This window comes from Aquila chrysaetos, chromosome 1 (assembly GCF_900496995.4).
Source record: "Aquila chrysaetos chrysaetos chromosome 1, bAquChr1.4, whole genome shotgun sequence".
Lineage (NCBI taxonomy): Eukaryota > Metazoa > Chordata > Aves > Accipitriformes > Accipitridae > Aquila > Aquila chrysaetos.
In genome coordinates, this window is record NC_044004.1 from 15,618,220 (window position 1) to 15,690,308 (window position 72,089).

At 39.8% G+C, this 72,089-nt stretch overlaps 1 long non-coding RNA gene across 1 annotated transcript; it reads right to left on the minus strand.

The window, feature by feature from the left end:
- Positions 1–25,302: 25,302 nt before the first annotated feature.
- On the minus strand, positions 25,303–33,952 carry LOC121233263. The gene is made up of 3 exons (XR_005932256.1): positions 33,943–33,952; positions 31,565–31,570; positions 25,303–25,335 (listed from the first exon to the last, which is right to left on the minus strand). It is a non-coding gene; the product is annotated as an uncharacterized LOC121233263 (long non-coding RNA).
- Positions 33,953–72,089: the final 38,137 nt, after the last annotated feature.

Genomic DNA, 72,089 nt, shown 5'->3' on the forward strand with positions numbered 1-72,089 from the left:
GACAAATAAACAAATTATATAGAATTTCACAGCAGTCCTTTAAGAAAAATAATTATAGTGACTTATTAATTCTTAACCTCTTACCTCATTTCATGTCCCCTAAATGCCAGCTTTGCAGTGAATAGGAGGATTTTATTGCCGCTCCTGCTTCTGTGTAGGACTGCTCAGGTCTTGGCAACTGAGAAAGCTCTGCTTTTAATTCACTGGAAGGCATATCCTGAGTATCTTCGTGTGATTGATCACACCCAGCTTCAAAGAAAACACAGCTGAGCAGGGGTGAGCTGCACCCCATTTAACCAAAAGCCCTAGAGTTTAAAGCACTCACATGCTCTGTAGACACCAGCTCCAGTCACTGCACCACACATGGGCTTTGAACCCATCAGTCATAAGACAGAGCACTCCACAAGTTCCAAATCACCCATACAAACCCAGAAGGAAAAGTTTATGAGGGGAGCATTATGAAGCCAAGTCTTGCTCTGAGCTGCCGCCTACCTACTAACCACACACCTAAACACAACAGTCCATATCTAGATGTATAAAAGTGACCACATTCTGCTCAAAATTCATCTCACTGCCAACACGGTTGTCTAAACCTTTGCTCAAGAGCTATCAAGATTCACCCATTTCTTGTTAGCTGTAGGAGTCCTGCACAGGCAAAGGAGAAGACTCACTGTGGTCGTGCCTAACGCCAATGCTTGCGTGGTCAGGTGGGTCTAAACCAAAAAGTTCTCATATGAGCGTCAAGGGTCTTTCACAAGTAGGGAAGCACCAAGATGTTTCACACCTATCCTGGCCTGGAGGTTGGTGAAGTGTCTGAGCAAAGAGGCAAGTGAGATTAGTTTGTCTGCCTGGGGCCATTCAGATTAGGCTGGAGTAGGCACCAGGAGAAAATAGAGATGGGTTGGAAGAGTGTGTCAGTTAAAGAAGTCCCGAAGAAAGATGGGGACTAGGCATGCGAATTCAGACCAGCAAGGTCTGCACTGGGGAGTGGACTAGCAAGCAGCACATGAATGATAACGACGGAGAAGAAATGAAGTGGGTTTCTATAGCAAGCCCTGGTGCACACTCTCCAGGAGCTGACTTCTAGGATATCTACGGCCTCAAGGCCTTAGGGAAAGTAATGGTGGTTCTCTTCAAGTATTTAAAACAGCCTGTCTGGTACAACTCAGCCCTCAGGCTCAAAAGCAGTCCTTTTAATTGGGTGCTGGGGGCTAGAGGCAATGGATGTTGTACCCAGATGACAAAGGTCTCCCCTTCCTCCTGCAGTGACTCTACTGGCTTCACCAGCAGGTGCATCTACAGAACAGGAGGTGAACCCACCTGTCACGGACACCTGTAATTCCCTGCTCACTGCAAGGCTGCCCTTCATGCCCACTGTAGGCGCGGGGGATGCCACCATCAGCAGCACTTCCTCACACTTCCGCAGGAGAAAGTTGAGGAGAGAGCTGGGGTGCTGGAAGAAGCAGAATAACCTAAACAGAAAGACTAAGACGGTCTCCACCATATCCCATCACCCAGGGGTTTAGCATACTCTCAGCATCCTAAACCCACCCACATGGGTTGTGAATGCTATTCATGAGGAGAGAGAGAACCCAAAGATGGGCTTTATCAGTCTGAAATGAAATCTCCTTACGAATCGGTGGCAAGGCCAGGAACGAAGTATGAGCTGACCCCATTCTTACTCTCGCTGCTTGAGCCAAAAGCTTTGCCTCCCCAGCTTCCTGTTTCCTTCAGTGGACAATCAGTCCGGAAGAATTATTTAGTGAGCAGAGATTAAAAAATTAAGTCAGGAATCTCATTTCTGTTCCTAATCCTGGCATTTGAATTAATCGGTGGCTTTAGCTAAATCACGAATTCCAAGTGCCTCAGCTTTATCCACCTATGAAATGGGGATAACACTAATTTAATGACTGTAAAGCACTTCAAAAAACAGTGATCAAAATATGCAAAATAAGCCTAAATTTCTTCTTTCTTAGCCTTTACAGTCAAGAGAATAATTCACAATGAATAATTTATGCAGTGACATGAACTCCTTTCCCTTTGAATGCTATTCACCCACAATGCATAATTTTTTTTTTTCTGAGTTACTTGTTATTCTACACTGGTTAAACAGTTCCCATAAATACTTATTGGTTTATGGCCTGTTCATGAAAAGTTTATTCAGAATATTTATTGCATGAAATTTAATGAATTGGTTATTTTTGGCGTATCCATTCTCTGCTGCCTGAAGAGATTCACGTAATTTGTTGAATCAGGTCTTTTATGCAAATTGTTTTTCTTATACATCAATTATATTTTTTGTATATATTCCTGCTTATGATGTATGTTTGAGAACATCCCTAGCCATGTACCAATTCACTGGAAAACAAATTTAGTTTTTCAATCACAAATACAGATAAAGAAAATTCAATATTTTAGTTAAGGTAGAAACATTCATTTGCATCTGATCTTACAGTATCTTATTCTTCATGTACAGAAAATGAATACAAAGTTAAAAAATATTCTGGTCTTTTTTTAAAAAAAAATTAAATTAAATTACCATTAACTTCTTTCACGTACAAGTAATTTAACATGATTAAAGACAATACTCTGTGGATTTACATTTTCCAAATGGATTAGCAATAGATCTCTTGGAATTCATCAGGTATAAGAATGAAGCTGTAAAATAGTAATTTAAGTAAATGCAGGGAATACCAAGAGGATTAAAATGAGATCTCTAAGGCCAATAACATCGCAGTGTAGATTTTATTGTAACATTAAATCTTTTGAAATATTTACAGAGAAGAAATATTCTTTAGCTCTGAGACAAATTATAAAACACAGAAGTTTGAGCAAGCTATGATTTACATTTTCACTTACCTGAGGGAATCATTAATTGCTAGAAATGGTTCATTATTTAAGAGGTCTCCAAGTAAAATGGGAAACAGGGAAAATTTCTGGGTGACAAGCAAAGCCTGTTTTAAATATAGCTTTGTACTTCTGTTGTTGTTTTCTAAAAAAACCTGTAATCACATTTCAATGATAAATTAAATGCATTAAAATATTTTTATGTTGCAGTTTCATCTAAGTGTAAAATTATGGAATAGCCCGCAAAGTAATTAACTGTAAGGGCATTTATATTTTTAATGCTCACAGTGTTCTGTACGATTTTTTTATTTTCTTTAAAAAGATTTGAAAGCAAATCAAGGGATAACAGTATCTCATGGGTCATAATCTCCAGAGTATCACCTTTCTGCATAGCTGCTTTTCCCATATCAACACAGTCCTTTGAGGACAAATTTTATTTTTAGTCGGGTGAAAATCTCAGTTAGCATCTTTCAGGGTAATGGACAAACGGATAAGCTCTTTGGAGTCTTACTCTAAAGTATTTGTGAAGTGTGCACACATTTGTATGCCTGTCAGCCTAAGTGCCTTTCCATTCTCTCCCTCCAAACAAGACTCCATCCCTGTAATTGCGACATTTGTACATACACAGAGCTTCACATACAAACACGGAATTTCTGCTGTGGGAAAGTACCAAGTATCAGGGGTGTAACCTATGTTAGTCTGATAGCTGTTACTCTTAAAAATATTTGACTGACTATATGAATTACTGCAAGAAAATATTTTTTCCCTGATAAACTTTAGACTCAGCTATGTTTGGATTAGACCTTACAGTAATTGTACTGTCAAGGATGTTGGATGCTAATTTAATTTAGTACAAAGAAAACTCCAAACATAACCTTCTCGTTTCAAATGTTCATAACTTTTATCTAATATATTATCTCGGAGTAAAATTAGTTTTCTCATCTCTCCAATTAAATCTCAAACAAATCCGCATTGTCAGGCATATTTTTAAAATTAAAAAAAAAGATAAAAGACTGTTAACAGAAACTATGGTTATGGATAAGTATCCAAATCTAACCTGTCCCACTAATTCTAAAATATACCAGACTTGAAAGGCATATTCTCTTGAATATTTTCTGCTGCTTTATATTCACTGACGCAAGGGTACTCTTTAGCAAGATGATGTTTCCTGAGGCGTAAGTGCTGGCAAGCTCAAAAGAAGCAATGACTAGAGAAAACATATATACTGATTGTTTCAGACAATAACATGATCATGCATTGTCTAATCTTTCTGCACTCTCATCCTCCCACACAAAGCAACATGGGGTAAAAAAATCACTAGAAAATATAGAAAAAAAATCCGTCACAGCCATCTCAATAGCTATGCATTTAACAATGATTTCACCCATAGAAAAACAAAGAGCAGGATTTTCAAAAAGTTCCAAAATGTAGCATTGACTTAACTCTGAGCCTACTGAAATAGTGTGTAAAGGCCACTGACTTTGAAAACTACTGCTTTGCTGTCTGTAGTGACTATGCCTATGGGTCATCCCTATATATAAATCAGAAAATCACATCTTAGCACCATGCAATGTTTTGTTTCTGTTTGAGGTACAGCTCGTTGCTACCAAATAATTAGAAGACACTACATCACAAAAGCGTGTCCGGGTACTATGATTAGCTTATGAAAGAATTGTATCACAGTAAGCAAAAAGCATTTTCTCTGAGCTCAGTCACCTGTGTTTAAAAATAAAGCTAGTAAATCCAGCTGTATCTGGCAGTTCCCAGAGCAGTTGCTACGTGGTAGTTGTAACTAGAGCATGAGACAGTAATGGATAAATAGCCTGCTGTGGATGATTTTAGGAAAAAAAAAAATAAACCTTTAAGAGGGTTTACAAGGCTCAGAAGGTTTTGGATTTTAGAAGCATAAAAATCTTCCCAGCTGCACTCAGTGGAATTCCACAGCTCCTCCTGCTGCTCACAGCAATACATTATTTAACACATGCAGGAAAGAAGCTTCTTGAGAAAAGCAGGTTTTTACACACCAGATGCACAGTTTCCTCACAGGTATTCTTCCTTAGATTACCAGAGACAGCTTCTCATAACAGGCAAGGAATGACAGTGTTGTCAAATTGAAAACACTTTACAGAGAGGCTGTTTGGCTGATCTCAGATTTCTCCACCGCTTTCCATTCCCCAGTACTTTCAAGCTTTTTATTTTTGTCTTCAGTTTGCCTATATGTGGGCACTCTTTCTATTCTTAATTACAATGTTCTTCTGTATTTTCTGTGCTTCCTTTGTCTCTCCTTTTTCAAGGGTACCCATTTTAACCTCCTTCTTCCTTCCAGCCTCTTTGGGACTTATTGTGGGTTGAGTAGCACTTCTGATTTACAGTCCTGGCTTTTTTGCCTTTGCAAACGCTCCACGCTCCAAAGTTGATTTTCTTACTAGTCAATTGCTTTCCTCCCTCATCTTATTTAATGGGCAACTTTAATTTTTTTTATTCAGTCAGGTCCCAACTGGATTTTAGCAGGTTATGAGAGAGAACTTAAACATTTAAAAACCAAACCCCTTGGTAATAAAAGCCACATACAAGTTTGGCTGTGTGCATTTAACCGCAAGAATGTAGTAAACAGGCTTTTGCAGATAGCTCCTTTAAACAGCAACAGGATCCTGGCAAGTGGCATGTACCCTACCAAGCTCCTCAGGGCACTGTGTTGCAGCAGAAATCCTCAGGAACGGTGATCCACAGCGTGGATAATCCACCCCAAGCTGCAGGGGATTAGGCCGTGGACTGTTCAGGCCATGGAGCTTGTTGATAGAAGCTGTTTTTTAAAGTACTGGACACATATGAAATCAAGGCACTAATAAGCAACCATGAAGAAACAGAAAGATTGCATTCTTGGGAATGTGGTGGGGAAATGAGTGGACACGACTGATTTGCTCCTCAAAAGGGAAAAACAAAAAGAAAACCATTTATGAGCAATGTAGATTTCATTACTTAAAAACCAAACCAAAGCAATATTTTAAAGCAAGGGACTGAATCAACATATATGTGTATAATTTACTGCATGTCACTGCTGTAATGTTTTATCCAATAGCAACTAGGACTGGGCAAATACCAAATTAAGTCCAAATTGCATTCAGTACATCCATGTTTGTGCCATTTCTGTAAGATCAGTTCTGGGCAATGACAGAGCAGTTTAAATCCTGGGGTTTACATTTGGGCTGGACCTGCCACTGGGAATGCCTCTGCCACCACTGGGAATTACAAACTAGATGGGGAGGGGATGGGGGAAGACAGAGGAAGAAAAAGTGCAGCCCTCATGCACAGCCAGTGGCTCGAAAGAGGCCACACCTGCTTGAAGTGGATGGTGAGGAAAGCAGTGGCATAGGGCCCATGAGCTGGAGATAGACACTGGCACCTTGGTAGGTGGTAGGTGTACATCAGCACCCTCTTGTCCTTCCATCACAGGGTGAAGAAGGGATGGTCGGACTCACTGGTGGGCAAGAAGGAAGGAAAAAAAGGGAATTATTTCAACAAAAGTTACAAGCCCCCACCTCCAAGAGCCCAGGGCCATTCTCCAACTACACCTCTGCTAATTCTTCCCAGAGCATGTCCCCATCAACCCTTCCCGTTCCCCCTACCATCTTTTGCTGAGATCTCACTCTGCTGCAACGCTGAGTTTTCCTTTCATGGGACTTTTTCCTCATCTTGGCCATAACCAAATCCACGTTTGCTTACAGCACAGAAAAGGCTTGATCCAACTTTTATCTAGCCACAGAAATGAACCACCAACCTCTGCTAGTTCCCAATTATTACTATAGTGAGCACCATAAGAAATCCTAGGGAGATCAGACATAGATGGCTCATGCAGTACAAACCACCTAATTGCTGAGCAACCTGAGGAGCTGGGTAAGCAGTATCCCTGGTCAGCACCTCCGCATTTCTAAGCTGAAAAGCTACTTGTGGTAAGGAGCCATTCCTTTTGTTTAATTTTTGGCTTTTATCTTAAGCCTGAGCTTTCATCACCTTTTTTCAGCCACAGCCTCTGGATTTCCAACTCTGTGGCTGTAAAACACATATGAAACAGAATATTGGAGACAAGCTACAAAAATGGCAGTCCTTGATACCCAGCATTCCCTAGAGTTGTTACAGAAGCTATATGCACTGCTAGCTTTTTAGTAAGAATTTTTTTTTTTTTTTAAATAGAGGAAAACTGTAGAGAGAAAGACACTGGGAAAAGCCAGACTGACTGGCAACTTCACAGTTTCTTATTGCTAGTAAACTAGGCATATTCTGAAATTCAACAGGTTAAATCAGAGAAATAGGTGCTGTTAAGGGTCAATGATTAATAGATCTAGGTAAATGGTGGATAAAAATTAATGGACTCACAGGCGCCTTCTTGAATCAGGCCTTCATGACCGTCACTGCAAGTCATACGGAGCGTTACTACATTCTTCGATTATTTTAAAAGGACAAAAGCATATAAAACTTTATAGGAAGCAAGCACAGTTTCCCTCAAGCTCTATCATTTTAAATTTTTCAGAGGACCAAAGTGATTCGCACCTCTTTGCAAGAGGTGACAACAAGAACTATTCCTGACAACAAATTGCATGTGCACTTGGGTTCTTTATAGAGGAACCCATGCCACCAAGTGTCTCTCGTGTCAAACCAAGCACTTAAGCCTTGGTTGGGGAGCAATCAGGAAGGAGGGTAGAACCTCAGAAAATGTCAAGTGATATTTCATTAGTGCAAAATCATTGTTTTTTTGCCACAGTGGCGTCAGTGGAAGTTGCACTGCTGTTAATGATGGCAAAGTTTTGTCCTGGGTACGTACCTTTGACCTAAACACATCATACGGATTTGAAGCAATTTCTGCAAAAAAGCTGAATGTGGAGTACGGTATGTCAGAGCCTAGCGGGTAGAGTCTGTGGAAACTTCTTCAATGTCAATAGTTTCAGGAAGAAAACAGATACTCTGAAACATTCACTCAAACAAGCCTTTCCAGCTCATTTGAACTACATTTTTTTCCTTCCACAAGTCAAAATATTCCTTCATTGTAAGAAATTTATGCTACTTCATTTGCTTTAAAACACAGCTGGTGTGACCTGAGAGATGTCACAACACAGTGTTGTGCCATATTCCTGGGTTGGGCTTTTTTCTTCTTCCATGAACATGAGACAGGCAGCTCATTCCAGCATGAAATCAGTTGACTCAGACCACAGCTGAGACCTGGACCACACAGACACACAAACTCCACAGAAATTTTTTGTTCTGTACATCACCCTGTAAAATAATAAGGCCAAAGCCACGCCATAATCCCTAACTCCCCATTATTCTTTATTTCCCTTTCTTTTAGGTGCAGGCAGAGATCAATTGCTTTCTATACATTGTTCAATGGCAATGTTTTCCATATACTGTAATCTTGCAACCCACCACATAGTCAAATGGTAAAAGGGGTCTATTTGCAGCTTTTGCCATAATGAGGAGTATTCAAAATAAAAAAAATAAAAAAAAAATTTTAAAAAGGGCTTTGTAAGCCAAAAACAAATTATCACTTTAAGGATATTAATAATTTTCAAGGTATTTTGCCATTTTACAATTTGTTGGGTTTTAAACTAAGTCTTATTATTCACAGAAATATTTACTAGTCTTTTCTGTCTGGAATATGCATAGTTCATCTTTTAAAAGACTGTCAGTCACACAACTTACTTTATTCTTTATATGTAAAGAAAATATTCCAGGGATGTTATTTCCCTAAAAAGTCCATGGAAGTTCTTTTAATTTATCCCTGACAGCAATAACTATATGAGTAATAGACACTTATCTAATACAATGTATTAATTTTTTGTCATGTGCCTAAAGGAAATTTGAGGCATGAAGGTTCCTGTGTATTTGTAAAATGGAGCACTAAGTTTATAATATATAGCTTTAATATTCTTTGCTTTCATTCGCTTATGACAATCTAAGGTTCAAAATGCCACAAGAAGAAGAAAATAAGCTACCTCAACAGACAGTGTCTATATGATTGCAAATGCTAATCTAAATCCAAGATGAAACAGGAATGTTTGCGAAATATTTACATCAAATGCCCTTTTAGTGAGGAGAATGATCATCTGATATTATTCTCACCTATTTTGACACATTTAATTTTTCAGTCCTTTTGATTATAGTTGTCCTTCTTCATCTGTAGATAACCTGTTTGACATGGGTAGTCACTCTGAGTGTTAACAAGCTTTTCCAGATACAAAAATCTATAATGTAAAAGGAAATAATTCTAAGGTATCCTGCTCTGATCCATTTGGAATGACAATATGATAATTTATGAACTGCTATGATGATGAAGTTGCTATGGGGCCAACTCAGCAGAGGCCAGTATGGAAAAACAGACAGGAAGGAAAAGAAATTGTTAATTTGCTTCTTCTCAAAATACTCTTCTGGCATTCTCTTGTTAAAACTCTGAACTATCCATTTTAAGAGTCATGCCAACATCTCTAAGCAACCTAAAAGCTGTCTTCTAATTACCAGAAGAGTAAAAATTTTGAGCAGAATCAAACAACTGCAGCAAGACTGAAAAAAGCAGGAGGCCCCCAGAAGTCACCAGGTGCCTGGGAGAAGCAAGCTGAGGTGTGCCATCCTGCTGGCTGAAGGTGACAAAGCAAGCTCCCTCCCAACACAGGTAACGCTAACATTGCTCCTTGCATTAAAAAACAAGATGGGAAAAACATGCATTTCCATATCTCAAGGGCAGTTATTGTGGGAGACCAGAAAATGAGGCAGATCTGAAGTTGTCACTTTAGAAGAGCTGCTTTCTAGTGCTGAAAAGAAATCAGAAATGTCAGGATTAAATTCAATTGTTCCACCTATTTCTACCCAACCAAGATTTCATTAGAGATCTCTAAACTCCTCCGCAGCCACTAACTCTGAGAAATCCTGACAATTTTAGCAGGTCTACTTCCTAGCACACCATTTACTTCTTGCCAGACATACCAGATCAATATACGCATTCCACTGTCATTCGAAAAAAATCAATACAGCACAGCGTGTGAAGTAGAGAGTCAGCAGAAGCAGAGTCAACTATATGTACTTTACTGGTTGAGAAGCAAGGTCAGACTTCAGATTGAAGAAGAAAAAAAATGTTACTCTCTCATAAGTGAAAGACTTCCAAAATACGATCTGGGGCACCTTGCATGGAATGTAGAAATGTTTCGTACACAAACAGTAGGACTTTTGTTTTGCTCCTGTAAAAAAAATGAAGACCTACGTTGCATCAGTAGTCTTCTTGGAAGCATTTATAAAAATGGCAAGTGAGAAGTATCAAAGCAAGAGCAAAAGTATCTGTGGTATTTTATTTAAAAAAAGGAGCTACACATTTTGCAGGCAAAACTGAATTTATAAAATTTGAGGGGGGGAAGTGAAATATTCCATTATCATAAATGGCAGACTGTCAAAAAAAAAAAAAAGGTCTCTGCAGCAGCAAACAGAAATGGGTAACAGTAAGCTTGCAAGGACAATAAAGTACAACTGGAACCACCTAAGAAGCAAGAACCCAAAAGGTGCCTGAAGGGGGACAGAACAGCCTCCAGCTTCCATGTCTGAAAAATCCAACTTGGTGTTTTATCATCCGTGCTGACTTTACCACCAACTGCCATTAAACAGTAAAGCTGAAAGTGATACTTTTGGTCTTTTCCCACACTTTCTTTCAACTATTGTTTTCTTGTTCTCTTTTCCAATATGCCACAGAGAAGCATTTTTCTGGGCCAATCTTCAGTGCCAGTTCAAATTGAGGATTTTCATTCTTTAAAAATTAATCCAGAATTCTGCACTGCCTCTCTCGTTCTGACTGGAGGTAGGCAAGGAGTTAAGAGACAATACATCTTGACAGAGCTAAAAAAGCTTTAACGTGCAATGCTGATTTGGGTGTTTTATTTTCTTTAATTTGTTTTGGATCAGGACAGGGTGTTTTAATTGGCAGGGTGCATTTTGATTGTCATGTTTCCTTTGAATGGATCTTATTTTCATGTCCTTCTTTCATCTGTTCCAAAACCCTTGCATTTAGATCTGCTTGGCTTGCATTTTTAAGAGTAGTTCACTTAGGCTGGGTTACTCTGAACACACAATTGGTTATAGTCTACTGCAAAATAATGTAAGTCATTTACTCCTTCTGAGTTATCATTTAATAAAGAGAATCCAAGTCTGGAAGTGTTTTAACATGAAGACATTGTAGATAGATGTGGAACTGACAGTACTGTCTTTCCAAATGATGGTTGGCTCTGGGTTTTTTTTGCTGTTGTGTGCTAGCTACCCATGTCAGTAACATTTCCATCTAGGAAAGGTCATTCCTGCCCGTAAGTATTTTACAGGACTGGAGGAATATGAACCACAAGAGAGTTTGTGCAGTGTCTGTCAGCAAATAAGAATGGGAATTTTTTTTGGAAGTGGAACCTAATATTGTTCTCTTATGATGTGAAAAATGTAAAAGCTTTCAAGGCAAGATTTGTCTTGGCATTACCTTGACCTTATTTACAGTAACGTCTGTATACTACATACACAGCAGTAAGGCATTCAGCCTGTAACTTCCAAAATTCCCCTTAGCATTATTTTATATTTGCTCAAATTGTTATCTTTCTAGAATACAGAAAAACTTTCTACTTTCAATTATTTATTGCAAGTTCTCACTACTATTTCTTTTCCTCGGCATTAAATTTCCTCCAAAATCCTCAAAGGAGAGTTGCTGGTTCCTGGTGACTTTTGTAATTTGACTTTCTCAAGTTATTCCTAGCCCTCCAAAAAAAAAAAAGAAAAAAAAGTTCTGTCAATATGATATTTTAATTACTTGTGTGAATGACCATGAAACACGGGGTCACGCGCAGCTGTGCTATTGCACAAGTGTAGCTGCAATTGTGACAGGGTCCTGGGCTTTATGCCCCACAATGGGCAGTGCCAATTTAATGATGGAAGTGCAGGAGAGGAGAAAAAAGAAAAGAAAAAGGCAACAGCTTTAATGTTTCCAAACACCTTCTGGTAAATCCATACCTGGCAATACAAATATAGCTCATCCTCTCAACAATAACAACTATGGTAAAACTTTTTGCTTTAATTTCCTTGTGAAGGCTGCAAGCAAAACACAGCCACCTTCTCTTCAATATTTTTGAGCAATTTCTTATTCTTGTGTATGTTGGAACTGTGGTCTTTCACTCAGATCTATACAAACAGTCTTTTTCCTAAGCCTTTAGTTTAATAACTTGTTCTTGGTATAATGGGCTGTAGACATAGCAGGGTTTGGCACTAAGTAATGATAGTCAGCAGCAATCGTCTTGCACCATGGATAGAAACAGGCACTGATTTGTTGTGGGTTAATTTGCCTGAATATATATCTGTCCTTTGAACTGCTACCTGAAAGTAACTGTTCTTTTGAAGTACACAGGCAGCCCTGGGGAAGGAGACAGTTCAGATAAGGGACTAAACTTGGAGAGGATGAATACAAGCCGTGGCTTAACACTAAGAACGTGAGTCCAGAAAACCTGCCCCCCCCCGTATCATTTGATAGTGAGCCATAAGGTTTTGCTAACATGCTCACATGATGCAGTGGAAGTGACTGATGGACGAGGACAGGCCCCTTAGTAAGCAGTCTTCCTTTCCCTTCCCTTCCCTTCCCTTCCCTTCCCTTCCCTTCCCTTCCCTTCCCTTCCCTTACCTTCCCTTCCCTTCCCTCCTTCCCTTTCCCCAACAGAGCTGAGAGCAGAGATGAATTATAAATCCTCCCCTACAAGTGTCTTCATCTGTAGAGTTCCCACAGAGATCCTCATTGCACCTTTTGGTCTTTCATACCCAAGGATACTAATGGGAAAGGGAATGAGAGAGTGTGGATTTAGTTGCCAAACATATGTCTTCTGCACTCAATTACATATTTTATTCTCAGTTTATGCAGCTGTTACTCTTCAAATGTCAGAACATCTACATACATTTCTGGATGACAAATCACCAGTAGCTGGAAACAAGTGCTGATCAGGATGAAAAAGCATTTCACCTTTAGACTGCTAAGAAATGTTCATCTTCATTTCCAAGTGAGGACAAGTCAATCTAACTCTTATATTTATCATTTCCAGGCTGGATTACAGTTATTCACACTAGTTGATGTTGAATGTGAAGAGGAGCTGCAGGTTCTAGCTAATATGCAATACATCTGCCTGCCTTTGCCATGGCTTAAACAACCACAAACAGGAATCATAGAATCATAGAATCATAGAATTGTTTAGGTTGGAAAAGACCTTTAAGATCATTGAGTCCAACCGTAACCCAACACCACCATGCCCCCTAAACCATGTCCTGAAGTGCCTTATCTACGTGCTTTTTGAATACCTCTAGGGATCGTGACACCACCACTGCCCTCGGCAGCCTGTTCCAATGCCTGACAACCCTCTCAATAAAGACATTTTTCCTAATATCCAACCTAAATCTCCCTTGCCGCAACTTGAGGCCATTTCCTCTCATCCTATCTCCAGCCACCTGACAGAAGAGACCAGCACCCACCTCACTACAACCCCCCTTCAGGTAGCTGTAGAGAGCGATAAGGTCTCCCCTCAGCCTCCTTTTCTCCAGGCTAAACAGCCCCAGCTCCCTCAAGCCGCTCCTCACAAGATTTGTGCTGCAGGCCCCTCGCCAGCTTTGTTGCCCTTCTCTGGACATGCTCCAGCACCTCAATGTCTTTCCTGCAGTGAGGGGCACAAAACTGAACACGGTATTCAAGATGCAGCCTCACCAGTGCTGAGTACAAAGGGACAATCACTCCCCTTGTCCTGCTGGCCACACAATTTCTGATGCAGGCCAGGATGCTATCGGCCTTCTTGGCCACCTGGGCACACTGCTGGCTCATATTCAGCCGGCTGTCGACCAACACCCCCAGGTCCTTTATCCGCTGGGCAGCTTTCCAGCCACTCTTCCCCACGCCTGTAGCGCTGCATGGGGTTGTTGTGACCCAAGTGCAGGACCTGGCACTTGGCCTTGTTGAACCTCGGACAGCTGGCCTTGGCCCATCGATCCAGCCTGTCCAGACCCCTCTGTAGAGCCTTCCTACCCTAAAGCAGATCAACCCTCCCTCCCAACTTGGTGTCATCTGCAAACTTACTGAGGGTGCCTTCTATCCCCTCATCCAAATCATTGATAAAGATATTAAAGAGAACTGGCTCCAGTACCGAGCCTTGGGGAACACCACTTGTGACCGGCTGCCAATTGGATTTAACTCCATTCACCACAACTCTTTGGGCCTGGCCATCCAGCCAGTTTTTTACCCAGTGGAGAGTACACTTGTCTAAGCCATAAGTCACCAACTTCTCAAGGAGTATGCTGTGAGAGACAGTGTCAAAGGCCTTACTAAAGTCCAGGTAGACAACATCCACAGCCTTCCCCTCATCCACTAGGCAGGTCACCTGGTTGTAGAAGGAAACCATGAACACATTTTCTTCAGGCTTTTGTCCTAAGTTTCAAGGCCATTAATGGACTAAGCCCCAGTAACACTAGAAGCTGAACAGCAAGTTATGAACCAAGCCAATTAGGTTCATCTAAAATAATGCAGATAATGAAATCCATGCTCATAATCAGTCTCCAGAAGGAAATAAGGTTAGTTGAGAATCTAAACATTTTTGGGAAATGTTTCAAATCCTTCCTCTTTTGGAAAACCTTTTCATCGTAACCAATGTATACAATATGAATAGACATGGTAAGAACATTGACAAATGTCTGTCAGACCTCTATCCCCCACCCCCAAACATGATCTCAGTTCTAGCTCCCAGTTGGAGAAACATGCCACATCCTTCTCCCATTGATTTTTACCTAGAAGTTCCTTGGATACAGTGGTGATAAGTGGAATAAAAAAAATGCAAGCTATGTAGTTTTTTATCTCTCCAATATTAAATTTGCCATCACCACCACAGAGAACAGCCAACTTACTGACAGCACTAACTTGGAATCTTCGGATGTGGTTTCAGGATGAGCTTCAGTATGGAATATTTTGCTCACTGAGACATTAGATATATTCTCCACAGAATGAGTAACACATTCCTACTACTCTACCTTAACAGTATTTTTGATGTTTTATCTGGATAACTTTATGTTCAACACTTCAGCTTGAAAACACATTCAAGACTTGTTAATCTTTTCTGCCAGCAAATTAAGGTGGTCAATGGAGAAAAAACATACTCATACCAGGTGCTAATTACCTTCTAGTCTTTGCTTCATCCATGAAAGGTCCTTACCAGATAACTTTATGATCTTTCATGGATTTTGATGCTAACAAAAGACTATGGGCAATATTCCCTCACCACCTTTTCATGGCAACTGCAAAGACAACTACGTCATTGTTACTTTGATACCAACATCATCTTAGGTCTATAACATGAAATAGGTGAAATTAAAAATAATAATAATAAAAAAACCCTGGAAAAGTAGTGGTAATGGGCAACTGCTAAATTATATGCTGTGTGAGATTCCTAGCTAAATACTATCTGCCAAATCTCTGCTGATTCAGCAGTGACAGCACTGACACTTTCAATAAAACCAACCAAACTGCATGGCAAACAAATGCACATAGGACTGTCTTCCAGCATTGTACTGCCCAAATGCACAGCCTGGAGCTCGGGCTTCTGATGTATAGGTAAAGGGAAATAAAGAACGGGTGAATTTGACCTTCCTCCTCATGGACACAGTTCAGAATGGTGACAATGACACAATATACTGGGGAAAAAAATGTCCTTTTTTGCAAGAATGGCTTAATCAAGATGTGTGGAGGAAATAAGCAGGATGTATTTCCCTGCTCAGCATCTCCAGCTCAGTACATTCTGAGGTCACATAATACCTTGTGGTACCACTCTAACACTCTCCATCTGTGTTAACTTGTCCTTCAGAGCCTGTGTGGCAGATGGTGAGCTCCCACCTTGGGAATCTCCAGCTCAAGGCAGAGCCATAACAAGATCAAAAGTCTGCATGCAACACACTATAACATGGCTATGAGCAGCACTGAGAACAAAGGTTGCAAAACCAATCATTCGCTCACATATTTATAGTAATGAAACCCACATATCAGTACTTCGCTACATTACACAAAGATGCATCTTCATGGTGTATTCACTTTTGTGTGCTAATTACAAATACAATAAATTTTCAAAATTAAAAATAACCCCTTTTTCCAGTCTTAATTCCAATAAAAATCATCATGGAAGTGATTGACTCACAGTGTAAACTTTCTTATCATTAAACACCTATACACCCTATAGAGGGCAGAAATAATTTTAGAAACCTATTTATTGAATTTTTATAAATGCTTTTAAACAATAGAAGCAAGCCTCAGATGTGTCTCACAACTTTAATTACTTCATTACAAAAGCACTTGCTAAATATTTGTCAGAAGCCCACTAGTGTTAACACTGAAAGTTTACAGATTAATTAATATTGCCAAAACAGTGGCTACATTTTCAGTTTGGGTCTAACGATATAGTAATTCTCAGTATCTGTTCTCCATCATACCAGTTAGTCGGTAAAGACCTTGCTCCCATCAATATGAATAGTAAATCTTCCACTACTTAGTACAGAGCTACACATTACATATATTTTGTGAAGAAAGAAACAGAAACTGTGTCTAGTCTACAGCTTAAAATAAAAACTGGAAAGACAATCTAAAGCGTGAATTTAATCTCTTGAGCACCATCTAATGACCAAACTGTAAAATCACAATGACCAGGAAGCACATTGGCAGCTGTGTTAAAAAAGGCTGAACTTTTTGACTCAAGTTGGTCAAGAATTTCCATCAGAGGTTTTAATGGAAAGGAGCTTTTTGCTGAAGTGGAAAACTCCATGAATAGTATCCATTTTGACAAAATTATTGAGGAAGTTCTCTATGAAAACAACACTTGTAAATGCTAACATTTTGTTTTGAAGAGGTCTTGATATTTTTTTCCAACATAACCAAAGAAGTACTTAGATGATTAAAAAGCCTTATTGTTTTTAGCTCTCTCCTGAAAGAAGAAAAAAACCCCTTATTTCCTGACCAGACGCAACTAAGTGTCTTCATTCAGTATTTCCAAACGTTCTCTTGAACTAGACTTGCAAATACGAACTCACAGTTTTAGATACATTACTGCCAGCATAGTATTTTGCATTTATTATCAGTCCAGATACATGACAAAAAAGTATAAAAAATAACAAGTCTGTCCAAAAATCAAACTACTTAAGCGCAGGTTAAAAAAAATTAAGAACACCTCCAAAAGCAGCTATGATGAATAGTAGGAAGTTAATATTAAGGCTACTTATATCAGGCATGTATAAATCTTTCATGTACCTGGAAAGGTCAGTCTTGGACAAAAGATTAGATTGAAGATCAGGAAGGACAAGGAAAAAAGTGATCAAGAGAATGGAAAGGGAGAAATAAGGAAAATATGGAAGGGGAGGAAAAGACATAGATTAGAGGAAAAAAAAAGAAAGATGCAGCAAAGTCACACCACCAAAGGAGGACGGAGTGCTGGTACTGCCACTGAAGGTTGGATAAAGGGCACATGTCATATACATTTATGAATTTTGAGGTTATAATGGAAAGCTCAAGATGTTCAAAGCACAAATAGGTCAAATTGAGGCACAGATGGGGTACTCTACGTGGCCTAAATATAGAAAGTTAATCTTCCTAATAGCCTTAGAGATATTCTGAAGGGTGGTTTAGTTCAGGTCAGGAATGCACATTTTTGAAGCGAATCTTTTGTTGGTGCCCACTTAACTGCACTTTGGTTCACATTATAGAGTGGCCTCAGAGCACACAAACTGCATCTCTTTTGGATGAACAAACTGAACATATGCTGCAGTGCTTTGAAGTTAATGGCATAGAAGCCTCTGGGTCTGATCCTGGAAGAGCTAAACCAGCTTGGACTCCACCTCAGTGAAGGGGTGGCAGGAAAGTCAGGCTTTTCAGTAGACTATCACAGGTTCAGCAAGCCCTGCAGAAACTGTCTTTTGCACTACTGTCATCAGGAATCAGTGCTCCAGGTACAGCTGGACCTGGGGACTTGCTGTCGCAAAAAAGATGAGAGCTAACTCCTGGAAAAATCCTCACCCTGAAAACATCTGGATGTTTTCCAGTCAGTATTGCTGGCAGCTCTCTAAAAAAAGACACCTGTCACACATTTACCAAAAAAAAAACCCCAACGCTTCAAGAGGAAATAGTTGCAGAGCAGCTCTAGCTTTCAGCTTTCGTTTTGAGCCCAGCGCATCCTGGCAGAGGAGGCAGCATTTCCCTCGCAGCAGCCGGCTGCGGCGCTGAAGCAGCCTTTCCCGGCCAGGAGCTCAGCCCTTATGAATGTCACTTTCACTCCAAATATTGGCGGCCATCAGCCCAGCTTTCGTGCCAATGCAAAAAAATTGTTATTCAGCAAGAGTGGGATGAAACTAGGTAAAATAAGGGCTTGATTTACAATTAACTTTCGACCCAGCTTCACCCGCTGCCTGTGTGTGGCAGGCAGGGCTTGCATTAGCAGGTGTGAGCGGCCCAGAAGTGCTTGCGTAGGTATGTCTGGGCAGCAGGAGAGGCCGGGCCCTGAAAAGCAGGTGCTAATTGATTGGGGTTAGTGCAGACGCTCGGGGCAGAATGGCTCAGTGTTCTGCTCTCCCACCTCCAGGCGTACGGCGAGTGGGAGCGAGCAGCAGTCGGCATTATGCACTTCATAAAAACACCACTCCGTCCATCACGAGAGCCCCGAGATTACAACCAGCCCGGACTGAGGGGCATTGACTGAGCTGCAGTGGGAAGTTTGCACAGCACCTGCCTGTGTTATATCTGGCACGCGTCGCCGTGGGTAGGCCCCATCTTTCATGGGAAAAAAAAAAAAAAAGAAATTCATGTAGACTTTTATATTTTTAAATATATATATATATCTTGTGTAAGAGGCGAAGCGAGCGTTTGGGCTAATTCTGATTTCCCACTTCTGCCTGCCCAAAAGTGCCTCCCACCTCCTGCGCGCGCTCACTGGGCTCTGCTGCTTCGCCCAGCAAACCCGCCCGAGCCGGGGCAGGGCCGGGTGCCCCAAGTCACCGATTGGGACGGAGCCCTCCAAGCGCAGACCCACCGCCGGGCTGGGCCCCGTGGCCGGGCTGGGGCAAGGCAGCGCAGGGCAGGGCAGGGCAGTCCGGGAACGGCCCGCACCGCTTGGGACTTCAGGGAGGGTGGGGGGTGGTAGAGAGGGCGACAGTGGAGGGGAGACACCCACGGGAGGATGATCGCTTTCGGTGCAAGATTTTGTGTCAGATCTGTTGCTTTTCCTTCCCTTCCTCTCAATGCCGTCAGTTGCCCAAGTATCTGTCAAAACGTATGGAAAGGGTTTGGGGTGACCTGCATAGCGGAGAGGGTTTGCATTTGCTCCTGGAAGTGATGACATCCTCCAGTTCGGAAGGGAGAGGTCCCGCTGAGGAAACTGCTCCTCCTCCTCTTCAGAACTCTCCTGGCAGTGGGACCCTGGTTCCAGATATGACCAGTTCGCTACTGTCCAGGGTAACGGGGGTTTGCGACCACACAGAGACTAACCTCCAGTGATGCTACTGCCTCCAGATCCCAGCGGGCTCCCGATGCTCCTGGACAGGCTTCGCAGCTCCGCCACGCAAGAACCGGGGTGCCGCTGCAGCTCCCATCACGCGCTGGCAGCGTGTCCAGGATCCCAACGCCGCGTGCTCGAGGGGGCGAGTCCCGCTGGGGTCACGCTGGCTAGCACAGAGACAGCTCCAAAACTTCAATGCTGGTCAACATATCCCTTTGCCATGGAGAAGTGAGTGCCTGTGAGGATCTCAGACTCCACTGTAGTTAATATTTGAAAAAGTTTTTGATCAGCTCAGGAGACTGAGTTCCACTGAAAAACCACACCTGAGTTGAGTTCCATTTGCATTATATTTAGGTCTGCTTAGCCCTGAAAACACTCTCCTAAGACAGGAAAATAGAGGGAGACTAAGTGAGCAAGAAAAGGAGAAAGATATTTATCAGAGGTTGCACTGTGGGAATAGGGATTTGGATATCTCAGTCAAATCTGTCCCTTAACTTAGTATTTCTGTCCAGAAGAACACTACAGAAAGTATGTTGCCAAACACACCAGCTCTGCCATCCTTTCAGCATCTAATCACAAGAAAAATCAAGTCTGTTTGTCCCTCAGGCAACTCCTTGAAGAAGAAAATGAAGGTTGGAAAAAAAAAATCTATCTTATGGCTGTGCTCTTAACTTATTTAAAGTCACTGAGTGAAGCATATAATGGAGTAAAGCATCACATAGGTATTCTTTGATGCAACCCCCAAAGATTCACCCAGCCATTACTTCATCCAGTGCAAAAAAGCTGCAGGAGAGCAGAAGTAAACTTTGCAGCATGATGCATATTTTCCACAGTGGATGACAGTTGTGTTCTTTAACATCCATGGGTTAAGTCAGGGCTTTTTTCTCCATGTTTCAGTTACGTTACATACAATGTCAGGGTAGCAATACAGAAATGGCTTAGCAAGATAATCACGTACCCTGTGAAGTTCAGCAGCTTGTTTCATTAACTATTAAAATGATGCCTAGAAATGCTTTTAAAAATTTGATACAATTTTGACTTTTTTTCCCTTGTAATCACAATACAAACTACACAGCAATTATGTAAGGCTGTTCCTCATGGCTGCAGCTAGAAGTTGCAAGTCAAAGCCTGACCTATCTTTTTTGGAATCTGACATAAAAAAAAAAATTAAAAAAATATCCACAGAACAAGGAAAGGACCAAAGGCAACAGTTCAGCTGTTAAACAGCAGACTTGCACAAAAGGCCAGTGTGAAAACCAAGATTAATCTCCCCATGCAACATACACTGTATTTTCAAAAGTCAAGTGCTCAGGTCTCTTCACTGCCATGTGCATTAGAAGGAGTATTTGTAATGTGTTGTAAAGCTAACAAGCTTGGTTAAGCAGAGGTGTGTGGTCTTTCAAAGTATATTCCCAGGGTATAACCTCCCTCCTCAAGAAACTCATTTATCACTGTGATGGTTTCACCTCATTTGAAGCCAAGTTATTGTCACCCTTAAAATAATGTACCTTGACAGGAAAAATGAAATTCATGTGAAAAGTTATACAGTCATCACACTCTGGAGTCAAAATATAGACTATCGTATCAAAACATAAAGCAGATGAAAACTTTTTCCATGTATATATTGTAGGTGGTATTTACTTGTACCAGAGCCTTTTTTTTCTTTTTTTTTTCCTTTTTTTTTTTTTTAAACTAAACGTAAGTATTTAGATCATGTACATATGGAATAATACATGGGCTGTGGTTCACTGTCTTTAAAGGGAGGTGTACATGCTTCATAGCTGCCTTGGTATGGCAGCCAAGGCTTTTAAAACATTAAGCTAGGCTGAGAAACGTGCACATGTATTTAATAGAGAGTAACTGTTTAAATGATTGGTCACCCCCTAGTGCACAGTTATATTTCAGGTGTTGTGAGTGTGCTAAATCTTGCCCTGCCCTATTCTGCGACTGTTGTTTGCAGTCTGGAGTCTCTTATACCTTTCTCTTTGACCCTCCATCCTCAAAAGTTGTCAAGGACCCAGGACAGACTAGACTAAATGAAGCTCTGAGTGGAAATGGTTCCAAGTTAAACCACAGTCTCTCTAAGAAGCTCAGCCCTCAGATGCATATTTTCAAATCACTTCGACATACACAGTGTGCTCTGAAGGAGCTGTACAGGAGCACTCTGTGCCAAGCGCTGTCACTGCAAGGCTATGCTTTGCTCAAGTCACAGTCGGTTTTTTGTTGGGGGGGGGGGGGGGGTGCTTTTGCCTTTTTGCTGTCATCCCTTGCCCCCAGGATTTGGAGATTTTATTTTGAAGACTTTTAGGATTGTTGGCATTTTCCTAGCTGGCTGTGAATTCTTGCATTAATTAGTATTTACTACACAACTAAAATAAATTTCTGAAATAAATTATGATGTCTCTATACAACTATTTTCACCTTTACTATTTTTCAAAACATTCTTGAGGTTCATCTGACTTTTCTTTGAACATGCCATACAACATTCCCTGTGGGGCTGTACCTGTCAGGGTCAGCAGGTATTTCCTAAACTCTGTATGACTTCTGTGTTTCCCTTCACTGCAGTCTGCATTTTCAACTTAAAGAGAATCCTTCAAATCAGTATTTAGACTTCCAGTTAAGCAGCCTGAATATTATAACCTTGTAGATCTTAGTGCAGTCAGAAGAAAAATCTGGCCATGTTTAGGGGACTGGAAATGAAGCTTGGAGAGGGTATGAAAGTGACAGGTGACATCAATTATGACAGATAAGATACACATAAACAAAAAAGGAAAGGCTCAGACAAAGAAAAAAAAGCAAACAAACTAACTTTTGCATAAGAATGTTTCTCCTGCCTTCCTTAGCAGCTTATCTCTGTTTTGCATGTCTTTCTCATTATTTTACTCAGCCCGTTTTAACAAATTGTCAAGCACATGGAAAAGCAAGTTGGTCATTTTTTTTTTTTTGTTTGGATACTAACACAATCAGAAGAAATAAATATGCAAGGGATGCAATGGAGGGCGTTGTGTTTAGGGGCTGTCTCAAAAGCCAGACCACTCTTCTTTGCCTAAGGTTCAGAATGAAAGAAAATTATTTAACGCTTGCAAGGCTTATTAGTAAAACTCTGATGCAAATCCTGTTTGTAAGAATATGCAGTTTTGACAGAAACAGTTTGGTTTACTGGAATTTCATTCTGAAGAAAACAGCGCTTCTGACAATTTCAAAACATGCCTTGAGGCTACATTCACAATTTAATATTTCAATTTTTATTCTGAAATAACTTTTCATTTACTTTTTTCTTAGTTTACCTCATACTCATGTAACATATGATCAAAATCCAGCCCACACAAACCATAAGAAAATTAAATGTTTCCATTTTGTCAAATGAAGAACCATCAATCCAAAACAAGAAGACATTTGGGAAGCCTGGTTTCTGGAAAATGTTAAATGTTCCAGGTTTTGTGCCAGTTTAATACACAGCTAAATGTCAAACCCCTTTGCAAAACAAAATTCTGTTCTTTGCAACAGAATCAAGTAACTGGAAATTACAAAAACATGAGGCCTGGTTAGCAGAGGAACCACATTGCTTTAAATGCTGAGCTTAATACTGATAAAGGAGTCTGTTTTCAAAACTGGGTACTACTCATATTCAAAAATCCATCCTAAACTGAGTATCTGCATTTTTCTTCCTCCTTTACTCAAATTGCCTCTCTAGCAGCTTCTCAGATGTGCACCAAACTTCTGATGCCATTAAGGGGAAAGTCCAACAGAGAATTTTTAAAGTAGCTCATTTACCATGTGATCAATTCTGATTTATTAATTTCCATGTAACAAGAAGTATAATGATCAAGAGTTATACATACTATGCTCATGATAAACTTGTTACAAATTTCCAGCTGCCTCTCACACACAATTTTCTTTCACAGAGAAAATATTGATGTCCACTTGCACACAGTTCTGCTATTTACTGAGGCAGATTCAAATTGGTCCTGAATTACTAAAGAACTTGAGGCAGCTGTAATGAGAAACCTTAGGTGTGTCTCAAAACCTCCTAATGCTACAGAGGCTTTCACCAAACCTTGTGTTTCCCCAGCACCACACAAATTAAATAATTTTTCAGATGCCTTTTCTCTACCCCTATATATATATCTCTCACCTGGAGCTATTTTCCTTTGCTAATCCTGTTACTTAAGAGCAAGAGATAAGTTAAAGCACTAAATATGCCAAAGGTGATTTCATACATTTGATTGGATAGCAGAAGTAGTACCAGCAGGCATAGAAATATTCAGCTATGGGGGGGTTAAGATGAAAATAGTATCGATAAGACAGAGGTTGTTTGTACAACTGTCACTGACACTGAATTTTAATGTTAAGCCTACTCTGTGGGTCCTAAAAGGATAAAGAGATGAACTAGTGGGCTTATAAGAAAGCTATCAGTCAGGAAGGGCTGCTTCTACCCTTGGGAAGGAGATGAATAAAACCTGGAATAAAAGGGAGGCATGGATAGAGGAGATTAACTAGGCTATTAAATAAACAGAAAATAACAAGAGGAGTGTTGACAAAAACAGTAGAAAGTATGTTCTGCAGTCACAGACTGCAAAACACTGATCAGGGAAAGGATTTGGTGATGACTGTTGACAGACACTTAAAAACAGCAACCCAACTTCTGGTAGCAGTTAGGAAAGCAAACAAAACATGGGGAAGTGTAAACAGAAGAACAGAGCACAGATCACAACAGATAACTGCGTCCTGGTACAAAGGGCTGCTGTGACCACACCTGGAGCACCGCATGCTGCTTTGGGCATCGCGGAACAGGAACCCCAGTGTAGGTACAAAGGAAGCGAACAAAAACATGAGCTTAGGTGCAGGGCCTTACAACTGGGAACATCGCTCTTGATGCAGGAAAACCAACAGTAAAAAAAAGCTGCCTGGCAAAAAGCATTTAAGGGAAAATACCAACTCAAATAGCTTTAAGTGGAGGGAAATTTAAGGGAACATAAGGCAATTCAGCAGAGGCGACACACTGCTAGCCAGTGAGAACTTATAGAACGTATACTGGAAACCCTGCAACTGCGTTTCTACAGAGCTGCCGCTCTCACTGTGGCTGGGAGCACAGTATAATTTACTGAGAGCATTTTGACATTACCATGTGACTCATGGATATGAAATTGTACACCATGCCTACAGGACCACAGCGCGTACCGTTGCTCAGAGGTGTAGTACTCTGCTGTCACGGAGCAGATCTGCCCTTGCCCAGCCAGTTCGGACGCACTGTGGATAACTTTCTGCTGTTCGAAGCCTGCACCTGCGCTTCATGCGCTCTCCCTCACCCACCCCCAGTAGTTGCAGATTGGAGATTTTAAAGTTTATGCATGTAATATTGAAATTAGAAAAGCTATATTTCAGCAGGGAACTCTGTTTCCATTCTGTTGCATGCTGGCCATGCTTATATTAACGTCATGGTTTAGGTCAGGAGAATTTTTTTGAAGAGAATCATCTAATGGCTCCACTTACCACACATGGGTCACATTGTGGAGCAACCTCAGGGCACACAAACTGAATTCCTCTCAGATGAAATTAAACCTTGAGACCGATATCAAACCTCTAACTGCTCACAGGCTCTCGTTCCAGGATTCAGAGCCTTTACTGATGCTGAAGTAAACCCCCTGAAATGAGAACAGTATGGATGTCAGGTCCTAGGCACTGACCGCTTTGCCCACCAGACTTGCTCCTGCTGTGCTACAGTAGTTGCTAAAGTAGACATAGCCTATCTCTATTTCTTAAAAATAGCTCCTCACTCTAATTCCTGAGTACACTTTGGTGTTTTGCCCAGCAGTGTTTATCTCCTGGAGAGGCCGTAACTATGAAGTATACATCAAGGTCAAGCTATGAATGACATATCCATCCCACTGGAAGGGGACATTATGGAAGAATGATCATTATCTTCATTATCTTCTGTCTTTTGGAGAAAAAACATAAAACACCAAATGTGGACTGACAAAAAAAGTCTAAGTACTAGGCATGCAGGTCAAAAGAAACTGATAAGCCACAGAGCTTCTTTCTCTCCTAAAATGTTATTTCTGTGTAAATATGAACCATGCACATGGTTTGGCTATTTGCCAGTTCCACTTGGGTGTGAAAAGCAGCCTTCATGGTTGAAAAGCTATTTTTCTGAACCGCAAATGGCCATGGCCATGTGAGAGACATCTATTTAAGATCTGGCCCAAGTAGAACCAGACATAAAAGCTGAAATAGCTGGTGGGGCTCTGTGTCACCCCTGAAGCTATTCTCATCTTTTAATAGTTCCTCAAAGACTTCCTGGGGAACCATCTGAGACAAGCTCAACCCCTTAGCTGGCAGCTACTGTCTGCCTACAAAATATGATTACTCAAAGATATATTTTATTATGACACACTTTCAAAACTTCCTGTGCTTAAAACAGTTTATTATCAGTGGATTTTCAGAGACGCGCCATCCATTAATCAGAAAGGCAAAATGCCCCAGAGTGGACTGTATTCCTCCAAAGGAGCTGTAAGAGCAGGTTATTCAAGAACTCATTTGCCAGTTATAAATACTCTGAAGTGCGGAGCGGGAGTATCGGCGGTGGAGAGCACATTAAGAGCTGATGGTGCAGCTGTGTGGATATATTTCCCTTGACTTGTGTGGCATGGGGCTTAGAAAGTATAAAGGGTAGGAAGTGAGGTGGAACTGGAATTCAGAATGATCAGGGTCTCTCTGCACTGAGAGCACGGCGAAGAAACAGCTGAGTACATAAAACCTCATAAAGAAAACCAAAACAATGATATTCCCTATTGTGACTGTTTAGTCTTTCTGTAGAGACTCATGAGGTCTGGGCTATTATCTATTTTTAATATCACTTGACCTGAAAATTTATGCTACCATCTGGAGAATGTGAGGATTTCTGTGTTACAGACTTAATACTGTCAGGGAAAAAAAAGGGGGGGGGGGAGGGGGGCAAGAGAGGTACATTACAAAAATGTTTAAACATTATTCAGCAAATGCCACTCATTTGTTTATGTTTTTTTCTAAAGAGAACTTAAACAAAAATATATGTCTTAAATTGCAAAATGTGAAAATATAGGTTGAGATGTGCATGCACGTATATTATCTCAGATAATATTCGCTTTACATTTCTTTCTATTTCAAGATTTTTAGTACCTTAGGAAATTAAGGTAACCTTTCAGAGATCTGCCGATAATTTGTCTTTTGCATAATAAATTGGAAATACTAAGAGCAAGAGGAAAAACAAAAGGCTATTTAATACCTTAGTAATAGTCTTCTTGTTATTACATTTATAATGCTTTGTTTCTGGAGTCATCTCCAAATAGGGAGATTGTTTTTTAAATCATGAGATTTTAGTGTCAAAATAAATACACTTCACATTCTTTTTTTTCATCTTTGAGCATTACATGCTCATGCTTCAAAACTCGTCTGAAAGCCTGACAGCTAGAAACCCTGTAATAATTGCAAGTGCTGCAGTGTTAACAAGACAAACAATACCATTAGACTTGCAATAAAGTCACAAAAATTAGCAGCTCTGTAAGAGAGCGAAGCAGAGCCCCGTGCCAGAGCAGGCTCAGCATGGGAGGGGAGGATGCTGGACCTTGTCCGCTGTAAGGGCTGCTCCTGGTCCCAGGGTCGCTTGCAGCAGTCACTGGCCCATAAAGCAGCATCTGTGTCTCGACGTCGACACAAGGTACCCAGGGAGCGATCGTTAGCCAGTGTAACGGGTGGCACGAGTGGCCCATGCTCACACTGCTTGGTGCAGGATCCCTCCAGTGCTCACTGGCCACGTCCTCGCTACATGTTACTTGGCCCTTGGGTTCCTCTGGGCCCATGTGGCCCTACACATACTTACCTGATTTTTTGGCAGGAAGGAGGAGGAGGTCCCATTTCAGTGCATCTGAAATAACTTGAGGGTCAGGCTGCAGCCCACCAACGTGGTGCTTGTATGACATAAAACTGAAGGTATGTGCCATATGCCCTGAAGTAGGAGGCTGTTTAGGGTACCTAGCCTGCTGGCATAGCGTCAAAAAATGTGTGAGATGGAGGAAACTAATCCTGATGCAGTCTTGTCCATACTGCTGACTGGGATGGATTCTTAAGGTGAGCTATCCCCTGAATCAGACCAAGGATTTTCCTTGAGGATGGCTCACTGGAGCACCCCAAGAAAGGGGTGCCCATAAAAAGATAATTCTAACCAGGCTACAGTAACATCAATCCTGAAGTAATGCATTAGGACACAACAATAATAATTTTGTATTTGTCTGTTTGATATTAATGAAAGACTGAGCTGAGCTTCCAGCCAGGGAAAAGTGTATGATTTTAAAAATGTGCATTTCTGCATGTTGGCTTTCATGACATGTGGCACTGAAGAAAGGGGTATAGACAAGCTCACCTTCAGAATCAAGTCTAAACCAAAATTAATTTAGCCTTTCTTGATGGAAATTAGAAGAGCTGCATGAAAATCATGGCCAGGAGTCAGAGAAGTACATTTGATTTTCTACAGTCAGGCTGTTTAAATCCTCCTCCACACACACACATCAGTGAAAATCAGCTTGATTTTTAGAGTTCATGGTAGCACCCTGCAAAGCTTACTAAAGTCATTGGAAGAGATGTATTTCAGTACTTCTGGAAGTCAGGAAATATATTTAAAGGTCCAGCATTTGGGGCTAATAATTGGAAGACTGTCACATTGTATTCTTCAAGACCAAGCCTTAAACCATTCATTAAATTATCCTGTTAAAAGAGGGTACTGTACAGCTTTGAAAAACTGATTCAAGATACCAGCAAAGTGATCATCAATCTTCTTTGAAAAATCTCAACTGAAGTTCAGCTCATCACCCATAATTCAGTTGCCTCCCTGACTATCTACAAACAGGCAGGTTTAAAAGTCCCATTTTCTCTCTGTATAGGTTTCAATTAGCCACAGACTAATCAGAATCTGTACTGTTATTAATGGAGCCCTATGGGGTAAGAGAGAGGAATTTTGAAACCCAAAGTGATCTCTTCGTTGGATCTCTTTCTCAGATTCCTCCCAACTGTGGCTGCTTCCTGCCCTGTCTACTCCTGTTAACCTCCAGCCCCTCTTTCTTCACAGCAGCTGGTAGGGCTTAGGCATATTTTCTCACTTTTGTCATGCCCCTTTCACCCTGCCTTTGCTGCAGCTCTAACTCTTACGCCCAGATTAAAGGGCGAGAGAGTAGTGCCAGAGTGCTGTGATTGAACAAGAGGCCATACATTATCAAACCCTCTGCTGACACAATCTAACCATGCAAGTTAAGCAGCTGATCCTCCTTACCTAAATAAATTTTCTAGCTGGGAGAATAAGATCTTACTTGTTTGCAGACATACAGTGCTCTGAAATGCTGGCAAGTACAGTATTGAAACAACCCCCATGCCTGAATAGAAATAAGGTTTTTAATCTTTTCTTATATCTGGAGGAACAAAGTTCTTTTGCTCAGACTGCTCATCCAGCTGCAGATGCTGTAAGCACTGCATCTGTCACCTTCCTGCTAGTCCTAAGGTCAAGGCTTTGTACAGCGTAATTCTTAATATCATTATGTTGATTGCACATCTGACTCATAACCTGTAGAGGTTCTGGAAATTTGTAGCTAGATACCCCCAGAGAATTCAAAGAGCAAGGTAGAAAAAGTTTTTACTGTTCTTTACAACATAGGAGGAGTTTTTATAACGGAATGTAACATTCCTGTTTATCATTTTCCCTATGCCCTGTTTCCTATTGCAAAGTAATGACACAGGACAATACTACGTTGTTATTCCACAAGATAGTGGGATGAAGACAGTTTAGAGCAGAGCTCCAATATACACAACTGTATATCAAGTTTGCATGTTTATTTATTGATTTTCTTTAACTACACTCTTACAAAATATTGCAGCAGAAGTGTTGCCAGTAAAGTACATGTACAACCAGGCCGTCCTATTGCTTATGCCAAGGTGTCTGCCAGCATACGCCAGAGGCATTATTTCTTATTTCCATTCATAAAAAGCAAGAAGAAAAGAATAACTGTATCATCTATAGACTGTGCACATCGTAGTCCACTCAGAATATTAAGACGCATTCCCAAAGAGTTCTTATTGGGAGTTATTAATGTGATTAATGTGTTCCTGTATCAACTGTTTGTTTAACTGAGCATTGCCGTTGCGTTTTGCACTGGCTGCTCACTTCATACATAGATGTTCATTGTTCTGACTCCAGGCTTTGTTCCCTTCTTTCACACATTGAGAAAGTTTTCCACAAACTGAGTGTTTATGTGTTGAGTGCAGTACTCCATGGACTTTAGGGTCTAATGGAGTGTGAGAGGGGGCCTGTGGTTTTTCATCTTGTTTTCAGCTGTACAAACATCATGTACTTTTCCCTTCCTTTCAGAGGCCAGTCTACGGCCTGCTAAAACACCAGCACACAGCAACGTAGTTGCTAAGACTTTACAAGTCAAACTGGGAGGACCTGATGCCATTCACCTTAACACCAAACATATTGACAGTGTTTATTTTCTCTGCCCCAGCCTCAGCTCTCAAATAAACATATCAGTGGCTGTTTTTCAGTGCTCCTCTGAAGGAAAGCCTAAAAGAGTATCTATCTCATTGTCAATAACAAGTATAACCTGCGCTCAGAATAAAAGTGCTGGGGGTGGGGGGATAGAGAAGGGTATAAACAAAGGAAAAGATTAATTTCTCTTTGTGAGCCTTTTAAAAAACGTACTTATTTTGAGACACTTTTTGATACAAGCAAGGGCCTTGTTTTGCTTTTACACTTTACACTTGGTGAAGTCCCAAAGGGATGGGAACTGGGTTGGTTGGTACTTTGTATATTTTTTAGCGCCCGCACCTTGCCCCTGGGGAAAGCCATTCATTAAATTGCTATTCTGGGTTGATGACATTCAGATTTACTTTTCTCTTCATCAAGAAAATCCTGTAGCTGTCTAGAAAAAAAAAAAATTCTCTCTTTAATACAACATCTCCTAGATGTGTTTGAGCCTTTAAATTAGCAGGGGAAAATGACTACCAGAAGTCAGTATAGATGCAGTAATGTAAAATTGTAGCTAGAAAAAGAAAAATCCAATCACAAGTCTGTACTCTTGGCACAAAGACATGGCCAAAATTCATTTGTCAGTGCTTTACAACATAAACAGCAGGCAATTTAAAGCCTTTTTAAATGGAAATTTTACATAGGTATGCCAAGAGAGCTTAGTGAATGCAAAAGGAGTTCACATTGTTAATTACTAAAGAATGAGTATCCTTTCTAATGAATACTAATTTTAATACCTGTCCACACTACTTCATATCTGCAGATTCCTTCAGCAGTATCTTTCTGTCCTTTCAAACATGTCTATATACCTACAATGAATGGCTAATATGAATTAAGTACACAAGCCTTTTGACTGATTACGGCACAGTTACATAATTGCATGTAGAGATTGCAAATGACAAAACAGAAAAAAAGTGTCTGAAGTTTGCTGCTTAATCATATTTTCTATAATCATGGTTCTCTTTTACATATTTTCTTGGGACTATGATGTCGAAGCTGTTCAGAGTGCTGAGTGACTGTCACCACACCTCTTCTGTCTCCATAAATATTTTCCCAATACTCACTAGACATGTGTTACAGTTCTGTAAGCCCTTCTGAAACCAATTCATTCTAAAAGGAATTAATTTATTTAAAAACTCAGACCTCATTGTTATTTGTATGTGGTTGTATTATCTGGAGAAAACCTATTGAAGCAGCAGGATCCCACCATACTAGACATCTGCACTAAGATAAGATTTCTTACCCTCACAGGGCTAAGGATTTGGGAAATAGTGCTACCATCCACAGAGACAGATTTCATAGCAATATGCCACCCTTTAAAGCCAGAGTTAGACTAACTTAGAGATCCTGGTTCTACAATTCAGAAATTTTAAAAATAACTGCAGCAAGGAAAAAAAACAACTCTCTAACACTTGGGTCAAGTCACTGCCCTGGGTCATATATGATGCGTTTAGCATACATGCAGATGCAGTACTGAACAACTGTTTTAACCCTTGCTTGTGGTGTTTGTGTAACAGATTCCTGAAATCACTAGTCATGAAAAACATGGTTTTAGGGCTGGATTTGTGTCAGGAACTTCTCAAACACCTCAGGAAGTCTGCCCTTCCTATGCAGGGACCACAACCTGGGAATAGATGACCAGACAATAGGAGAAAATTAAATGAAAACATGAAAATCATAGGTGATTTTAATTCAGGTTAACTGGACATGTTCAAAGCTAAGCTCAGTAAGTTTGGAATGAAGTGTCGAAGTGCAAGATGCTGTTTGTTTGGCATATCTCATAGAATTGATGGAACATTACAGGTTTGTGAGGGATACAAAGCTGAGCAAGGGAGGCTAAACTAGAAGAAAGAGACTTATAAAGTCTTTAAAAGGTGGTCACAAGAGGTCACATTCTTCTTCAGGCATTTATTGAAAAAAAGTACATAAAAGCATAAACATGTATATTAGAATTAATTCCCATCTCCATTTCTTTTCCCATAATCTCTTTTTCTATTTTGAGTGCCTTTCCCTTTCTTTTTTCAATTTTTAAAAATAGGAAAGCTAATAATAATTGTATTCAGACCAAAATCTTTCCAACTCACTGAGTATTGGCATGTTGGTAATTAAGGTCTCAGCTCTCCTGTTGTGACTTTTATTAAAGTCAATTTATATCTGTCAGATCCTGGCAGTCTATAAGAATTCCCAGTGGGGATACTTGCAGCAGCTTTCTCCCATCACCATTAATTGCATGTCATTAATTTGATAATGTATCACAGGCATTTGATACCCCTAAAGCCTGGCACTTTCAGTCCAGGACTTCTGTAATTGGCAAGAGCTGTTTAAGAGAAACACATTCATCTAGACCCCAGGTGCACACACACAGCCCCACTGAGCCAATGCCTAGTTTGAGGATTTACTCTCATACCAGGTGCATGTTTTTACTGTGTCTGAACTCAGGTATGTTTTGAGGATTACCACTAAATTTGGCTGGAATTTCAATTCCCAGTTGAATATTTTGGAGAATTTGAGGTAAGATTTCCAAAATGACAGAGGTACTGAAAATGGTGTAGCTGTGATGCTAATACATTTCAAAACAGTATTAGAAAACTAAGCTTTTCACAGACAAATAAAGCAACGTTTTCCAAAAGCTCAGCTTGTTCCTGCTGCACAGTTGATCAAAGATGTAGCCTCTCTAACACCCAACATTGGCAGCAGCACTATGAAAAGCCATGAAATAACTGTAAAGCTATACTGGTTTAACCTTTCATAGATTTGTTCATCCCTCATGTTCAAAGATGAAAGGCTAAATATAATGCCTGCATGCAGCAAAAATAGTTTGAAAACTGATTAGCAGCACAACAAGGGCTTCCTAATTTCAAAAGGCATGTACTCTGCCCTCTTCCCAGTTAAGCCCCATGGCATCGGAAACTTTGATTTCACGCTCTGGAACAGCTCTCAGCAAGACAAGTTAGAGGAGACAGATTAACATCTTCCTCTGCTACTGCTGGTGCAGAAGTCACCTTCAGTATAATATAAGATTAGCTTATAATGAAAACATCTAATCCAAAAAGGAAGATGGCATGGGAAATTACTGCTTACTGAAGTTACGGAGGAGGCAGAGAGCTTCAGTTTTCATATGCCTTTTAAATTCTTATGTATAGTGTCCTTTGGATATATTTTACTGCATCCTCACTTCCCTAACTGGGAGTAAGGAGAGAAGAGAAAGTATTTCCCAGCGTTTCTTGCTCCAGTGCCTGCAAGGCCTGACAGCAATTCTTTGAGCTCAGGCTTAGCCTCAGCCCAAGAACATTAAAGAGCTGAGCCTGGGCCAGGCTGTAAAGGGCCACTATGCCCATTATAGGCAGAATTCAGACTTTATTACACTTCTTATTCCCAGGAAGTAAATAATAATTCCCATCAACAAATTAAAGGTGTGCCTGATGTAAAAACTCCCTGAAGCACATCTGTCCGTGCATTAAATTTTCTGTGTCCTAACAAAATCAATGGCAAGTACCTCACAAAATGTTGGGATCATTCATTTTTTTAGAAGGAAACTGTGACACTGGAAGGGCTATTCGCTTTAAAGTTAATTAGGGATTTTGAGTGTCCTTTTGATTCTTGAAAAGCTCCACTCACCAGCAACTTCCCACTCTTTTCCCCAAGGCCACTCGGAAAACAACTTTACTGGTTTTCTTCCCACTAGTTCTACAGTTTCTCACTGTGGACATAATTAATTTTCAACTCCTCTGATGCCAGTGTGAATCGGTCTTTAGCTGAAAGATTTTTGAACCTGGCTGTACATGAAGGGACTGATCCTACCCAAGGCAATATAACTTCTCATAAGTAACTCTATTTTTTTTCAAATCCTGCCGTGAGGCACCAATCTGCAATGACGAACATCTACTCTTTTGCCAAGAAATGGCTCAAGTCCTTGGTCTGGGGTAAGTGGGGGCCAAGCGAGGAGGCCCGCAAGCTGGGAGCTGCTCCGTGAGCATCATCGCCCTTCCTGAGGACTTCTGCAGCAGGACTCGCACCTCCTCCATGTGAGCAATGAAATCCCACCACTTCCACAACACGAGGACCTGTGTAGCCAGAGGACTGAGGCACGGATGGCTTTCTCAGGCATGTATGCAGCACTCTGCTAGGATAAGACCCAAAGGCCATTTGGCAGCTTTCACCCTTCTTGTGCCTCACTTGATTGCATGTTTATGACCTTTCACTGGTGGCTCCCTGCCCGTGGCTGGAGCTGGACTCCACCACGCAGCACAGGGCTGTGGTGCCAGCAGCCTTCCGTCCTTGTCCTACAGACATTCTCTGTCTCAGCAGAAACGTGTCTTTAATCCTTCCCACATTTACTTTTTTCCTGGACCACGGGAACCTGCAACAGCACATTTTATAGAAATTCAGCCACTAGTGGCTAGTGATGTTAAGAATCAGCCTGAGTTTCTGTTATAGCTACCTGATTTCAGAGATTTTAAATCATTCCTTAGGAATAAAGAAGAAAAATAAAAAAACCTTTCAGTGTGAGACTTGATATTCAGGGACTCAAAGAGAAGCAATTTATTTTTAACTGATGTAACACCATAACTGAGATGATTTCATTGCAGGCGGAAAAAACCACAGCTTACTGTTTTCAAGCGGCTTTTTCTGCTCCTGCAGATAGTAAATGCATTTGTTTAATAAAGGACAAGACTACAACATGCTCTAATTCTCTGGAAGGAAAACTGGTTGGTAATATATGCTGGAGCTGTAAAACCAGCTATTGTCCATATGCACCCGCTACTCTCTTGCTGAAGTGTTTAACATTCATTTACTATTAAGGACTGATAGTAGGACTTCGTAATGGACGTGCTGACAGATTCTTAACTACACAGTTTCTGGCCAAGTATCTTTTTTTATATCTTGGCTTTAAATATAATGGATTATAATTCTTACACATTGAAAAGCTGATTCTCATTCTCATTTAGTGGGTTTGTTTTGGCCAGCTTGTGGGCTTTTATAAGTACTGCAAAATCACACTGTGCATATAACTTTCACTGTGACAATAGGAGGCCTTACTCCAGAGAGTGCAGATCTGGCGTTATTCTACTGTACCCAGCGGAGTAGGCAGAGTTGAGGGCAGTAGTTATTATTTAAATTTTGAGAGGACACTAAATGAATTTCTGATTTTGTAGACCCCCTAAGCTGAGTGCTGTTTTTAAAAGAAGTAGTCTGGGACATTATTATGAACAATGTGTTATACTGCAGAGCAATTACACCATATAGCTATTATATTTTGCATTTCATGTGAGACTACTGGAAATAACAAGAAGTGAAATAAACCATGTAACAACAAGAAATGAGGTTATAACAGACTTATCTCATGTTCAGACCTGTCTGAACAACATATTGCCTCCTATAAAGAGCCCCAGAGAATTAGTTGCAACTTCAAGTAATTCCATACTGTATAATGTGTCTCCACCTCTGGTTCCCACAGACCTAAAAGTATATTTTTAAAATGCAAATTACATAGGTTTTGCCTTTTATTCTTGTGTCTAATGCAGGGTCAAACATATCGCTGGCACTAAAATGAATATTCATAATAACAATCAGACAGTGGGGAAAATACTAACTGTTCAGTGGGATAAACAGACGTACTTTAATCTCTTGTCATGCAGGGGATGCTCTATTGCTCTTCTGTAACTCATGGTATCAAAGGAAGCCTGTAAGTCTAAGAAAGCTGCTTCATATTTCTAGATTACAATCCCCTTTGCTCCTTTGTGATTTGCACAGAGCTCTCAAGAGAAGTTCACAGGAAAACATGACTATTTTTTTAAGCTTTTTATCAGGATATTTCACCTATCTCATTTACATTGTCCCCTTTCATTTCTCATAATATGGATGTAGGAGTTTCACTGTGCATCTATCATTTCAATCTTCTGCATTCTTCTCAAGCAAGTAGATTTCAAGAGAATAATTCAAGTCAGTGATTATTATACAAGAGCTGATGATGACCTTACCTTTTAGCTTGCCTGACACTTTACATTGTCAGATACTTGCCAGTGTTTTTCAAGAGGTCTCATCACCTTTCCTGCTTGATATTTGTCAGAGATTAAACTTAGATTAAAGATGTCTTCTCTTTACCAGACAAAATTCAGCCTAGTCCTGACTGCAGTGAAAGATTTTTTCTAAAAAAAAAATATCATTTTCCTGCTTTTATTTGCAATCCTCAGGAAAAGAAGCATAACTATCCCATTTTCAGCCACTCTCAAACTGTACATACCCCCAACAGATTATTTCCACTCTAAGGATAATGACCATCTGTTGCCAGCCAATGTGGTAATATACTTTGTAGCGTAAATGGCAAAAAACTGTGTTGTAGCTCAAGGTCATGTTATAGTTGCAGCTTCTTCTTCTTCAAAAAAAAATGCCTCAAACACCACAAACCTAGGAAGTTAAACAACAACAAAAAAACACTCACAAAAAATACCCACCAAGCAGAAACCCATGTTAAAAGAGTTTTATTTTAGATGGAAAAATCAAGTACTTGAAAGTCAGGAAATGGCAGCTCACAGTTACCCTGTGGTATATCAATACATGATCACAGACTGCTTCTCCCTGGGATCCCTCCACATTCAGTAGAAGGGACTGACACGCAGCAGAGCAGAATCAAAGCTTCTTGCATAATTGTATTGAAGACCTTGATTTTACAAACAAAATAGCATCCATACCTGGATGCTTCTTTGTTACGTGGTTAGGTTACACAAGGTAAAAACCAAAACCAAACATTGCTCAAGAACATATGGCTGGTGACTTGTGCTGCAGGACAAAATCTGAGATTAATGTTTCACAAGTGCAGGTTAGGTGCCAAGGTATTATCCCACACAGGATCTGTGTCTGACCACCCCGTAACAACAGAGGAACAGGAATGGTGTTGCAGATGAGCATCCAGGAAGTAGGGTCAAAAGAGATGAATAAAAATAAGGCTGCATGTGTGTTGCAGATGTTACTGGAGTCCTGGGTTCCTGATCCCCATGTTTATTTGCTTTTAAAATATCTATGACTTTTGTAGTCCATGATTTTTCAGATCTGTGTATCCGTGACTTTGCAGGATGTGCGAGGGCATGAGCAAGGTGATGGTGGTGGGGATACCCATAACAGTTGCACAAGTTTCACCAAAAACAGTGAAATCCTGAGATTGCATTTCAGATTAACAAAGAAAACCCACCAAGTATGAGGACAAAACAGCTTTAAGAGGGACAGAGATTTCTTGTTCCCTTCTCTAAAAAAACACTGGGCGGCCTTATCCCTTAGCAGCTGACTATCAGCAGTAGAAATCTGCAGGCAGGGAGTTATGTAGAAATATTTTAACTGTAGTTGCTGTAAATTTGGACGTTTTGAGAGAGGTTTAACTTACACGTGTTGAAAGGAAATTAAAAGAGAACGTTAAAAATTGGGTTTCTCATCTAGAAAAAATGTGGTTTTGGGTAAGAGCATGAATGCAGCCATTTCAAAACACACCTTGCAGTATGTTACTTCTAATCACAGCTAGCAACAGAGAAATAAGGAAAGAGTGTAAGAAGTGTGATTATAAATATAAAGTATTGTTTCCCATCTGTGTCCCTCGAATTCAGCATATAGTGGGTAGTATGTACCAGATCGCTGTGTTTAATAGCTTAAAGTAAAACATTGCTGACCAAGCCAAAGTGAAAAGACATCTTAGAGGACTTTCTCCATTCCTTCTATTTTCACTCATTTTAAAGTCTGAAATCCCGCTAGATTATATTATTTACCTTGCAATATTATTCCATGATTTTATATCAGCATCTGAAAGAAGTCGTCCTTGATGGCAAACTTAAATCTGTTAACATAATTCATTTATTTTTCTTGGTAATGTCATGTAGAACACACATATTTGGTGGTGTGTATTGGAATAGTATCTCCTCTTAGATTTTCCTTAAACTTGAGCTTATTCAGAATAGCTAAGCAATGAGTTTGTGAGAAATGCTTTCTCAGAACAATTCTGGATTTGCTTTTATTTATATATTTCCCATTGTTCTCCAGGTAGGCAACAATATTCTTATGCAAGCTAATCTCTCAGGAGTATCCACCATTGATAGTTTCTGAGACTAATAGATCAGATATAATTAGGAAGCCTAGAAAACCTGCCTCCGAAAGTGGTGTACACTATTCACGTGGTCACCTTCTGCAGGTGTGTTCACCACATATTCTCTACCCTAGGTATATATTTCTATGAACTGCCTATCACTCCCTTTGTTAAATTGTTTTGTAAATCTTAAATTTAGCCTGTACACCTATACAATAAAGCCCACATGTTTCTTCCACCTGGCCCCCAAAGACCATTCATTTCCATGAGAGAGTAGAGGAGTCCAGAGGTCTGCAGCATGAGACTCCTTGGAACTCAGCTAACTGCTTGTTTGTCTATCAATCAAATGCCTTTTTGGTGCCTCTGATAACATTTGTGCAAGTCAGTCACACCGGTATATACATAGCTACTTCAGCATTTATAGGCTTCTGAGTACCTGCAACAAACCAGTTTTAGCTTAAAAGTATAGTCATTCTAAATGCCAGTACAGTGTGTTTGTGCTCCTATATGCAATCACTAGACAGAAATGAAGATTTTTCTGCTGTTGTATCTTGCCAAGGAATAAGGGAATTGATATACAAATCTAATGTCTTGTCAGATTTGATGCCTGAAATAGGTACTAGATGTATCAAAGGAAAGCGCAAATCCCCGCCAAAAGAATGAGGTAATGAACTGTGCTTCTGCCACAGCAACGCTTTTACTAATAAACACATGTACTTTCTACCTTATTCAAAGCACTCCCAGGCAAAAAAAAGGACCTACATGAACTCCACATGTAGAGCTGTTTTGAGAGTCATGCTCAGTACTGCTGGCTTTGATGTCACTAGTTTTGCAGTGCTATTACACTGCAGGGCAGTCATTCTTGCTTTGCAGTGACCTTACCTGACATCAGAAAGAGGACCTCTTAGAAAGGATTGTCATCTCCAGTGACCGGACTCACCCTGCCTGGTACATGCCCATGGCTGATTGTGCTGTGGTCAGTAAAAGACAAAATAAGTCATTATAAATTCCCTGTTGAAGAGCCTCTGGTGAGAAAAATCATAATTAACAGGAGATATGCAAATACTTCCCTTTTGAACTTAATGTTGTTGCTGGGCCCATTGCTGCCTCAGCTTGTCTTTGCTCTCCTTCTGCTCCAAAAAAACCATTTCTTGTGCAGTTGCACTAAGTTTGAGGGATACTTTGTTCATCCAGCAGTGTTTCATGAATCTCTTTGACATGATGAGTTAGTTTGGTGAGCTCAGTTAACTCGGGTACCCTTTTCAGGAGGTGATATCAGCCTGGGACCACAATGCAGGCAAATACTTAAGCATGTGTTTAAATCCTTTCCCATTCAGCAAAACATTGAGTCTATTTCCTTTGGTGGAATGTAAGCATATATTTTAAGTCTGTGGGATTCTTATTTTTTTCAGTTTGCTGAATAGGTACACTTTCTTTAAATTAGGATAATTTGAATTTTGGAATTGTGCATTTAGAACCCCAAAATAAAAGAGAAAAAAAAAAAAAAAAAGCAAGCAAATTTTGTCTACTCTTGCTTGCTAGCTTGGATCAAGTAGTTAAGCATCATCTATTCCAGAAAGATCTCCCTCAGATCATTCCACAAGAAATCTACTAAACTGAGTCATGACTGAGTTTTCACAGCACAATGAAAAGAGAAATCTCAGCAAAGACAAGAAGAAAACAGTACTGAGCTGGTACTTCTGTTTGATTCCAAGCAAAATTTCTCAAGACAAGTTTTGGGGATTTAGTTAGCTTGTCCAACTGATGGCCAAAAGTGCAGCACTGCAGCAATTCCTATGTATTTCCTTCTTTTTGATTTATAATATAATATAAATTGCATAAATTATGCTTTGCCAGATATCAAACATCATGTCAAACAGACAGCCCTTAGCTGAGGAAAACTGGCATCCGCTTGTCCAACTCCACAAGTAAGAGAAAGTATAAATAAAGCATAAATGATTAATTTAACCTTCCCTCCCTGCCTCCCGTTAACAGCTCAAGGACCCACAGCACACTGTGCTCCTGTGATGTACCAGTGCGGTAGAGCCTTCAAGACTGTGGCTAACCCCTTTCCAAGTACAAACACCTGTAAAAACAAAATTAGCCCTGCCAATATGTCTAAGAAGAAATGCTTTCCAGTAGGTTATAGATATAATATTCACCCCATTCAGGGGAATCCAAACAAAACACAAATGTCTTATTGGGGCAAGAGGATATTAAGAATAATAGACAGATTATATGATAGTTTATTGAAGGCAAAGGAAGAGACATTAGTCATAGTTTTGTTATAAAATGAGACTTAATCAAAGAGGAATGGGTTAGAGGTCATGTGTTCTATTTGTGCTATTATTATTTTTAAATCATTGAGACTTCCATGAGTGGCAAAAGAAATGATCCTGAACAGTGCAAAACAAGCCAGACCTCACTGGAGCACTTCAAGATGAGCCAAGAGAATCCACTGCACGAGCCCTGCTGGCTGTATGCTAATCTTCTTTTTATGCCTTTTTAACAAGGCATGATTGGGATCTAGGATCACCTTTGCCAGAGAAGTTTGTCTCAACAAATCACTAGGCTGGCTGGGATATGCTTTGCGATGTGTAGCAACCTGAGCAGAATGTAGCTTATCACAGAAACAACATTGTTATATGCTGCTGCTTCTTTTCCTCCCATTAACCATTTTTTTTTGATCAAATAAGAGAACTCCGGTACATGTGTTCAATTTTTTTTCTAAGTTATTATGCATATTAACTTCCAGATATCTATTTTGATGCTGAGGGGCCAGGGAGAGAGCTCAAGCCATTCTGTAATACTGGACGTTATGTGATTTACTGTAATAACTGTGCAATTACATGGGCAATAAATTTTTAAAAGTGCAACCATAACTGCACCGTACATATTTTGTATGCAGAACTACTGGCTTGTGTGCTTAGGCCTTAGAGATATAGTTCAGGAAAAAATCTTTAATACCTGAAAAGATGCAGTATGTTTGTTTATAGGTAAAAAGTTGCTTCCTGCAATTAGAGTATTAGAATTATAATTTAAATCTAAGCCCATACATAAATTTACACCACAAAATTGACATTTTAGAGCATTCAGATGAATTTAGGATTTAATGCTATTGAAAATGGAGTATCTTTGTTAAATGGCATTAATGCTTAGGCCAGAAGAAAAAAAAAAACTGCTGTTTCTTTTGGCACTAATTGAAGCCTCAATGATTTAAAAATGAGAATTGTACAAAGACCTTAAAATACCTGGTAGACACCACCTTTCATATTGAAACTAACTTTAAAGAGGAGATACCTCTCATCATATTAATAAGAAAAAATATACATTGAAAAAATCTTCAAACAAATTTACGTTAACTCCTTGCCCATGTAACTTTTCCCCATTAACATTTTAAAAACATCTGTAGAATTTGCAATGTTATGTTTTATTTCACTTACACAACTTCCGCAGCTAAGTACACCTAGAAGCAAGGGTGCTTCTTCCACTACACAACCTATATTTTTCCTATTCTATTTTTATACTGTTACTCCAAACTACTTTCCAATGTAGCATAATTTGGTGTCAGTCATCTTCATCATTCAGACTCTTTCTGCTGCACCCACTTTATCTGCTGGCTGACTATTGTATCATGAAAAATAAGGATATCAAGTTTACCTGCATTAGTTGATTCATTTTAAATTCATAGTCTTTGCTGCCTTGGTTTTCTTTCTATTCTAGATCAAGGTTGTTCAAGCTGCCTGATCTTATCTGTCATAGACTAAAGTCATCATGTAGCTGAGTGCCACAAGACACAAATCACCTGCCCTGCACAGCTGAGGGGCAAAGGAGCTCCTGGACCACTTCACAGGCGGGAGGTGACTGGGTTCCTCCAGTCCCTCCAGTCTCCTTTGCAGCACCACTGGTCTCGGTGGGATGTCCATGTCACCTTAACCCAATGCACCAGCTCAGCGGTACTTACAGCTCCATTTCCTCCAAGACTCAGCTTACCCAGGGCCCTTCTTTGTGGCTGCATTGTCCCATTCCCAATCAAGTAGCACAGCCTCACCTGGCAGTCACATGTTCCTCAATGAACCTACGTGAAACCTTCAACCCAGACAAAATGTCAAACCCTTCTCACAAGACTCAGCAGAAGATGAAATACTATGGTGGGTTTTCTCTTTTGCCTAGCATTGCAAAAGTTTTGAGGCTCAGCTAAGGAGATAAGAAGCAAGTTTGAAATCACGTCATGTTTGAGAGGATTTGACCTACCATTGTCCCTTCTTTAATGATCCCAAGTTATAGTCATGCTTAAAATGATAAGAATTATAAAATATCTTTGCTTCAAGTACTTGCAGTTAAATGCCCTCACATAAAGTAATAGAAAGGAATACCACACAACATTTTTTCAAATTTTTCACAATAATCCTCCAACTGCATATATATACACATTTATATATGCCTATAGAGACAGTAGGTATATATAAGAAGAATATATGAAAGCAGTAGAGAAACAAAGAAGAGAAAAAAAAAAAAGGACACGGGATTTTGAGGCACAGACAGGGACAGAAGAGAATGACAAATGAGGTTCATAAAGACTTTGCCTTTTGGAAGGACTAGCATTAAAAGCAAAAACAAACAAACTACTCAGCAACAAAGAAAAGTCTTTTGCCTTGGCATCTTTGTCTCTCTTCAAACTATTATGTGTGTACAGTATTTCCTTTGTGGTTTTATGAACATGTGCATTACTTATAGACCATAAGTGGCAGTCTGGATACCAATTATCTCAGGGCATTTATTGGCAGTGTATGTGTAATACTGCTGAAGACCTATTGACCTCCTATATGAGGTCTATGTGAGTTCACAGCTGTGGCAGTATAAAACTGGGAAAACCTTTGGGAAACTTTCATATTCGTAGAGGCAGCATCTCCCATTCTCTTATTTCTATAATCGCTTCCCTGGCACTCGACTGAGGCCCGGGATCGGACCCAAAGAGTTGTGTACCGCAAATGCTTTTTCTCAGCCCTCCAGATTATTGTTTTGTCCTTTGTTTGGGTTTATCAGCCTTTAGGAATTGGTTTTCTAGTAGGAGGGGAAGGATCTTTAAACTGTCCCTGCAGCTTTGCTAAGCAGAAGCAAAAGCGCTCGTGGTCCACATCAAGCGTGAGGTTTGTGCCCACATCGCTGCGCTGTCCCTTTCCTGCCTCCATCACCTGCAGTCAGATTATCCCTGTGCGGCTCACGTTTTTCACACCTTTTGCTTCATTGTGACTTCAGCATTTTTAACAAGTTATTCCTCCAAGTGGTACTTTAACTTGCCTTTTACACTAACAGGGATGTTAGTGGGCTAAGAAAGCCTCTGGGAGATATTTATTTCCCCAAGCCACAGGTTACCAGGAGGGGATAGGAACCACTCAGCATATTACCAAGGAGAGGAGCATTTGGAAATGGCTAGAAGTTTCCTTTGGTTTGTCACCAGCTCCAGCGTTTGAAGATGTAACACACCTCTGAGTGCATTCACCTCTGTCCTGTGGGGACCAGCTGAAGTGCTTCCTGTCAGGCTCCGGTATCAATAGCCCTCTGAGGGGTCTCAGTGACCCCTATAGCCTGTGCTCAAGTGGACGAGCAGCCAGATGGTCACAAATTTCTGCATTCTTTCACTGTGTTTTTCCAGCATTCGATATACATTGTATCATCCTTTGTCTTGCAGATCTAAAGGGAACAGAGCCCCTGAAGAACAACTTACATGAGAACTTACTGTATGTGGCGAGAATCAACACAGAGAATCTGTACAAAAGTAAGTTGGTTATCAAGGGGCAGAAAACTCCAGAAAGGGTTCATTTTTTTTTCCTGGGGTTTTAACTGTTGTAAACAGCAAGCAGATAACATAAGAAATTTAAAGACACTACCTTCACAGGTATAGAAACATTCACATTTATGGGATATGCAGTCATAATAATCATCCTAAAGTGAGTAAGCTACTATTATAATTCAACTAATTTGAAAAATCAGTGCTATGTTCTTGAGGCTTTCAGTATACCCAGTCTTTGCTGAACAGGCTTGAATTCTGAGGACAAACTGTGAACTCCATTTAATGACTCAAGGGTCATGAAAAGATTCAAATGCCAGAAGGAAAAAATGAAGAGAAGGGAAAAAAACCTCCCACTCTAGGATTCCCAGCACTTCTAGCAAAGACTGAGGCATAAATCTGAGAACTAACCAGCTCAGACCACAGACGCTGTCTACAAGCCAAATCCTTGCTTTACGGACTGCAGGCTACCACAATTAACCCTTCAGAAAATACAGTAGATTTCCCAGCGATTACAGTGAGTGGGCCAGGCATGCATCAGTGCTTGTCAAGATGATGAGCAGCTAATCTCATAATCTCAGCCTCATCATAGTGCTGTTCAAAAATATGGAAAAGCATATGCAGCTCTAAGTGCGACAAATTCTGACTGCATTAAAGATGACAGATTTATGGGGTCTTATATTTGAGTAAGAGGAATAGACGGAGAAATAACAGTTTAGGAGCCTGAGACTAGCCAATGGTCTATGAAACAAGTGTATAGCAGCATTTAACAGAAAGTAGCTTTTAATTACGGTGGCTAAGAGAAAGTATATAAAAATGTCAGCATGCATCACTGAGTCACAAAATCATATGGTTATCTGCTCTCTCCCATGGCAGATTGTATATACATTATATGTTTATTTTCTGACAAAGTCCACCCAAAACCCAGTGAAGTGTGGATCCACTGGTGAACTTCACAGAGGCCCCACCTGGCTTAGCTCTGGAATTGGCTAAACCAACTCCCCTGCAGGATCTGGAACCAGCTTTTGAGGCTTGGACCTGTCTATCTGAGAACTGCAGATATTTAAGAAGTAATTCATCATGTTTAATTTTCAATTTTTCAAGCAGTGTAATTTATGTTTCTTCCCAGGGAGGATTCAGTTTAATGAGATATTGCCTAACTACTCCAGCCTCATGACCAGACGTATTATTTCCAGTGCCAAGGTCTACAACAAGGAGATGGAGTACAGTCTAACTTGTTAATTCTTGTCTAACTAACTCTTAATTTCTAGATAGACAAAAGCCTGAAAAAAAATATTTGTAAATCTATGCCTGGTAAAATGTATTTGCGATTTCTCCTTTCGTCATGTCATGTTACATACGCTCAGCCTTCGCTCATGTCTGCTGAATGTATGTTATTAGCTGGAGGTGTGTCTGCATATCAGTTTTGGAGGGACTGAAGAGCTCTTAAATTCTTTACTAAAACCCTGGCATAGCACATTTGCCAAATACTGTAGATTCATTACAAAGCTGAAGATATCCAAGCTTGAGACATTTCTCTCCTTTTTCCGCCATCATCTACGGGCTCCTTTCATCTCTTTCCTCCTCCTCCTCCTTTGTGCTCCTCTACTCCTTTAATCTCTCCCCTGGTCTTCCTCTCCCCATCAGAACAGGAATGTGTGAACATTTATCTGTGTCTTTACTAACATGAACATTCGTCCACTCTCTCTCCAACCATTTCCTAACCCTTCAGGAACAAAAAATCTCAGAAATGAGCACATCTTATTTCCACTCAAAATCTTCTCAGCATAAAATTCAGAGCTGAACTTGTTGTGAATAAAATGAATAAAACTCACCGTTCTAAATGCTATACAGGACCTGAGGTTCAGGAGTGCAACAGTTGTCTAAACGAAATGGAGGACTGGAGGGAAATAAGTTAAAAGTACACAAGAAACCTTCCCACTTTGGCACAGCCCCTCCTTGACCTGGCTGTCTGGTATTTGTAAATGCTTTCTATCAACTCTACTTGTTATCGTGACCGCCCACATTACCTAACTTCAATTTTGCTCTGAGCAGCCGTACATCTGTGCACCACAGCATGCTGAAGCCTGAATATCTCTAATTAGGAACTTAACACCTCTAAAACGTTCCATATGGACTCATCACAATTAGAGTTTGCTGCTATTTCCACCATGGCTGCGTTAGGCTGAGATGGCTTCATTGCGTGACCTGTGACTTCAAGGTGCCTATCTTGTTTTTCAGCTTCCTCTGTCACCTGAGTGCTTCTTATAATATGATTATGTCCTTCTCTGCCCCTTCCAGTTGGGTGCACGCTGGATATTTCTGTTTATAAATGTTTCAAAGCAGTGTAGTTTCTCCTCAATAATTTGAACCACAATTAAAAAAAAAAATTATTATTTCAAATATGGATTTTTTAAAAAAAATATATACCTTGCTTTAAAAATAGAGACTGGATGCGTGCAGAAGTTATGACAGGAGGTGCTTTCGTTACTGTGCAAATGCTGCACACCTCCACCTGGCCACGGCTCGCATCGCCTGCAACTGCCCAGCAGTTTTGCAGAGGTGCCCCCTCCCACGGTGCCACAGCCCGGGTGACAGCACCCACGGGGACCGCGGGTGGCGAGGAGGGGCTGAACGCCAGCCCCCAGCGCGGGTCGTGGCCTCCTCCCTCCCGGCGGGGCGGGTTGCAAAGGGAACCGAGCAAGACTACCTGCAACGTACACTTGGAAAGCTAATCTGCACATGTCAATCACTCTTCGTTCTGGGGTGTAATCGTAGGAATCGCCAACTGCTTTGGGGTGACCACTAGAGGGAAATGTTGCTCTGTGAACAAGACCGGTTTGGAGTGAGTTTACTGCAGTATTATCCTTTTTTAAATTTTATTTTTAGAGGAAAAATATAAAATGTATGCTCTACTTTTCAATCATTTGTTCTGTGCTTTTTACAGGAGAAAAATTCAGACTTAAATATTCATTTTCTTAGAACAGAGTTATATATTTAACGCAGCGCTTATCAGAGTAAAACCAGAATTGAGCTCACTGTCCAAAGGGCATGAATCTGTCTTTTCCCTCTAGACACCCTTTGCGATCTGCTTTGGTTTTTTAATGAAGGTTTACAGAAGGAATATAGGTTCAGTTACCCCTCTCTTCTGAATACAAAGGTTGAAACCAATGAAATACTTCTCTTTCCTGTTTTCCTAGGTAAAAATGCTATGGTCCCAGACTGAGAAAGACTTCCATTGATTAAATTACAGGTCTTTTGATTAAGGACTGCAGCCCCTGCCTCTAAGTCTTTAAGTAATTCATTGAATCATACCACAAGAATAAATCATACCCTGATGTTCCAGTGTATACAGTCATTAAGCACTTTGGAGTTCATGACTTCCTGATATGATGTGTCTACATTTTTAAATAAACACATGCCTATATTCTCCTGTTGCTTGTGTACTGCAAGCACCTCCTGTTTGAGTGCCCAGAGTAGTGAGATGAATTGGCTAAACTCTAACAAAAACTATGGTCCGCAGTAAAGTGTCCAGAGAACAGCAATAATATCAGGCACCCCAGAAACAAGACGAAGACATTGACAAAAGAGTTCCTTCACATGAAACATGAAATACAATCAGGAGGTTGTATTGCAATGTCTGTATAAATATTTTTTATAAGTGGTAAGTGCTAAGACTACAGAGAAGTATGTGCTAATATTTGGGGCTTTTTTAAAAAATATGATCTGAAAATTATTGAAGGTGTTTCATAATGGGGAGAAGAAGCTTTTAAGAACAAACTAGTGTTCTTAACATTTTCAAAGACAGTATGGAATTGCTTTAATCATGACATAAAGAACAAGTAAACGTAACACAAGAATGGATAACTTCAAAGGGCTTAAGGTTTATTGTTGTGTTTTTTAATACTTATTATATGTCATGCTTTTCTAGTTTGATCTTAAAAGTAAGATTGTGTGTTTATTATTTTCTGTTTTGTCCACCCCATAAGGGATTCATATATTTTCTGATTTCACTCAGACAACAGTCCTAAACCATCCTGCCACAAACTATTTCTGAGCTTGCCTAATGCTACAATAAAGCCTTCCTAGGTTATGTTACGCCAAGTTACTGCCAGGTATAATGAGCAGCTTTGGATGCAACATCAACAACTTACGAAAGCCCAGATTTTATTTGTTGCAGTATTTTGTACCAGATTCATCCAAGATGCAACTGAATAAAATTTATGAAACTTGATGTTTACTGACACCAAGTAAATATTATAACAGACAGTAGTAAGTGTTGATCACTCAGTAACGACTAATGCTAGATGATGGAAGCTGTTAATTATTGGTTGTAATGAAAGAAGGTGGAGGAGATTTATTAAATTTGTTTTGTATGATGAATAGTTCATATTTATTATTGGCTGAATATGCATGAAAAAAACCGACCACATGAAATTTCCATTGCTTCTCACCTTGAAAATATTACTGCTGGTCTCTATGATAAATACTTCAGTTTTAAGAATATGCAGGATTAGCCAATCTTCTAGAAGAGATGGAGTGAAAAGCTAAATGTTAGCACAGGAATTCAACCCATCAGTCAAAACTGCTTTCTGGATGGTGCCTCCTCTGCTACTCTGTGTGAGCCCCTGCTTTGCTTCCATCAGGCTGCCAGGTCCAGGGGACAGTCAGACCACACTGGTCCTTTTAAAAAGACGAAATAAATCTCTTCTGCAGCATATTTGAGAGTGTCAATACCTTGATTTTCATAGGCTTATTATTCACATTGCAGGTAGTTTCTGGAGAAAATCATACTAAAATAAGTGGCTCCGTCACAGTGGGGGGGGTTGGTCTTTCATTTCCTGAGTTTGGATCTTAAATGCTTTTAGGCACTTATGTACCCTGGAGACAGTTTTTACACTGTTCTGATGGGCACAGTACAAACACTAAAATCGACAAACAGATTAAAAAGCAGTACTCCTAGTGTGTGTTATTTAAACAGCTATAAGGATAACAACTTCAATTTGTTCTACAATAAAACTATATTGTTACCAAACTTTTCTTCTTATCAGTGTCATTTATTGCTTGTACGGGTCTGTTGTATTAACACCTCTGTTAAGAAAAAAACATCATTTTAAGTACAAATTCAATAAAGATTGTTTCTGATCTAAAGCGCAGCTACAGAGATTGTACTTTCTGCAGCAAGAAATCTAAATGTAATAATTAATATTCAACATTTTCTGTGAATAAAGTCATCTAACAATCTTTATACAGCTGGGAACTCTGGACTACAGGAGGCATTTTGTAAGAAAGAAAGAAAGAAGTCAACAAAGTAGTACTTGGTGCGTAAGTAAAATCTGATAGACCACCAAATAGCAGTAATAGTGGGGGGAAAAAGAGAAGTGAATCTTGCAATTCATACAGGTGGCATGACACAACAAACATTATCAGAAGCAGTTGATGTGTTCAAACATTCAGCCAGACTGTTCCTTCCTACACATAATTCAGATTAACACTTCAAAATTTTTTGTGTTAACACTCCAATTCAAAAGGACCTTTCTATGGTAGGTTGACCCAGGCAGTCAGTCAAACCACTTATGGGTTGGTCTCCATTACATCCCTATCTGCATATGCAGAAGTGGTCAGGTTTTAATTATTGTTGCAAACTAAGTTAAACAACTGAGAATAGGTTGTAAATAGGTTCTGTTTACAAGAAAACATTCAAAATTTGTGGTTTTTTTTTTAAACTTGGGATTTTCAAGATAACAAAAATGCACCATGCACAGTATTAAATTAAGCTACCTGATTTCATTTTGAAAATTTTCAATTTAAGTTTGATCCATCCAACTAGTTTCCTGTAAGACAGCCATCATTATCTAAATGTCTGGTGTTAGGCAATGGGAAATAAACTAAAATGTAATATCGTCGAAGGGAATATTTTATCATGTTTTCAGTGGGCTGTTCATATTACAAAACCCACATTTTTCACTTTAGCTATAAAATGAGCTACTCCCAGCTCTTGTCCCTGGACATTGCAAAGCAACTATCTAGAACATGCTCTGAGACTGACAAGTTTCTTCCATATATGGGTAACATTTTAATTTTCCCTAGACCATATTTGAAGTCTGTTATAAAATGTGTAGGGATCAAAATCCCTCCTTCTGAGCCAAAACGTTAAAAGCCAAGTGTTTTAAAACACAAGATGACCGAATGCCAGGCAGATTACGAACCTAAAGTTCCATGCAGATGTACTCCACAGGCAAAATTTAAACTCTGTTTAGGTATGACTGAGAGGTCAGAAGGAAATCTTTTGCCTGGAAGGAGAAACATGCAGAGTGGACCTACCTTCTGTATATCCATTCATAAGCTCTGTGTCTGGATATGAAGAAATAGGAATACATAAATCAATTATAGAGTCTAGTGGAAAAAAAAAAAAGAACTGCCTAAAGTTCTCAAACCAAGGAGAAAAGCTAACATCTCATGTTATTTCCATCTTCTTAATGAAAACCACTATAGTGTAGATTACATTTGTACTAAAGTATAGTATAGCTTATACATAGGAGTAGCTGACAATTTCAGCAATTGCACAAATGACTAGAAAAAGCAACCTTCCTGTCATAATGACACAGAATAGTATTAATTCACTTCAAGTGAGAGAGTTCACATTCAAGTTAAGCCAGTCCGTGTGGCAGATGAATCTGACCATGGTGTATTCATGATATTCTGCAGGGGGAAAGACATACCTGATTCAAAATGAATGGCAATGATCTATGATGGCTAGACTTCATTCAAAACAGATATTTCTCAAACACCTTTTTCTAGACATTTCCTATGCAAGTGTAAAGTATATTAGTCTCCATAAAGCTTGTCTTAAATGTACTGAATAGTTGCCCTTAATGAGTTAAATGCATGCCCATTAAGGAATTCAAGGCTGGCATAATATGGTCCTAGAGCTTCAGGAGATGAATCATTATGCCTCTACAACCTGGATGAGCTGCTAGGATGGAGTAGTTCACCCAAAATTTCTGAAAAAAAGGAATTATGATCAGCAAACGGAATGGTCCTTGAACAGAAGACTGTTCCAACCCATCTAGGAAGTGTGGAAAGTGACACCAGCATTCTTCACTTGAAAACTTTCAGCTTCAACTTTCTTCACTTCACTGAGACCAAAAGAATGAGGTTCCTCCTATTTTCAGTCCCTACACAATAGCAAGGGAAATTGTTTCAGGAGTTAGGAACAGGATCCCAGAGGTGACTGTTGTGTCCCAGCTACTGAGGACATACAGTAGTATGGATCCTTTCTGTGCTTCTCAAGGTCACAATAGAAACCTACAAAGTGCTCCTCTAAGCTGCCTTTTGGCCAGCGTTGATGAAGTGCTTTGTTTTGCCTATTACATGTCCAGCACTTTATAAATATCAAATAAGATTCATCAGAAGCCTGAGAGGTGAAGAAGAAGAAAGCTGTAATTTCCCACATAAGAAATAAATTGAGGAGTCCGTAGTACTTATTTCAACACTATGCCTTAGCTAGCCATGTGTTAACTGAAAATGCTATTTGTTTCAAATAAGGTTGCTAGGTGAAAGAAGTGAGATGAGAGGTCTGCCACAACTGCTTCAGAAATGTCAGAACATGGGGCCAGCCATGATCTCTGTTTTCCTGCTGTTCCGTCTAGGGTGAATGTGAGTTTCATGCACTTGCCCTGGTTTTAAATGGCTAACTGGTCAGCCCAAGAGTTATCTGACAGCTCAAATTCCCTGGCAGATGGAAGATCTAGATGCTCAGGTCAAGTCCAGGCATGCAGAGGCAGTGAGGTCAGTGCATCCCAGGTAGGCTGAGCTTACTGTGTGTGCAGCAAAATCATTCTGCACCTGTGACACATCAGGAATATGTTTGACATATCTTACACAGGCTTGACCTCTATTCAGTAGGTAGACAGTAGGTCCAATACATCCAGAGGCTTTGAACTCACTGCATGCTTACAGCAAATGTATATGTGCACCTGTCCAGACTGATATATAGGAATCCAAACTGAGTGAGGAATCCTAAGGATCTTATCTAACAAAAATATAAATAAGGCTTATGTATTGCATTGGCAATCTAACATTTCCTTTTCCTTGGAACCCAGAATATTGCACAGTAAGCAATAATTGAAACACCATTAATGTAACAAAAAGATGGCTCTCCCACAAACATGAACATGGCACCTGGTCAAGCAACACAGCTGTTGGGAAGACTGGTTTAAAAGTTAAAAAAGAAAGAAAAAAAAAAGTCTGTAGCTTCAGGAAACACTTTCTTTTTGAGAAGGCATGTTTTTTATGGAAGGGTCTGGAGCTGTCAACTGAAGGAGAATTCAAATTAAAACCACAACCTGACAAACAGAAGAGGAAGTTTCCTCTGAGTCACACTGCCCTTATGCAGGAGTTCTCCAATCCTGTTATATCTCCAACAAACTTCAAAGAGCTTGGGAAAAGGCAGTGATACTACAGTAAATCTTAGGAACATAACCTACTTTTTCATAGAAATCTCAAAATACTTCTTCATGTTCCTGTGGAGTAAGAGCTCCTGAAGAAGACATGGTGCCAACATTTCTGGTCTTGCAGAAATCAATATCAGATACCTGAATAACCTTTACCTTTGTCAGTATTCATGAATCAGAACTGTATGGAAAGAGTTTGCTCTTCTCCACTTCTGTTACACGTGAATATTTATGCAATAGTAAATAGTATTCACTTAAGGACTACCATACTGCATCTAATCTTCTCTCCATTGTGATCATTAGTACAGACTGAGAGACAAGTATTAAAAATTTATTTGTATAAGTCAGTCCTCTCCATCATTTCTTTTCTTGGCTTCCAGCAAGCCATAACTCTGGATCTTAATGGGCACCAATTTCTAGATGGTTCAATGTGTGTAATGGTTGCCAATAAACTTATCTTCCGTAATGCTCTAATCCCTTTTTGAGCTCTCTTACGCTTTTGACCGCTGTAACGTCATGTGGCATTGAATCTGATGGCTAATTATACTAGTGTGTGAAAAGGACACTTCAGTCTGGTTTAAGATTTTGGCTTCATAAATGGTTCTTCTCTTACAGTTCTGCTGGCCTCTATCATATCTGTCCATTGCTGTATCTTATACAGAGATATGGAAGCCATTCCATATGAATGCTGTTTTGAGTCTGCCATACTTTGCTGTGTGCACCAGCAAAACCATTACATTCTGATATATGCATTTTTTTAGTGGTGACTGAGCCAAAAAAATCTTGCTGATTTTCAGTTTTCTGCATGAGCTTCCAGGACTAGCAATTAAAAAAGACATCTTTAGACACATTCAATAAGTAGATTCAAGAGAAAACAAATGTGGACACTTTTGAATAACTTGCACATAGGCCCTCAAACTTGTATTGTAAAAACTTTAGGTCCTTTGCAGCTGCAGGAAATTTTTCAACTGCTCTACTAAAAATAGACTTGAATTTGTGCTGGAGGAACTTCGCTCCTATAGACTCTTCTAAAACATATCTTGTCTAAACTTAACATATATTCACAAGAATGTTCATAGAATCAAGAGGTCTACTTTATAGGTGTTCCATTATTTGCATATTAGTGTTAACTGTTAATGAACACTATATTAATCTCTCTGTGTGTATATATATACATGTACATGCTATGTATATTTCATATTCATATTCCATGAAATCTGCAGTGTTTCCATCGTATCAGCATATTCTTCTCAGGGATTTATGGCCATTGGGAATATAAGCACAGCCCTAACATTTTACATCTGTCCCTGTAAAACAGCACAGGCAGAGTGCCAAATACAGCTTTTGGAGCAAAGAGTTGTTCTCAAAATGTTTCTGGAGAGCCATTGTAACTATGAACCCCCAAAATGAAATCTGCCCTTGAAGCTCCAGGGAGTGACACAGCTGCTGACACACTTCAGACTCCCTGAGCACTCTCCCCTCAGCGTGGACCAGCAATTTGCTGAGCTGCCCTACTGAGAACAGGTATGTGGGAATACATGACGTTAATAGAGAATTTGCCTTAGGATTGATCAGCCACCACACTTCTTGATCACCATAAAGAGCAAGACTGAGGTTTCTGTTAATTATGAACATTGACAGAATGCAATTAAAAACAAGAAATCCAGTGATCTGTATAATTGACTTTAAGATGTTAATATGTGGAACATGTAAAGAACACAAGGGTACCCATGAACATCTCATGCAATACCTTGTATGGGTCCTCAAGGGAGAAGTCACGCTAAAACATTACCCTTGCTGCTTTTGGACTGAATCAGAAAAGCAAAGTCATCATGTTGCTTTCTTTCGAAAGGTACCTCTGGGCTTTCATGAGATGATATTTAAACTCCCTTGCCATCATAGCAGAAGTACTCAAACTAATTTTTACAACTTGCTGAATGGCAGCATGAATTCCAGTGACCACTGTCTGCTTTGTGTTCCCGTGAGAGTTGACACTAAGTTGGCTGTACAACACAAGGAGAAATGGGTAATGCACTGTGTCTCAGAGAAGACGTAGACTGAAGACCCTACATTGTCATTTGATCTCTAGGAATGCAGACTATTCCGGGAGAGGAGGTCATGAATGCTCCATGAAATGGTGCCACTGTTGGCCTAAATGCTGGATAGCTCTAAAACAGTCTCTCTTGTGTCACTGCATTAGCACTATCTCTTGAAAAACAGCCGTAACCTGTCAGCAATAAGATCTGCTGTATGTTTCAAATCATAGCATTTCACTATCGTGAAAGAGTAAGTTAGCTGCAGACACCTGACAATTAGCTCAGACAAAAAAAGCCGCACTTCAATGATCTACTGATCTACCGAACTGTGCTGATTAACTGTAAATCTTTTTTTTTAACCTTTCAAATCATTCTTCCACAAACTACTGTGAGCAACTTCCTCTAAAATCATGCTTTCAACACATCACTTTAATGGCATTCACCCACATGAATAAAATTATCTTCTCTACAATAACTGAGGATATTAAGGATTAAGAAAAGAGAGAAAAATGCAAGAACTAGACAGATACATATAGAACAAAAAGCTCTTACCCACAGAGCTTTCCAGCAAGAAGCAAAGACATTTACTTCGGGTGATATCCCACTGGGGACCATCACAATCCCACATACACCTACCTTTTGCTATCTCTGCTCTGCAGGAAGATACCTCAGAGCCGTGAGACACACAACAGCACAACCAATGGTGCTTACTGCTAAATGGGTTGCTGGGACTGGAATTAAAAGCACAGGAGTCCAAATTGTCATTCTGTATGATTAATGTGCTCTAGCCTCAACTATCTGTGGCAATGCAGTGTAGAAGCTGCAGAGGAAATTGATGACATATCCCACAGTATTTTAAAACTAGATCTTTCTCATAACTGACACTAGGCAAAATGTCCCCAAAAGAACAGGGACCTAGGAAACAGTACCTGAACAGGGTCATACCAGTAAATGGCAACTTCCATCTGCCTGTCTGGAATCGTTATCAGAAATATGTGGTAGATAACTTTTTTCCATGCTTTCAAGCATACAGGGTGTTCTGCAAAGATAAAAAAACACCAGAGGCAAGATTTATCTAAAAAGTATGAAGTTTTATTTTCACTGAAGAACCTGAACTAGCTCCAAATTTTCCTCTACAGTACCTCTGAACCTTGAACAGACATGATCCACGTACCTCTAGTGCATACTTTCTATTTAAGGCTGCAGTTCTGCAAGTTACTTAAAACAAGCCTGCAATTCAAGCTTGTTGGTGGCTCTATGCAAGTCAATGGGCTACACAGTTACACTTAATTAGATGTACCTTGTTAATCAGGCTGCTGAGTGGGCTGAAGACATGAATGATAACTGATGTTTCAGAGGCATTTCTATGCAATAATCGGCTTGAGCACCAGTCATGGCCTCTGGCTCTACAGGAATATAAGCAGAAACAATGAAGAAATGAGCCCTGAACGTCTGGATCAGCAGTGAACAGTTTCAGATACTCTAACAGGGACTTTCACTTTCATTATTACTGTCATTTTTTTGTGATATTAAATAAACTTCTTTTGGTTTCCTAAACAAATGAGGCATATGTGGTATTGCTGTTCCTGGGCTCCTTCTAACAGCATTTGAACACAGTAGCTGTACAAATTCATCAGAGGGGTTCTCTTCTCCAAGCTTTCCAGTTCCTGAAAGTTTTGTTAAAGCAAGCTTCTGAGTAGAAGAGAGAGACCATGTTGATACTACTCACACAAAGCAATGTTATCCTCGGCATTTGCCAGACACCAGTGAATCCGCACGGGATCTCAGCCTTCAGCATTAACTCTACAGGAAAACAGGCTTCATTGCCCCTGCCACTCACACAACTATTTATACTTCAGCTCTTTCGTTCACACGTCGCAATAAACAGTTTTGCCATGACTCCTTCTTTCAGATGGCTGTACTTGACGCTGTTCAAACACATGCACGCATAAACACACACACAGTTTGTGTGTAGAGTCCAGATCCCTTTTTCAATAAATGAATAGCTATATAGATGGATAGACAAAAACAACAAAAGCATTGGTGTTACAGGACATGAGTTGAAGACCTGCATTGTGGATTGGATGTCTCAGCACACACCTTGAGGTGAACTGTGTTGAAAATTGACTTCTTGCAAGCTCTTCCCACACAAGCTGCTGAGATTTAAATCCTACAGTCTGATATGGCTTACTGTACTCGTGTTTATTTGTGCAGTGAGAAGTCTACAGCGGTGGTATAAAGCGTTGTCAGCTTCACAGAATGCTTGAAGTTGTAGCCCTCTTAAAAAGCACATTCCTACCCAGACCGCTGCTCCGCAGCCAGCATCCCTGGAGGCCCCTTCTATTGTTGCAGTGTTAGTGTCATCACTCCATTAGGAGCCCGCCTGAGTCTGTGTGCCTAATTCAGAATGTGCACCTGTACAAGCATAAGAAGAATGATAATTCCTGGCTGTGCTTTGGTGTGAAGTGCTTTTTTGTAAAACAAAACAAACTATTCATGCCACGATGAAAAATAACTTCTGCTGTACCTGTCAAAGGATCAGCGGGTCTTTTCTAGTGAATGAATGAGCAGTGGCTGGCCTTTTTTAAGCCACTGAAAAAAGAAAACAGTTCATGCAAGTAAATATATATATAACACAGGGCTAGTCTTTGCTGTTCTTATGCCAGCTAAACAGCATTTTACAGAAGGTATAAGCCATGGTGCTTCTATGGGATATTCACAGAAAACAGGCTGCGGACACCATGACGTTGTGTGTGCACAGAGAACTGAACAGGCTTTTGCACCCCTTCCATCTCCATGGAGCTGAGCTCCCCACAGCTGCTCAGTGCTCATGACTTTTACACCAGCCTTTCATGGCTTAGCTGACACACACATGCCGCTCTGCTGCTGTCTTTTAGATAAAAAGCAGCCTGATTGCGACTGTCTGAATTACAGTTCGGTCCCTGCGGTCTCAACAAGGCAGGGCAGCTCCACACTCCCTTGTGGACGTTGAATGGGAAGGCGATCCTACTGAGAGCAGAGTCCAGGCTAGTGAGTCCATTGGGGCCATCTGTCAATAGGGCTGATAACATTTCTAATCCTAGTGCTCAGCCAAATGTACAAGGTGATTCAGGTTGTTTCCAGTTAGGAGAAGAAATAGGAAGTAATGAAGTCAGACATCTCTTCAATGCCATTACAGAGATGTTAAATCCTTTCTCTCCAGGCTGTTCTCCTTGCTCTATGTACTTGTGCTGGATAGATATGGTACTCTCCTTATGCCCTCTTCAGCTTCTCCCATGGATTTGTCTCACAGATTCACACAAAAACATCCAGTACAATGCCATTCACCTGCATATGCGTTGCATGAGCTTTTGTTCTGGAAAGCGGGGTGTTGTGAATGGAGATCGCTAGCTCAAAAGTGTTAGGGGTCTCTATTTCAAGAAAGTACATCTTTTTAAAGCTGTCTTCAGTTATGCAGTTACCCACAGTTTCAAAGAGAATTTGCATACCGGGTAACAGTTTAGAGCCTTGAATTAACATAGAGCAGACACTAAAATCTGAGTTTCCTTTTAGATACCACTTCTTACTGGGGTATTTAGAGAGTTATTTCATTTATTGTGACATATTTCTTATGAAAACAAGGTATGGTTAGCAAAAGCCCTCCTTTAGTAATTAGGATAGCTTGTCTGACACTGTATTTTAGATGCAGTGCTATGTAATTTCCTTATTTCCATACAGTAGGAAACCAAAGTAAAATGTTGGAATTGTAACCTATGATTGAAGATCTTACAGCAGCTTCTCAAACAGTGCAAATATTTGCCCCGTTTATTGTATTTACAATTCCAAAAATATTTCTTCTGTTGAAGGTCTGTGTACAAGACACTACTCCAAACCATTTTTAAGGGAGTTTTGACATAAATGAAACTTTATGCTGGCATGGCAAGTGAAGTACTTGATTAATAAAGAGTTTCACTGTTTTCAAACACATATTCCATGCAGGCTCATTTGAAGAAAACCACAAGTGGAGAATGCTTTACTGCTTCCAGTCACAAGGGGGTTGTGTATTTCAATCCTGCTTACACAGTTAGCTTACTTTGGAGCTCTGGTAGGAAAGAAACATGACCAGGAGAAATAATGCTACATTCAGTGACCCTGCCCTTAGAATCAATTGGCCTGATGGGAGAACTTTTTTCTCTCTCTTTTGCTACTGTTTTCTTAGTTTTTAACCTTTTAATACTTAATATTTCTTGAAAATAGAGAAATGTCTACCATCCACAGACTTAAAGTACTGATTGATACGGCCTTCTGACACTGTGAATGGGAAATGAGAGACTTATATCGACCGTTGACTTATAAAGTAATGTACATGTTCATAGTCTTTTAGACATGTTTTGGTGTGGGTTAATATTTTCTGATTTAAATATCAGGTTTGAAGCACACAGCTCAGATTCTCTTAGCTTACAAAGGAATGGAACTTCAACCGCAGTGACAAGTGAAAGAAGGGGACAGTTAGGTCTAATGAAGTCTGCAGAGAACTCTAGAAAATAAAAAAGTTATAGCAAGTTCTAATAGGCTGTGGAGTAGCCACTTTCTAGGCTTGGATTTTTGGTTGTAGCCCTATCTCTGGAGTATTTTAAAATCTGATTGAACAAAGCACTAGAAAACATTCTGTAGTTAAAATGAAATGCAAAGTAAAGATCATTACTTATTTTCTCTCCATCCCATAAATGCTTTCTGGCAGGCAAGGAGGGAATAAAACTGCTTCAGTCATGGGTGCTGCTTACCGGTCGGCTGGCACGTAGGCAAGATGGATTAGCCAGCGATGATCATCAACCATTTGTGAGGCTGCCATTACCTATATGGTACATTTAAAACAACAATTTGGGAATAGTGTTTCAAAAAACAGGTTTTAACTTTGTACACACACAGTAGCACTCACTACCATTTGTCCAATCACAAGCATATGAGCGTAGTTTATTATGGCAAGGTAAGCAACTCGCTGTCTGCCCAAATTTCATGTACAAAACCAGTCTGCCCTTACAAATGCTCCTGCTTTTGCTTCAGCCTCCCAGCCACACGCTGACAGTCTGAACACCTGTGCCCTTTGCTTACATACATTAAAACAGGACAGTTGAACGCAATCATGTCTTATCCTTTCATGCAGGTACTTCATTCCATCCTTCTTTCAGCAAGTGCTAAATCTCTTAAGTCAAAATCCAAACGCACAGAGCCTGTCTCTTTTAAACCAAGAGATACGTCTAAATCACAGTAGGTACACTGAAGCAAACTGGTTACAAGCAATGACTAATTTTTGCTTTCTACTTCCTCTCTTTCTCAGTGTTCTTAAGTATTTACTGCCTCCTGCAGTGATAACTTGTTTCTTTAGAAATGAATCGTTAGCACTGAATTTGTCTCAAAAGACCATAGTTATAATGTACATTCTTTCCACCTTCAGGTGTTCTTCTGAACCACAGTGCTCCAGAGACAGATCCATAAAAAAAAAAAAAAAAAAAAAAAAAAAAAAAAAAAAATTTGCTAGGTTTTGTCCGTGAATATATAGAAGTATTTTCACTCTTTCTATGACTGTTAACTTCTAAAATAAAAATGGCTGGCCAAGTGTAGGCTTAATTATTGCTATTTCAGTTTTGAGGGATTAACTTGCTAGAGCTTTAACTGACTGGCTCTTGGGAATGTCTACAGGACTTCTAGCTAAGTTATGTGACAGTAACATTACTTTTGTCTTCAAACACTCCTTCTAACCTTCTCCATGTGGTAATACTTCAGAGAACAAGGTATTAGCAGCATCATTGAAATATACCAGCTAAACAAAAGATTCAGACTATATCTAGTCTGTCAAACAGCAAAGCAAACCTGCAGTGGGATGCTTCTCTAAGCTTATTTTGCTTAAACACATACCGTCACTGTGTCTAGTCAGTGGCAGGTGCTTTATTTCAATTGCAAAATTTTTTCTTCCTCTTTTATCTACTTGTTACTGCTATTGGGTTTACCCCGCTAAAACCCTTTTCGCTCAGCACTCATTGGGTTGCATCCAGACGCTGCGTGCAGTTTTGGGCCTTCCAATACAAGGCAGAAGTTGATAGCCTGAGAAATGTCCAGCAGAAGACAGCTACAACAGCGGGCACTTGCCCTGGGAGGAGAGGCTGGGGAGCTGGGCTTGTTCAGCCCGGAGGAAGGGCAGCTTCAGGTGGACCCAAGAGCAGCCCCTGCCAGAGCCTGCAGGCAGGGCTTCAAGAAGATGGAGCCGGGCTCTTTGTAGAGGTGCATGGCTGGGGAACAACAAACAGAGGTCATAAACTGGAATAGGACAGGTTCAGACTTGATAAAAGGAAAAAGATTTCCACATAACGGCAGCTAAGCAGTGGAGCAGGTTGCTCAGAGAGGCTGTGTAGTCCCTATCTTGGGAGGTTTTCAAGACCCATCTGATACAGCCCTGAGCAGTCTGCCTGAGCGTGAGCTGACCCTGCTTTGAGCAGGAGGTTGGACTGGGGACCTGGCAGGTAGAAACCTTACAAGGTCCCTTCCCACCTGCATTATCCTTTGACTCTCTGAGTCTGATCCAGCCCTGCCAATTTAACTCTCTGATTTGAGGCTGAATTCCCAGAGTTATCCGCCAAGTTAAACTGAGCACTTCAGATAGAGAAAGCATGAGAATACAATAAACATAGAACCTCATAATGCTCTTTTTACTGAGATACTTTTCAAACTACTGTCATCCTTGAACTGTGGACTTTGGAAGATCTGCAGAGTTCTGAAATAATATGCATGAAGTCATATGTATTCTTATTTAAGGGACAGTTCTTTCTTGGAAGTTTTCCCATGAAAATAATTTTTCATTCCAGTGTTTTACATCATTGAAATTCCCTCTTTCTAAGAAACAATATTCCTGAGAGAACAGGAAAATGCCTATCTTCCTTTTTTTTTTTCTTTTTGGTGTCATCAAAATACTTCTCAATCACACTCTCCTCCAAATATTGGGAAAATTAGTCAAAGTAAATGTTCTTCAAAAGATTAAGGATCTTGGGGTCATAATCAGTTTGCATGACTTTGCATACTCTAAGATAGGTCGTTATGTGGCCACTTTGTTTTGCATGAGTACATTAAAACCAGATGTGAGTTGCTGAGTCAGCTTTGATACAGTAGCAGAATTATGCTTTCCAGGAAACAAATGATCACTGTCCATAATTATATTTTCTAAAACCTAAGATAAGCAGCTGAAACCAGAAAATGAAAACTGTGGACTTTTGTAGTTTCTGCTAGACATAGGAGATTAGCCTCATGCCTGATTAAAGAACGCAGCTCTCAGCTCAGCAAAGCACTGGCTCTTATAAAAGCTAAAATATTAGCAGAGGTCATATAACCAATACTGACTGTATAGTCTGAAATCATATAAAAGACCTGGAAAAGATTTCAGGAGGCAGTATCAACTATGCCTGTGCCATTTTCTGACAGATATTTATCTACCCTTTCAGAAAAACTTTTATTGGTAATACATACTGTTTCGTCTCCTCAGGCAACCTTTTTCAGTATTTCAATATCTTTACTATTGAAAAGTTTCTCCTGATATAACTCCTAAGCTTCTTGTGCTGTAATTTAAGTCCATTGCTTTTTGTCCTACCCACACCAAATATGCAGCAGTTTAATCACTTCCTCTTTATAGTTGTCATTTATATTCAAATACCCTTGTTATATCTACACTCAGCTTTATCTTCCTACTGTCAAGCAATCCTAATTCCTTCTACCTTTCCTAGTTTTAAGTTACTACTTGTTCTTTGTGTGTTCCTAATGGGTCCACATCCTTCTTGAATCGTAGTGCCAAAGCCAAGCCACCATACTCCAGCTGAGGACACACCAGTTCCAGTAGCACAAGCTTTACATTACAGATTTTGTGTGCAACACTTCTGGTCATCTATCGCAATGTGGATTTGTCTTTTCTACAACCAGATGATTCTGCAGACTCTTTTTTGGCTTCTTTAAAGTCCTCATCTCTTTTTGCAGTTTTCCTGTCACCCCAGTCCATCCCTATACTATATTTCTCCAGCTAGTTTTCCCTATGTTTTGTATTGTCCTTAACAAATGTCATTGTACGTTTCCAGACCATATTTCAAATGTACGTAGTAGCTTTTTATTCTAACCTTATGATTGTCTGTTTCTTCTTCCAATTCATTAAGGAAAAGAATGAACACCCTGGAGCCTGGATAGGCAAGTGAAGAAATCCAATTGATACTTAAATCAGTTTTGACAGGGAACCATGGATAAGCATCTTCCCATAACAGTTTTTTTAATAGATATGTATTTTCTTAGGTCCCACAGACCTGAAGATCATACAACACTCTCTTCATATTACACTTTGCTGACCATTTCTACTGACTATTTGTTCAAACAGAATAGGGCCTGTGAGGACTTTTAATGAAGGATGACAGTGAAAGAGTTTGAGTGAAAAGACATCTTTCTTGAAAACTGTCGTGGTTTAACCCCAGCCAGCAACTAAGCACCACGCAGCCGCTCACTCACTCCACTCCCACCCAGTGGGATGGGGGAGAAAATCGGGAAAAGAAGTAAAAGTCGTGGGTTGAGATAAGAACAGTTTAATAGAACAGAAAAGAAGAAACTAATAATGATAATGATAACACTAATAAAATGACAACAGCAATAATGAAAGGATTGGAATGTACAAATGATGTGCAGTGCAATTGCTTACCACCCGCCGATCGGCACCCAGCTACTCCCCCAGCCAGCGATCCCCCGCCCCCACTCCCCCCAGTTCCTATACTAGATGTGATGTCACACGGTATGGAATACCCCATTGGCCAGTTTGGGTCAGGTGCCCTGGCTGTGTCCTGTGCCAACTTCTTGTGCCCCTCCAGCTTTCTCGCTGGCTGGGCATGAGAAGCTGAAAAATCCTTGACTTTAGACTAAACACTACTTAGCAACAACTGAAAACATCAGTGTGTTATCAACATTCTTCACATACTGAACTCAAAACATAGCACTGTACCAGCTACTAGGAAGACAGTTAACTCTATCCCAGCTGAAATCAGGACAAAAACTCATTCAAAGTTACATTGGAAAGGATAAATAGAGTCATGCAACTGTAAAAGAAAAATTACAGAGTTTGTTATTTGTTTCTTTTCTGATATTACACGAATAGTTATGTCATTCTAATTTTCCTCTGATTTCAAGGGAATTATTTGCTGAGGAATATCATCTGGGAACAAAACTGGTCTTCTAGAACCATGATGCAATAAAACCTGGTGGAAGATTTACAATGTGGCATTTTTCTCATTGAAGAGAATGAAGACATAACTCTGATTTCTTATAGTTGATTCTTGCTAGTCTGAATTTTCATCCAAGAGAAGCATAGGGATGGCAAATTATTTTTTATGTTCAGTACAAAGTAAAAATATACATACATATATATACATATATATAAAGAATAAATAAGAAACTGTTGAGGAAGGACAGAAATGAAGGCTGAGGAGAAAAAAATGGGTGAATTGAGAAGGTGAGAGTCTATGAAGTGGATTCCACCAATTGGAACTTCATTGTCTCACAGATCAGGTGTCAACTCAGACCAGGACTTAGCCAAAAATAATTTCCAAGCATAAAGCTGCGTTTTCAGAAGCAGAACCATGCAAAAAACTACTACTGACCATCAGCTGCCATTTCAACTTTTGGAATTCAAGCTAAAGTTTTGACTTAAAAAATGAAACATTACATCAATATCCAGATGGATATATGACATTTTTTATACCTTCCTCCAGGCCACCCAGGTATAGTTAGAATGAAGAGTAAAGCATGCATGGCTCATAGATGGACAGAAACAACCACCTCAGAATAACCACTAACTCACAGATTAAGGCTGAAGTCAGAGAGGTATTCTACTTTTAAAATACGGCATTTCAAACGAGTGCATAGAGACTTGTTCATAAGGCATTCATTCTTTCATGGGTGCTGCTCACAGGTCTGAGAAGGCAATGCTTTGCTGACTGACCTGGAGGAATAACTGGAGGCAGAGTCTCCTCAGGCAGGAAAACAGCCACTACTCGTGAAGATGCATTTTCCACTGGAAATTATTTGGTTTCTATAGTCTGAGATAGAACCACCAACATGACACTTCCTTGAACCTGGAGACATTATTAAGGAGGGCAAGTATGACTGCACAAAATAAATCACTTATTTCTCAATTTATGGCAAGATTTAACCTCCAATCATGAAGTGGTGGGGCAATTGCTAGAATGATGATAACACTTTCCTCATCTTAGAAAAGGAAACCTTTTTAGAAGACCTAATATCTTCTCTAAGCAGACTGTATTTCCTCCTTTCTCTTTCTGATTCTCCAACTTTAACTGTTGTCAGTAGAAAGATGATGAGTTGAATCAGGGTTTCTGGATGACCGCCGTTGCACAGCTGGGGAACAAACAGATGTTCTTGATCAAACAGAACGTCCTTCTCTAACAACTTGGAAACTACCACTACTGCTTAAACTATGCCACATACAATAAAAATCTCTTAAACCATACATACCTCAAGTATTCAGTAAATATTAAGTAGAAAAACAAAAACAAGACAAGGTCTACCATATGTGGACTATTCGGCATTTATTAGTAGAGAAACTTGTAGCAGGATTTTAAAGTTATTTATAAGAGCAAGCACAAAAGTAAAACATTAGGTTGAGAACAGGGGTTTAGACAGAGGGATACTGAGTTTTGTAACAAAACATCAGGTACTCTGTCACCTAATAGACTTGTTCAGACCTCCCTCATACAACACATGGAGAACAAAGTGCCTCAGCAGCCACCAAGCTGAGAGGAGCCACTCCAATACATCTATTAAATTGGGCACCATGGCAAGCAATGAGAGAAAAACTATTAGTCCTAGCAGAGTATATGCTTAAAAAGGACACTGAGCAACTCTTCGCTCTCCAATGTGATAGTGCAAAAGTCCTTCAGAAATGCAGGAATCAGGGCTCTTTATTTCATGTTCTGTAAAGTAGGAGGGCAGCCGCATGGGGGTTTCTTCATGGGGATGGTACCTGATAGTTGGATATTAATATTTAAAGAAACTATTAGTCTCCTGTATATGTTGTATACAAGCTTCACTTGTAATTTAGTCCTTAATTTATAAATTCTGTGTTCATATGCTAATTCTTCACATCTGATTTGAGCAATGTACTGTTATTTTTAGCTGATTGTTTCACATGAGGCATTTGTTTTCCATGTTTTGTGACTAATGTATTGAATCACATAGCATAGTCCAGTTCCCTGACTGGACGTAGCTGTTGTAAACTGGTCTGTTATAAATGTGATTAAAATGAAAACCATTCTGTATTCTGTGTGATTTTAAGTGTTGCTTAGGTATGCATCTCCTTCCCAATGCACGGGGAATTTCACCTAACCTGACTTCTGCTGTTGCCCAAAGTCTGACTAATGAGTTCAAACAATCCGAATAAATATCTGGTTTCTAATTCAGCAAGTTAACTGTGAACAGACTTTTACATGCTCCCATTGGCTCAAATCTGATTTTGACACTGGGTTTTAAAAAGTAAGACCACTATAGAAGTATGTAATGTATAAAGTGAAACAAAATTAAAAGCTTGCATCTGGGGAAAAAACAGTCAAAAACTCCAGTAACATCATGTGCCCAGGAAGTAATCTTGAACATTATTTAAAAGACAACTCTGCAACTTAATCTAACAGGGAAAAAAAATTAGTGAAAGAAAAAACTTATTTAATTTGTTATCACACAAAGATTAGTCCCAGAGCTGACTGTCAGATTATCCGGAGTGAGAGTCAAGCACTGTAGCCTAATTTAACTTAAACTAATCTTATACAGTGCTGTGGAATAATCATAAATTACTGAGAGCCTGCGAATGGTCACCTTATGAACTGCAAAGAGGTATTTAATTTCGTTTTGGTTTTGTGTCTGAACTTCATTCCTTTCACATCCTGTTTTTCTAATCTGTGCAAAAGGAAAAAAAGGAGAATTATACCTTGTGTATTTCAACAAAGCCCATTATTCCGTCATACCTGGCCTGCAGAATGATAACTCAGCGTCACACAAGAGGGGCTGCCAGATACAGCAACACTTTGTTGCTGTTTGAAAAGCTAGTTTATGACAAACCTAACAGATTTAGGTGAATACTGTATCCTGAAAGCGAGAAGAATGTCACAAAATTATTTTTATCTCAGAAATAAATTAACTTCATTTATTGTAATACTTGTGGATGAAACAGACACAGTCTGCACAGCCTGTACACCACTCAGTCCCACTGAATGTGGGTTTTTAGAAGCTTCTTACACCAAACATAACTTCACATAATTTCAGGACATTATGTTGCTTTTATGAACATATTTTGTCTAAAAAGATCTCAAAGAAGTAATTACCTGGTTCCAGTCTCTAAACTGCTGGGTGCGCAGTCTCTCTGCCTTCTCCCATGCCTTGCTGGATCCTGGTGTCAATGAGGAGTCTGAACGTGCCCTCAGGACATTTGTGGCCACCACCAGATGGAGGGGGGAGCAGGCGACATGCTCAAGGGCAGCACTGCCGTCCGCAGGGATCCAGCCAGGCTGGAGGAACGGGCCGACAGGAACGTCATAAAATTCAACCAGGACAAATGCAACATGCTGGCCTTGGGAGGGACCGGCATCCCTGCACTGAGGCAGGGTGAGGACCGACTAGCTGGGGAGCAGCTCTGCTAAAAAAGACCTGGGGGTCCTGGTGGGCAGCAGATAAACACAAGCAGCAGCGAAGCCAGCAGGATACAGGACTGTACCACCAGGGGCACAGCCAGTAGGTCAAGGGAAGTGATTATCCTTCCTCAGTCAGCAGTCACTAGGTGCTGCTCGATGCTGCTTCCAGTTATGGCTTCCCTAATACAAGAAAGGTGTTGAAGCCCTAGGATGTCTTCAGGAGAGGACAGCCATGATGGTGGGGGGCTGGAGCACTTGACCTGAGAGGAGAGGCTGGGCAGCTTGGCTTGTTCAACCTGGGAGACCCAACAGCAGCACCCAGTACCTGAGAGGATGCCATCAGGGAGAGGGAGTCAGGCTCGCTATGGAGGTGCACAGCCAAGGAACAACAGACAGAGGTCACAAGCAATGATGGTCTTAGTCTTTCCTTCCATGCACTTTTTGTGACTTATTGTCAGTATCTTCAAGTCTAATCCACTCTCCGTTGTTTTACTAAGCCTGCCCAAGCTCCTAACACTTTTCTAGTCTGCACATCCCTTTGATCAGATACTGGCTCTTTCTGTTAAGCCTTTAGCAGTCATCCTACCTTCCTCTGGCTAGGTTTCCTTTGGCTAATACCCAAGGTAAATTTCCAAATCACTCTTTGCATCTCATTGGCCCCTGCTAATTGCCTGTTAAAGATGTACTCCTGTTCTACGACATGTAGTGATGTTGCACATGCTACCGTATTTGAAGGTCTCATTTTCCTTAAACGCCACCTCTTCAGAGCCATCAAAAGATTGCGTTATAGAAGATAATAAAAAGTCAATCAACCTTTAAAATAAGCCTCCTTCCTTTCTCCCAAGATAAATTCCACGTTCACATTTTTCCTCTTAGTTACTTAACCTGCTCTCTGAGTTTGTTTACCACTTTTACAGCTTTTCCTGTTTATTCCTCAAGCTCTTAGCATTTGATCATAGGAAGAAAAAACTTCCTAGGGACTTCATTTGCCTTCTACTCAGCTTAGATTTGGGGTTTTCATATTGTGCCTTGACACCACTTGAAAACAAGTTGGAACAAAAAGCATAAACTCAATTTAAAAAAATTAAACTGATTGCTTATTCTTTTAGATGAAATCTTGCATGTCCATTTTTTTTCAATTAAGATGCATGGGTCTAGCCCTACGTTAGAAATAAAATAGTTCAATTAGTGATAAAACCAAAGGTGTTACTTGAAACTAGAGTGCATGAGTGCATTACTGTGTCCTAAACCATAAAGCTACATCTAATTTTATCTCAGTTTTGAGGAATGCCACTGAAAGGTTTAGACACAAGTGAAAGCATGCCACAACTCATTCAATTTGGATTTAAATCTAAATCTACTGCTATTAATAGCAGTAGTCATAAGGGAGAAGGTTAAGCTATTATAAAATATACATCTGGGGATTAAACTACCCACTAACGTCCCCACGTTAATTATACAAATAGCTCAATAGAACTCCTTTTGGTCAGGCACATTCAGTGCTCCGGAGGTAAACCACTATACGTATTATTACAGCAAGCTTTATAAGCATCATAAGGTAATGAAGCTTGCTCCTTTCATTATTTTAAGACATGATTTTTTCTGGATGATTTACAGGTAAGTGGTGATAGCTGTGTTGCTATGCCACAATAATGTGCACTCAAGAAATAAGAAAAAAATATCACCACTCACGCCTTGCTAATTTTGCAACTTCCTTTTAAGCTGTTGTATTGAAACCTCATAGCAGCATGTGCTCCTTTTTTTGTCCAGTTCAAAATTCTGTCTGGGTTGTGAGACCTTGGCTGAGTAGAAGAAAGGTGGCCACTTCTGCATGAAAATGAGTGGGTTTCACTGATCACTAAAACGTCGACTTTGCTCAGGAACATGAGAGTTTACATTTCCTAGGTAATGGGCACCAAAATCCCTGAAAACTGGGATAAAATTATACGCAACTTTTATGGTGCAGGCCTATGGAGCCATTTATAAAAATAAGCTGGGTTTTATATGATTGGTAACAAAAATACATAAAAATGTTGTTTGCCCCATATATTGGGAAATATCCTGTCTTGGCACTCTGCAGCTGGTGAGTCATAATTTTACAGTTTTTACTAAAATAAAAATGAAATTAAAAAGTCCACATTTTCAAAGAAGTACAGAAACATAATATTTATAGAAGATCATAAACAAGTACTCTGTTAATAGCTGTTGAACTTTGTTTAAAGAATAACAGACTAACATTTCCAAAGTACTCTTTGCTGAGATTGAACAGGATTTTATTCAAACTGTTGCGGTAACTAATGAAAAACAAATGAGATTTCCAAACAGTTTTGACTGTTAGGGGTGTGATGGCAATATCATTGCTTTTTGCACTTGCAGCTGCTGCTTACACTGAAACTACCAGTTTAAAACATGGTGTCATTTTATACTTGAACTCTTGATCTGCAGTACAGAAAGGCCAGGCGTATTTAACCCAGACTGAAACCAGTCTGATGCAACCCCAGTTTTGCTCTTGTGCATGAAGGCTCTTCAGCTTCCAAACTTGCTTGAACCTCTGATGGGGATCACAGACTACAGCTAGCTCTAGAGCCGTTTCTTGCAAAACTTAACAGAAGAGTCTAAGATGCTCTTGAGAGGCTGATGCTCACAATAATTATAGTCAGAGTGTTTCTTGCGCTTGTCCCATCCTGCTTGTTGGCTTTCCCCATCAGCTCTGTCTGGGCTAGAGGCTGTGCAGTTCCCCAAGATTGAAAAGCCATTGGTGTCTTGTGGGAGTTGTAGTTCAGCAGAAAAGGCCTGATTCATCAGAGAAAAAGATATGAGCAGCTGAACTAAACCTCTTGTAAGGTATTTTGTTAATACACCTGAACAGAAATTGAAATGAAACTGAAATATTTTTTATGGCCAAAATTTTCACTTTGCTACTGGTGTCAGAGATTTCCACAAAATCCCCACATTCTGCCTAACACTAACTTTTATGCAAAAAAATGCTAGCGTTTTCCACGTATAGTTTCTAGGAAACTCAATATTAAAAAAATACTGAAAACCTTTGTGAAGATTAAAGAAAATCAGGTGAAAAAGCACCAATAGCTGATGTAACATCATCTGTATTGCAAAAGGCAAAGCAAAATATACATATTGATGAACTGAAGAGCCTGATCTCATCTTGTTATCTCTGTAGTAGTAAATTCCCAGGTAGTTTTATTTTCATGCGGATAGGTCTGCTAAGAGTTCAGGGTTTTTTAGTCAAATGGATATAACTGGAAAATGGTCCTCATAAATCATAAACTATTATAATTATTGGTCTCCATTTTAAAGCTTGGACAACATCAAGAATCCAAATGATTCTGAATCCTGAATTTCAGACACTTCAGAGGCACTGTTTGAAAAGTGGACCACACACTGCTTTAGAAGAATTAAATTCTTTGTTATTGAAGTCAGTAGAAGTTTGTCACTCACATCAATGGAGTCAAATTTCACCTATGACTTTGTTTCCTTTTAAAAAAACCAACAACCAACCAACCAAAGAAATATTTCAAAAAAACCCAAACCGAAACAAACAAACAAACAAAAAAAAAAGAAAAACAGACACCAAAATGAGATCATCTAAGACACTTTGAAGGTTTTAGCTAAAGGTTCAGGAGACAAACATCAAAGGTTGTTGGAAGGACAACTGATCCCTGAGATTAGCAGGGCTGATACATTCTGGCTGTGTCTGTCAAAGCTGCAGTAGGAAATTACCAAGCTCATACAATATTTTTCACACATTATTCTGCCAATCAGGGCACATTTAGATTGCATTTGTTCCACTGCAGATGTCACTTGATCTTTCCTGATTCTCAAGTCAATCTCTGCCTTGATTTACATTTGCCATAAATATTTTGAAGGAGGGCAGATGTGACCACACAGACGCCCACTGCTATTTAGACGGGGGCTGTGTCTACTGCTGGAGACAGATGTGCTCAATAGGAAAATAATCTCAGTCATGTTACAGTACTAAACCTTGACATACTCCAAAGCTTTTTAAAACACCTGTTCTGCATAGCTCTGAGCAAAGCTGTATTTAAGAACAACACAAATCATATAGAGGAAGGGCTAAAAAACATAGTAACTTTACTCTTCCTTGGATACTAACAGTGAGGAGAGTGTTTAGGAGAACATGAAGTGTATTCATACCTCAAGTTTTTAAGCATGTTTTTCCTCCTCTAGTGTTGCATCTGAATTTCCATTTAACTGTTCAGAATGAAGGAATGATGATAACTTAGAAGAATTAGAGGACGCAATTAGCCTGTCCTGCTTCAGCCTCCTGAATATTTTGATGATACAGTTTTAATACCAATTGAATGGCGTATTTGTATGTAAGGGAGCTAAACTCAAAGTCTAATCCAAATTATAGCTGGGCTTATTACTTGAGTTATACTACTGGGCATGCTGCATACAGAAACGACTCTGTGAAACACCCAAGGCAAAGAAATCCTGCTTTATAGTGCGTATAATCGGAAAAGTAAGGAAAGAAAATTTAAACTGTTATTTAAACAAGTCTCATTCCAATTACTACTTTCCTCTCTGTCAGGGCCAATTATTCTCACTTTAGACATGACTAGCATTTCTAGAGGCTTTTTTTTTTTACAATGTATAGAGTGCAGCACAGTCACTTTGAAATGCCTGAAAAATAAATTAAAGTACACAGGAAAAGGAGACTTACTAAACTTAAAGATATCCTCTTATTTTGTCATACTGAGGCACATTAAAATACAGAAGGACTTTACAAGCAGTAAAGTGTTTTGGGTATGCATTCACTTTTGCCCCTTAAAGTAACAGTGAGAAAAATTTGAAAACCAGAGAATTTCTTCTCTAGTGTGTATGCCAGACAAGAAAACAAGTCCAGGAATGGTTCCTTTCTTGTTCAGAAAAAAAAAATTAAAATGGAAGTATTGGTTATGAAATGACTATGACATGCTAATTATAATGTCAATCTACTGATACTCTGGTTTAGAAGCCTACATTACCCTTGCCATGAACAGATAGAGTGAAAACAAACAAAGTGAGCAGTCAAAATCTGAGAGTGTATTTTTGACCTGGTTAAAATGAGAACAGGTTAATTTT